This window comes from Vipera berus (assembly GCF_964194415.1).
Source record: "Vipera berus genome assembly, chromosome: 14".
Lineage (NCBI taxonomy): Eukaryota > Metazoa > Chordata > Lepidosauria > Squamata > Viperidae > Vipera > Vipera berus.
The window spans coordinates 8,628,033-8,698,948 of record NC_138217.1 but is presented as its reverse complement, the minus strand read 5'-3'; the positions used below and the strand labels follow the sequence as shown (position 1 = coordinate 8,698,948).

Genomic DNA, 70,916 nt, shown 5'->3' with positions numbered 1-70,916 from the left:
AATAAGACCTAACCGAAGCAAAAATTATTATAAGATCCGGTCTTATTTTGGGGGAAAGGTGGTAACATCAGAAGAGGAGGAGAAGGAGGAGAACTGTGGAGTGGTTGGTGCTCTTTCAGCGTGGTTGGGGTTTTTTTTGCAAATGTTTCGGTAACATCATCAGTGGTAGAAGGGAGTGGGGTTTGTGTAGAGGAGGAGGAGGAGGAGGAGGAGGAAGACCGTGGGGTCCTTGGTGCCCTCTGAACTTGTTTTCTTGCAGATGTTTCATTACCCAACAAGGTAACATCATCAGTAGCATCGCACGCTGATGATGTTTCCTAGTTGGGTGATGAAACTTCTGCAAGCAAATAACCAAGAGCACCCAGGACCACCAACACCCAGTTCTCCTCCTCCTCCTCCTCCTCCTCCCTCACTCCCTTCTAGCACTGATGATGTTGCCTAGCTGGGTAATGAAATGTCTGCAAGGAAACAACCCAGCTCGGAGAGATTCCTACTACATTTCAACCCTGAGCCACAAATAGCCCCTTCTATTGACACAGACACATGTATGTAGTTTGGTCCACCCACCCAAGCTTTCCCCCCCCCACCCGATTTTAAATCTGCTTCCAACACAAAACGGCTGGACTGGGGTCCCGATTCCTGAAATGAAGTCCAAGGGCTCCAGAAACCCGAGAACTGGGATGTTGGCCCACCAAGTAGGATGGCCCCCTGCTAGCTTCAATCAGACAAACGAAACTTATCCCTGGTTTCTGGATTTTGACCGTAAAGAATAGACAGACTCTTTTTAGCTAAAAGACTGCCGGCGGATAACACCCAGGGGGAGGGCCTTCTCTGTGGGTGCGCCTGCCCTCTGGAACCAGCTGCCCGTGGAGCTTAGGACTGCCCCTGACCTTCGCACATTTCGCCGGGACCTGAAGACCTGGCTCTTTGAGCTCTCTGGCCCAGGCTGAGAATTTTTAACTGGGGTTTTTAATTTTAGGGATGATTTAATCTTTTTTTAATTTGTTTTTAACTTTTGTACTGGTTGTTTTAAATACCCTGTAAACCGCCCTGAGTCCTTCAGGAAAGGGCGGTATATAAATTTAATAAAATAAATAAGTAAATAAGTAAGTAAATAAATAAATAAATAAATAAATAAATAAATAAATAAATAAATGAATGAATAAATAGGAAACTCGATCACAAATTAGGCTATCTTCTCAGCTGTGGCCCCAAACAGGAGTGGGCGAGGATTTTGAGCAGTTATCCAATCTTGACAACTCGCTCTTGAATGTTGTATGAAGACTTGTGGGAGGGGGGGATTGTGTTTGTGTATGGAGGTGGGTGGAGAAAGGTGTAAAAGAGCCAAAACAAGAGCTGGTGACCCATACAAACACGTCTTTATGGATTCTCCTAGGGAGTTTATTCTAATTCTTCTCTCTCAACTTGTCCTTGGCGGAATTGTTACTCACCCAGACCAGTTTGTCAACTCTTTAAGTCTGCTTTAAAGCATTTTTCCCCCCTTCACTTCTCTCTCTCTCTCTCTCTTTTTTTAAATAATCCTAAAAAAGGTAAAACCCTTCTCAGGTATGTGGGACATGTCATATCAGCCACATATCAGCTTCGGATGAACACACTGCCTGAAAAATCATTCCTGTCACAAAACAGATTTGACCCAGTACTTACGTCAAATTAATACCATGTAGTACTTAAAAGGGATCCCTGATCTAATTAAAGGCATAAATCTCAGCTTGCCCATTATGGTTAAGCAGGGCAGGGAAGCCCAAACAACAACATTTGCCAAGAAGTACAACTTAGTTGAGTTGTGCTATTATTGGGGGACAATGTATTGTGCAAACTCAGTGCATTTATCCAGCGCTGCGTAGATCCCCATATCTTGGCTGCAAGGATGTGGAGGCCCACCAGGGAGTAGCTAAGAGACAAAGGTATCTCTGTCCTGCCACCTTGTGGCAGTGCACATTTTTGCAGCCACGGTGTACTTCCTTTATCCTTCCTAAGGATAGCACATAGTAACAAATCAGCATTATTCACACTACGCCTCAGGATGGTTAGTTTGTGACTGGCTTAGCCTGTTAGTATATCTGGCCAGTTGTGGTTTCTTCCGTCAGCCATGGTTAAACTCTGGATAAAGCACCAACCTGGTATCAGTAAGATGGTTTATAGCCGGGAGTGGATTCTCAATGCTGCAAATTAGCACGAGCGTTTTCTGCCTGGGCATAGCCCAGAGCACATTATATAAACTGTCTCAGGGGTATCCACACAATCCAGAAACTCAAGATGGCAGCTGAAAAGACACAAAGTTCTTGCTGCTTGTAGTATGCAGCACACATGTGACGTACAAAAAAAAGGAGGTGAAGCTTTGGTCGTGCCGTGACCGGTATTGTCTTGATGCTTTTGAACACACCACATGGATAAGCCCCTAAAATAACGGAAGACCTTGGAGGTCTTCTAGTCCAAACCCCCCCCCCGCCGCTCAAATAGGAAACCCTCTACCACTTCAGACAAAAATAATTGTCCAATCTCTTGCTTAAAAACGTCCAGCGTTGGAGCATTCACAACTTCGGGAGGCAAGTCGTTCCACTGGTACCGTCAGGAAATTTCTCCTTTGTTCTAGGTTGCTTCCCTCTTTGATTAGTTTCCATCCCTTGCTTCTTGTCCTGCCTTCAGGTGCTTTGGAGAATAGATTGAAACACACACCCCTCTTCTTGGTGGCAGCCCTTCACATATCGGAACACTGCCATCATGTTCCAAAATAGGTTTTGGTGTTTGGTTTTTTTGGAAACAAAGGCCCAACTCTAAACGGCAGAAGAACCACCCCATTCTTAAAACCCTGGGGGCTCCTTGGAGATATGAAGTTGGTCCTCTGCTGTCCAAAGTTTGTCAACCTCACTTGGGTGGAGCACAGCCGCATCCACAGCCCTTAAAAGTTTCCTTGGACTCCCCACCATGTCTCCAATTAAGCTGCTTTGCAGGGATGCCCTTAAAAGAGAGGGTCCCTTCAAGGTTCTTTCTTAAAGGAAAGCCCAAAAGACAGATTTGCCCTAAAGTTTCTTGCAAGTTTGCTGTATCGCACCGCCGACCATGCCCTTCTTCCACCTCTCCTCAACCGAGGCTGTTAAGTGGGGCTGAGCAAAAGCCACCTTCAGTTGAGTGAAGTGGGGAAACGAGGCACAAGGGCAAACATCTGGAAAGACCACCATGCCTAATATATATATTTTTTTAAATTATTATCAACCCTCACCGAAAAACGGGAAGAGGAGAGGAACAACAGTATTTTGCCCCAAGCGATGTTATTTCCCCCTCTTAAACCAAGCACAGCTCTATCCTGTGGATTAGTTGAAAAGACGGATGGTCACAAAATATTCCAAAGACTTTTTTAAAAAAGTTTTTAGAGAGCCCTAATTATCAGGCCCGAGCCATAACCAAGCGGTAAGCCACAGCTGCTTTGGGAAGCAAGTGAAGGGGACTGAAATTTGCCCCCCCCTTTCCTCTCCCCCCCCCCATTTGCACAACACGCTAATTCAGAATAAACTAACCCAACAGCCTGGATTTGCAAAAGACACATGGGCTACCCAAAACAACAACCCCCAGCCCTAACCAAGATTAAATTTAACCCAGCCATGTTGCGTGGATAACAACTATGAGAACATGAATTGGATCCGATAAGCACATTGGGAGAATCCAACTTAGATACAAGTTAGTCCTCAACTTTAAACCACAGTTCAGTTAGTCATGGTTCAAAGTTACAAAGTTACTGGGGGGGAAAAAAGGGACTTACGAACGTTTTTTCACACACTCACGTCCGCTGCAGCATCCCCATGATCCTGTGATCAAAATTCAGACGCTTGGCATCTGGCTCACATTTATGAAGGTTCCCCCCCCACCCCCATCTTGTGATCCCCTTTTATGACTTTTTGACAAGCAGAATCGATGGGGGAGCCAGATTCGCTTAACAACCGTGGCAAGGAAGGTCGTAAAACAGGACAAAACTCACTTAACAAGCTTTGCCCCCCCCAAAAAAAACCCCCAAATGTGCTGTTATTCAAGAGATAAATTCTTCAGTAAAACTCACTTTTCATCTCCTCCCCCACCCTAGATTCCTAGCTGAAATCAAGAGATCCGATCTTCCCAGATTCCAACCATCTTGGGCACTGTTGTTTTTTTTAAGGAAGATTTTCTTTTCTTTCTTCATTAGGTTACTAAACAAAAAAACACCTTGGGCTATGACTTTTTGACTCCTGCCCCCAACCAAAGGATTCCCAAGACAAGGGTTCAAAATGTGGGGTTTGTTTTTGTTTTTGTTTTAAAGGGAACATCTCGAGTAAGACCTGGAAAGTAAACCACAAGTGTACCCAGACATTTTAAAGAGGGAAATGGAAAGAATGGGATTTCTGAATAATAACCCTTCACAGATTTCTTTCTGCTGGTGCCAGAGGAAGATAAGGACTGAAGACAACTTTTGAGTTAGCGAGTGAAAACCCACCTTGAATTAAGCCTTAAAACCGTAACTGTTGGAAACACGCAAACAACCCCAATGGGTGAAGCTCTATCGCTCCTGGCAAATAAACAGATCTGGGGAGACTTTTGTCAAGTTTGAAGCAGGTCGATGTCAAACCCCCCCCCAGGAATCTTTCCAAGAATGTTGAACATTTTCCCAGAGTTCAAAGGGAGACTGTGCACAAGCAGCCCTCAACTCCTGGCCATCCTAAGTTACAACAGCACTGACAAAAGTGGCCGTTCTTCACGCTTAACGACCGACCGTTGAAGCATCCCCATGATCACCCGATCAAAATTTAGATGCTTGGAAACCGACTCGCACTTATGACAGTCGCAGTGTCCCGGCTGTGTGTGTGTGTGTGACGTGATCCCCTTTTGCGACCTTTCGGACGAGCCAAGTCCACGGAGGAAGCCAGATTCTCTCTTAACTAGTGCATGGCTAACTTAACAACAGCAGCAATTGGCTTAACAACCGTTGTAAAACGGGGCAAAATTCACACACACCCCCCCGCAACTCTCTAGCCGAGCAACAGAAATTTGCCCCACCCCCCCATTGCGGCCGTTAAGCCGAGGGCTCCCTGTGTAGCAAGGCGTAAGTCTGCTACCTCCCTCTTCCTGTTGTAGATTAGAGAGCAATGAAATTGAAATAAATTTTTCCCGGAACTGAAGTTTATCTGGATAAGTCCAGGACTTTCCTTAAAAAAAAAAAAAACCCGAGCCAACCTCCAGCAAAAGAGAAGCAAGGCGGCTGGGATACAAGGCTGGTCATCGCAAGGACGTCTCAGAACTGGAGCCAAATGCTTTGACAATATAATTGCACTGCTAAATTTGAGATAACAGTAGTGCAACATTGTCAGAGCTGGCGGTTCCAGCAATCTGCCCAGCGGTGGCATCTACACAGCTGGCCATGCTCTCAATGGAAGGATTTAAAGCACCAGAGAGCTAAATAGCTGGAAACAGCTATACTAGTCTCCCTTTAAATTCTTTGTCGGTAAATTTAAAATTAAAGAGAGAGAGAGAGAGAGAGAGAGAGAGAGAGAGAGAGAGAGAGAGAGAGAGTTACCAAGTTGTCATGTCTGTCTTGACCCACAACTGGGAGATGGGGGGAGGGCAGGGGAGGGGAGTGGCGGGGTTGAGGGAGAGGAATGCGTTTGTGAGTCAAATAAATGATATGAAATGTCTCCTCTGCCCTAAAATGAGGTTAATGCAAGGCCCCGCTGGGTGGGTTAAATTAGCTCCTTTCCCAATAAACCCGTTATCATTAAAACATACAGGTAATCCTTCGACTTACAATCATTCGTTTAGTGACTGCTCCAAGTTAGAGCAGCACTGAAAAAAGCGGACAGGACGATTTTTTTCACAGGGACCCTTGCAGCCTTCCCCCAGGCTCACGGGATCAAAATTCAGACGGGATCAAAATTCAGACGCTTGGCCAACGGTCCTGTGATCCCCTTAACAACCGTGTGACTAATTTAAGAACCGCGGTGATTCATTTCACCAATGGAGCAAGAAGAGTCGTAGAACGGGACGAAACTCACTTAACAAATTTCTCACTTAAGCCACATAAATTTTGAGCTCAGCTGTGCAAGTCAGTCAAGGGCTACCTGTAATCGGTTTAAACTAAGGGCGTTATGCAAAGCTTGTTTGTACCCATGGGTGTGAAAATAGGTACATAGAAGAGACATATCACTCCTTTTTTTAATGTAATCTCTCCCTCCAAAAAAAACAAAACACCCAACGTTTGGACGTCAGCTCAACAAAAGTAGCAAGTGGTTCAAAAACAGCTGTATGCTGAAGCTATAAAAGATGGCTAGTACAGATTACAAGTCAACATGCAAAAATCTGTACCAAAGATTCCTAGGATAATTTTCCCCCCTTAGTTTCCTTCCCTTATCTTTCTCCCTTTCCCCATTAAATGCCATTAAATGTCGTATTAGGTATGCCAATGAATTCAGCTGGTGTTGATTCAGAGTAAGCCTTTTTACACTGTAAAATTTTAAAAACTACAAGAAGTTGTGGCTTTTACGCAACTGTTTCCCCCTCTTCATGGTGCATGCAATACACACGTGCCCGTGTCACACTTCACACCCATACACAGACAGACGTAATTTAAACTTTGGACTGAAGAAGTCAAACATGACTACAAGCAATTTATGAGACCAGCCAGTGTTTTTAATCATTCTTTTTGTCCAAAAGTTTTCTTTTAATCACTCTTTTTGTCCAAGTTTTCTTTTAATCACTCTTTTTGTCCAAAAGTTTTTGTAAAGGCTTCTGAAGTTTCTTTTGAAGACCCCCATGTATAATAATAATAATAATAATAATAATAATAATAATAATAATAATAATAATAATAATAATAATAATAATAATAATAATAATAATAATAATAATAGTAATAGTAATTCTCCAACTTTGCTACTTGAGCAATCTGTACTACAAATGCAGAACTGGGAGCAGGAGACCTCCAGACTACCATAATTGGCTGGTGTGTGGCTTGGAAGTATGTGTCACCCTCTTAAAACAGAAAGCAACAGCATCTGCCACTGTGAGGCAGGACAACACAAACACAAACACTCCTGGAGATTCCAGACCAAACAGCAGGCAGATCAAACAAAATGTGTACCAGCCAATGTTAAATCCAGTCCTTCTCTCTGGATTTATGAAAAAGCACCAGAAAATCTTTTTTTAAAAAAAAACTGAAGAAGCACTGTGTGGAAGGGACCAGATACACCCCCCCCACCCAAGAAAGCTTACAAGGCAATCCCGATTCTGTATAAAAAAAAAGAAGAAGTCTCCATCCGTGCACAGCCATCACCGTCCACCCCACTGAAGAAGTTGCAACCAGGATGGGTTGGTCATTTTGCAGAAGGATAACCTCTGTCAGCCGATGCCCTTTTAATATTGCACTGCTAATGAGAGCTTCCAGTAGTACAACAGAAAAAGGGCACTGGCCGGCAAGGAGAAGACAGCAAGCATTTCCAGCAAGGGGGGGCAGGATTTTTCTCCGAGGGACTTTTAAAAAAAAAATCTGGGTGGGCTTTCCCCCCCCCCAAAAGCATATTGAAGAAAACAATCCACCTGAGGTTTTGTCATCTTTCTACCATCATGTGGATGGAGGGAGGGAGGGAGGGAGGGAGGGAGGGAGGGAGAAAAAGAGGGAGGGAGGAGAGATGTAGAGGAAAGAAGGAAAAGAGGGAAGGAGGGAGAGAGGAAAGAAAGAAAGAGAGAGGGAGGAGAGATGCAGAGGAAGGAAAAAGAATCAGATTTTTGTAAATGTTAAAGAACAGATTTAAACACACATATACATACATACACAGACACAAAACTTCATAAACTCTAGAACTACCGTCATAATCAGATTTAAACACACTGCCTCTTTCTCTCTCTCTCTCTCTCTCTCTCTCTCTCTCTCTCTCTCTCACACACACACACACACACACACACAAACTTATATGCACACAAATAAACTTCACAAACTCTATTAGCCTATCCTAGGAAGGAAGCATTAGTTGTCTTGATGGAAGAGCCAGTCTTTAGCAAATGTTAAGAACACGCAGTCATAATCAGATTTAAATTTAAATCTGATTATGACTGCGTGTTTTTAACATTTGCCAAAGCCTCCCATTTGCACCCAAACACAAATAAACTTCCAAAAATCTACAAGCATGGCCTGCGAAGGAAACATTCTGACATTCATGGCATGTTTTAATCCCACAATGAAACACACACACACACACACACACACAGAGAACCAGTGAAAGATACAGCAGAAATGGCAAAACTCACTGTAGAAATTTACTTTTTTAAAAATCCACCTTTAAAGGGGGGGGGGGAAGGGCACACAAGAAAAACACAACTCTGAAACTGCAACATGGAGAAAAAGTTTTGGTAGACTTCAAATGATTGATGTGAGCCACCCCACCCCACCCCCAGCAATTTAAAAAGTGGAAGGCCAAACAATAAACCTCTTTTTAAAAAAAAAATCTGTCCATTTCGGGTAGGAAATTTCCAATCAGATCACCATCTTTGCAAAAGAAGGGGAGGGGGCAAATTCATCCTGTAAAAGACAGACTTGGGGTGGGGGGGAGGAAAGAAGGGTGAATTTAACCCCACTTTCCAAAAATGGCCTCCCCCTCCCTCCTTTAAAATTTCGCTCTGTCAAATCCCCAGCAAGGATTTTAACCAGAGGCCAAAAAGAGAGGACTGCATATAATAAATCTCTCTCGGCTCCATGTTCTTCTTAAACAGCAAAACTTTTATTTGTTGGGGCAGAACTTGGGATAGTATAAAGCAAACCCAGAAAATCTGGGAGGCCTTTCAGAGGTAAAACAAAACAAAAAAAAATAAGGATTCATGGGGAATACATAGACACACACACACACACAAACACACACATATAGGATGGGATAAAGAGGGGGGAAACAGTCACAAACAGTTGAAAAAAGTCTTCCGCTGGAGGATATAAGAGGCCCAGAGAGCAAACTTTTCTTGCATAACTCCCAAAGACCACACATACCAGAATTGGGACAAAGTGCAAAAAATAGCAGGCAGGAAGACCTCAGCTTTGCACCCAGGCAAGAGGTGCAAAAAAAAAAATTGTTTTTAACGCAGGCACAAATCGGGATTCTCGAGAAAATACCCTGGGAGATGTGGATCGTTCCAGAGTCGATTTCTCTCGTGGTTCCACATCTGGACTGGAAAAGGGAAGGTATACTTTCCCAGCGATTTCCCCCCCCCCTCCGAACCTCTTCATTTAAGCCATAATCCTAGTTTCCAGTTCTTCTTTTACGGAGAGACGCGAACACACACACACACACACACACACACACACGTGTAACCCGTTCAAAATAAAGAAATAAAAATACCAGCCCTTTTTCCTATTATCGGCAAAGGAACCCGACTCTCCGCTTTAAAAAAAAAAGGAACAAGATCCTGGATCCCCGGATCGCAGGAAATCTGTTGACTTCGAGGCGAAACGGCCTTCTTTTGCAGCCTTACTATAACTAAATCTCCTGCCCCCCCCCCCCGTATAAAACTGGAAGTATATATCCCGGAGTGGGAAGTGGGGTTTTAAATGAAAACGAACAACGGTAGCCACGAAGCGTCGATTCGAATTCGGATTAAGCGGCCGTCCGCCCGCCCCGAGTCATCATCCTCTCGCCAAAGTTTGGGCGAAGTTTCTCGGTCGCAAAACGAAGCTTTGGAGAGAGGGTCTTAACGGGGATGGGGGGGGGGCTCCGAACTTTCTCTAACCTTTCCCCCACCCCTCCCTCCAGCTTCTCTGCTTCTCTTTCTTCTGCATTTAAAGCAAATCTCAGGGTTTTATTTCGACTTCGGCGTCACTTTCCGCTCCGCGCTGGTTTTCAAAGTACCGTCCGGGAACTCGCAGGGTTGGGGGGGGGGGAGAGAAAAAAAAGGGAACGAGAAAAAAACAGAAAGAAAGGGGAAAGGGGTTGGGTGGGAGTGGGAAAAAATAATAAAAAGTTTTGCGTCTCGTGTACTAGGATACCTGAAGGGCGGGGGAAGAGAAATTATTCCCTCGGCGAAATTGCTTCGCGACCGACCGCGTTTCAAACGGTAAAAAAACCTCGACACGCCAAAAGTTGCGAAGCGGCGGGTTTCTTGGCGAGGAAAGGACTCCTTTCAACCGGTCCAAATTCGGATCAAAGGATTTTTTTTTCTCTCCCCACCCCACCCCCCTCGACATTCCGACCAGAAGCAGAGAAGGCGCTTTCCCATCTTCGCGAAGTGAGAATTTCGGAGCAGGAAAGAGACACACAGAGAGAGAGAGAGACGAAACTCCGAATTTTCTCCGGATCGGGCAGAAACGCAGAGGCCGGGGCACATGGCGCGACTTTTCTGCGCTCCCTCCGGATTATTATTTTTTTTCCTCCACCCTTTCCAAGGTTTTTTTTTTTAAACAAAAAAAAAAAAAGCTGAACTTATCCGCCCCCCCTCTTTCAAAAAAAAAGGGGGGGAAAGCGCGCCTTCGCCCACCCTTTGCAGGAACAGAAGAATGAAAAAAAGAAAAAAAAGAAAACGTACAGCCAGAAGCGATCTTTGCAACCTCGTTCCAGCCTTCCGCGTGTACTCTCAGCTCACACACACACACACCCCCCTCGCCCCGGATAAATTTCAAACAATTAAAATTAAATTACGAGTCCCGAGCTTAAGGCCTGCCTTGCACGGGGAGTGGGGAGGGGGGGTTTCCTTCCCCTTCTTCCCGCCCCGGCGCGAAGAAGATCCTGCCTCTCCCTGCCGCCGCCCCCCCCGCCGCCGCCTTCGCCTCTTCCACGCGTCTCCCGGCCCACCGGGGTGGGGGTGGGGAAACCAAGCTCGCACGAAAGCCCCCCCACCCAACCACCCGCGCGTGAAAAAAAGTCTCGCTCATTCACGGCCACCATCTCCCCTTCCCCTCTTTCTCCTCCTCTCTTCCCCCACCCCGGGAAAAAAAACAAAAAAACACACCACCAACCTGGTGGAAGATCGCCCATTCGCAAGCCACCACCCCCCCACCCCGGATTCCAACCCCCCCACCCCGTTTTTAGCCTTGAGCTCCCGCCATTTCCGCCCAGTCACCCGGATGCTACTCACAAACCACCTATGGAAAGCGAGAGATTCCCACAAACACGCGTCTTACACGCTGGCTCGGCCAGAGCGAGCCCCGCTCGCTCGCCTGCCTTCTTCCCATTCCCGCCCCGCTTTTTTTCCCCTTTCCTTTCCTTTTTTTTGGCTTGCTTTGCTTTTCTTCTTCTTCTTCTTCTTCTTCTCTCTCTCTCTCCCTTTTCTTCTCAATGAAGGCTCCACCACCACCACCCCCCACCCACCCACTCTCTCTCTCTCTCTCTCTCTCTCTCTCTCTCCAAAGAGGGGCTACCCAAGCTGGGAAGCGGGGCGGGGTGTAGGATGGTGGGGGTGGGGGGGCACGGGGAGGGGGGGCAAGGAGGTAGCGCCAAAAGTTTGGCCAAAGAAGCGAGCGCGCTCCGACTTTGGCAAGCGCGCCCGCCTGCCCGCCCAGCTCCGGGCGCTTCTCTCTTCCCGGACGGACCAGCGATCGCCCCCCCCCAGCGCCACCCCCCTCCCCAGCCCGCCTGCAGCAGCCGAAAACCCCGTCCGCTACAAAGCGCGCCGCGCCGCGCTGCTGCCGGAGAAAAAGAAGCGCAAAGCCGCTGAGAGCCGAGCCGAGCCAAAGCGGGCGCCTGCTTGCAGAAGGAGAAAGAGCCCGAGAGAGAGAGAGAGAGAGAGAGAAAGGGAAAGGGAAAGAGGAAAAGAAAGAGAAGGGGGGAAAAGGGGGGGGAAGAGAACCCCCTCCAGAACAAACCTCACGCCTCCTCCGCTCCAGCCTCCATCTTTGACTAGTTGACATTCACCTCCTGCCTGAGCAAATTCGCCATTAGCATACTTCCCTCGCCATTGGCCCTTCCTTGCGCTAGTCTGGGGACCCGGCCACGCCATTGGCTAGCCGGGGGGATATTTAAAAATCTCCCTCCCGCTCGGATTGGCTGCTTGGCCAGCGTGTCGCGTCAGAGCCCCTTCTTTTATTTTAACAATGAATGTAACAAACACATTCTTCCATTCACAAATTTCGCCCCCCCCCATCCCCCGCCGCGCGCTCTCTTCCTAGACTTTGTCCTTCTTTTTTTGCACTCCCCCTTTCTTTCTTTCTTTCTTTCTTTCTTTCTTTCTTTCTTTCTTTCTTTCTTTCTTTCTTTCCTTTTTGCCCACCTTTCTCTTCCTTCCCCCCCTCCAGCAGAATATTCGATGGTGATGATGATGATTATTATTATTATTATTATTATTATTATTATTATTATTATTATTATTATTATTATTATTATTATTATTATGTATGCGCGTTTGTTACTTTCAACTAAGAGGGTCCCGCTTGTTAAAACCCCTCAAAACGCAAGCGAGCGAAAACCTGAACGAAGGTTATTTTTTTTTTGCGATTTTTCCCAAAGCTGGAAAGACTTAATTAGCATTTTTCACCCCAAGTACTTTTTCAACGGGGAGGTGTGGTCAGAGGGGGTGTAAAAATTGTGTGTGTGTGTTAGTTGTGTTAGTGTGTGTGTGTGTGTGTGTGTGTGTACACAATTTTTTTTTTAAAAAAGTTGATTTCTTCTCTTCCCCCCCCCCCGCAACTCTTTTTAACAATAGAAAGCAAACTTCAGAGAGATTCGACACGGTTAAGGAAGTAATGGCTAAGCTGCTACAGTAGTATTGTTGCCCTTTAATTGCAACTCGGGGGTATTTCTAAGAAACAAAACAATGGGCTTTTTCCTCTCCCTCCCAACCGGCTTGTCTATCCAAGTGAGGAGTCCGCGTGGCATCCCCCATTCAAGCTCCCCCAGCGTGGTCAGATTCGTGTTTTCCGATCTTGCTAAAAGTCCCCGTGCAAACAGAAGGAGATAGAATGTAAGAGATGGTTGTGAAATGTCCCAGGACGTAAAATGTTGGCCAGGGATACGTCAGATCCACCCTTTCTTTTAACGGGTTCAAAAGCCTGCGTTCACCCACTCACGCGCGCGGACACACACACACACACACACACATCCCAAATAAAACTCAGAGACAGCTAGAACGACAAAACGTGAGAGATTCAAAGTTAGCTGGCGCTTATGGCCGGCGACAGTTGTGAAATTGTTAGCACGAACGGAGCCTTTGCAAGCCCTGTTCACCCTCTCTCTCTCTCTCTCTCTCTCTCTCTCTCTCTCCATTCCTCCCTCTCTCTCTCTCTCTCCCTCTCTCTCTTGCCCTCTTTCTTTCTTTCTCTCTCTCTCTTTCTCTCCATTCCTCCCTCTCTCTCTCTCTCTCTCTCCATTCCTCCCTCTCTCTCTCCCTCTCTCTCTCTTGCCCTCTCTCTCTCTCTCTCTTTCTCTCTCTCTTTCTCAGTCTCTCTCTCTCTCCTTTCCTCCCCCTCTCTCTCTCTCTCTCTCCATTCCTCCCTCTCTCTCCCTCTCTTTCTCTTGCCCTCTCTTTCTCTTTTTTCGTTCTCTCTTGCGCGCTCTCTCTCTCTCTTCTTTCAATCCCATTTTCTTTACAAACCGGGAGAGCGCGGCGCAAACAACCTGATTAGTTTTACGGAAACTCATCTGTTAAGTTGACCTGCACCTTCTCCTGCAGAATAGCCCTGGATTCCGCCCAGGAAGCATATATATATATATATATATATATATTAAACTTCCGCTGTTTTTCACTAACAAAACAAGCCTCTTTCGGACCACTTCCAAGCCAAAGGGGGGGGGGGGAATTGTAAACAAGGAAAGGAACGAGAGAGGGAGATTTTAATTATAGACCACTGGGAGCGTTTTACATTTGTAGATGAATATTTTCGAGGTTTTTTTTTTTTTTTTAAATTGTTAAGCGAGTGGAAGAGCCATGGATTCCTGATTCCCTCTCTCTCGGGTGAAGGGAGGTGGGAATCACGGCGAGGGCAGCGGGCTGTAAAAAATCTCGCATACCTGTCCAATGGAGCCGAAATAATTGTGTTGTTCTATGGGGAAACGCGTATGCTTCCCCCCACCACCACCATTTTGCCACCCCATTCCTGACCTGACCGACCTGATTGGGCAGTTAAAAAGCAGAAAGAAAAAGAAGGAAAGAAAGAAAGAAAGAGAAAGAAAGAAAGAGAAATAACAGTGAAAGAAAGAAAGAAAGAAAGGGAGAAAAAAGAAAGAGAGAAAGAAAGAAAGAAAGAAAGAAAGAAAGAAAGAAAGAAAGAAAGAAAGAAAGAAAGAAAACTTTGATTTAAAGAAGGGGGTGCATTGAAAAGGGAGGGGAGGCCTGCGGGGGGGGGGGGGGCAGAATTCCAAACCGAATTTCCACCTGGGTGGAAAACTTGGCTGAACTGAAGCTTGCCAAAATGGCACAGGGGGAGGTGGGGGAGGGGAGAAAAAACCAACCTGGAGAGGTTGCCCAAGAGGAAAATGGTAGATCCAAGGATATTTGGTCTTGGGGGGGGGAGAGCTGGGAAAGGAAAGGAAGGGGTCCCTGGACTTTTTCTTTTAAGAAGAAAACTTAGAACTTTGGTCCTCAGAAGAGCTGAGTTCCTATCACTTAAGAGTCCAAAATCAAAAGCAGGGTTATTTAAAGTCTCTTATCTATTTTAGAAGTGAAAAGTTTGTGAAGGGTGTTTGGGGCCTCAGTTGACTTTCTGAGTTGGGGAAACGGATTCCTACTTGCCCTGAAGGTAGGTCAAAGCAGCCCAACCTTAAGACTCTCCAGTTTTCAATCCAATTGGTTGAATTCCAAACCATTCCTAATTTGATAGAGGAGAATATTAGTAGCTCAGGGTTGAAATGTAGCTTGGTTGTTTTCTTGCAGAGGTTTCATTATCAAACTAGGTAACATCATCAGTGATAGAAAGGAGTGGGATTTGTGTGGAGGAGGAGGAGGAGGAGGAGGAGGAGGAGGAGGAGGAGGACTGTGGGGTCCTCAGCGCTCTCTGAGCTTGGTTGTTTTCTTGCAGATGTTTCATGACCCAACTAGAGAATATCATCAGCACTAGAAGAGGGGTGGAATTTGTGGGGAGGAGGAGGGGGGAAGGAGGAGGAGAAGGAAGAAGGAAGAAGAAGATTATGGAGTCCTTGGTGCTCTCTGAGCTTGGAGGTTTCTTTGCGGACCTTTCATGAACCAAACTAGGAAACACCATCAATGTACACTATGTGCACAGCGCACTGACAATATTATCTAGTTGGGTCATGAAAGGTCTGCAAGAAAACAACCAAACTCAGAGAGCACCCGAGGACCCCAGAGTCTTTCCTCTCCTCCTCCTCCTCCTCCTCCTCCTCCTCCTCCTCCTCCTCCTCCTCCTCCTCCTCCTCCTCCTCCTGTTACCTAGTTGGGCCATGAAATATCTGCAAGAAAAGTGCCAGCCTCAGAAAGTCACACAAAGCTTGGCATGCTTGTATCAATCCCTTGGCTGTGTAAATTCCATCACCTTTCCTCAGGTTCCCACACACAACAGCCCTTTCAAGGAACACAACACAACTGCCTGTTTGGTTCAGATTGGGACAGAAAGGCCACCTGGGAGAGAACGAATGAAGGCGACATCTCTGGTGGCTTCCATAACTAAAAGTCAACCTTTCGCCTCGTTCTTGAAGGAAGGCATGGCTCTTTGCCCCTGGTTGCCAGCTAAACCTCACGCCATCTATCAGAACAGAACCGAAGAACAGAGTTGGAAGGGACTCTGGAGGCAGGAGACCTGGCCTATGCCATTCCAGACAAGTGGCTGTCCAGTCTCTTCTTAAAGCCTCCAATAATGGATCATCTACAACAGGGGTGTCAGGGCAATGAGAAAAAAGCCGCCATACATTGCGCAGCAAGTTTGACACCCGTGATCTAGAATCTCTGAAGGCAACTGATTGATTTTTTTTCTCATTATCAGGAAATTTCTCCTTAATTCCAGGTTGCTTCTCTCCTTGATTAATTTCCCCCCCCCCCCATTGCTTCTTGTCCTGCCTTCGGGTGCTTTGGAGAATAACTTGACTCCGTCTTCTTTGGGACAACCCCTGAGATATTGGAAGACTGTTATCTCCCTTAGTCCTTCTTTTCTCTAGTCTAGACTAGCTATACCCAATCCATGCAAGTGTGCACGCAGAGGTGTCCCCTCATATGTAAATACCATTCCTCCTCCTCCTCCCCCTCCTCCTCCTCCCCCTCCCCCTTTTTAACACCTCTTAGATGTTACCCTGCAGGCTAAGAAAAAGCACACTTCCCCTGGGCAAAAAATAAATCAAGAGTTTGTGCAAGAAATCAATCAATCAGAATAAAGCTGGAAGGGACCTTGGAGGTCTTCTAGTCCACCCCCCTGCTCCAGCAGGAAACCCTAGAGTAGACCAGGGGTAGGCAACCTTGGCTCTTTTATGACTCATGGACTTCAGCTCCCTGGGAGTTGAAGTCCATGAGTCATAAAAGAGCCAAGGTTGCCTACCCCTGCCCTTGACCATTTCAATCAATCAATCAATCAGAATAAACCTGGAAGGGACCTTGGAGGTCTTCTGGTCCAGCCCCCTGCTCCAGCAGGAGACCCTAGATCATGTCAATCAATCAACCAATCAGCATAAAGCTGGAAGGGACCTTGGAGGTCATCTAGTCCAGCCCCCTGCTCCAGCAGGAGACCCTAGATCATGTCAATCAGTCAACCAATCAGAATAAAGCTGGAAGGGACCTTGGAGGTCTTCTAGTCCAACCCCCTGCTCAAGCAGGAGTCCCTATACCATTTCAGACAAGTGGCTGTCCAGTCTCTTCTTGAAAGCCTCCAGTGATGGAAGCAAGAGTGGGAACCAGGAACCAGGAACCAGGAACCAGGAAGCCGGAAGGATGGAGTAGGGCCAAGGTTCCTCGAGGTGGTCAGTCTTAATCCACAACTGTTGATGGGACCACCCAAAGGACCACGGACGATCGATCGATCACTGATCGCTCAGAGTAGTACTGTTGGTTAAAGTCGGATTGATTTTCCTGCAGTGGAATGTTTGGGGGGGGGGTTAGGGTTGAGGAAACAAGTCGAAACCTCGCGAAGCGGGTCCCCCAAAGGGTCGATGGGCTGAAGGTTTTGGAGGCCAACGTGGAGCAAGTCCAAATGTTCCCCATCTCCTGTGCAGGCCCCACTTCCGTTTAAAAGTGGCCATCGGGTGTTCTTCTAGACTTCATGACCTTAGTGTGTCCTCTTCTTAAAACAAATTGGCTGCCTTGTTTTTTTAAAGCTGGATCAGAGATCATTTGTGTTTGTGGTAACTCTTTTTCTTTATCTCTCCTTCTCTCTCTCTCTCTCTTCTTTTTTCACTCTCTCTCTTCTCCCTTCCCTTTCTCCCCTCTCCCTTTCCTCTCTTCCTTTCTCCCTTCCCTTTCTTTTCTTCCTCCCTTCTCTTCTTCCTGTTTTCTCTTCACTTCCTCTTTCTCTTCTTTCTTTCCCTCCTCTCCTCTCCTCCCCTTTCCTCATCTCTCTTCTCCCTTCCCTTCTTCTTTTCTCCCCCTTCTTTTTCCTTCCTTCCTTCCTTTCCCTTCCCTTCCTCTTTTCTTCCTTTCTTCCTCCCTTCCCTCCCTTGTCTTTCTTTTTCCCTCTTTCTTCTTCTCCTCCTTCTTTTCTTTCTTTCTCTCTTCTTTCTTTCTCTCTTCTTTCTTTCTTTCTTTCTTTCTTTCTTTCTTTCTTTCTTTCTTTCTTTCTTTTTGTCCTCTGTGTTGGGTTCTTTCTTTCTTTCTTTCTTTCTTTCTTTCTTTCTTTCTTTCTTTCTTTCTTTCTTTCTTTCTTTCTTTCTTTCTTTCTTTCTTTCTTTCTTTCTTTCTTTCTTTCTTTCTGGAAAAACAGCACTTGTAAAGCAGTGGCTCAACTTCCAGGGTGTGGAACTGCATGACACTGCTTTTTTTGTTTTGAAAACCTAATCTGTTTCTCTTCTCTTCCCCTCCCTCTTCCCCACCACTCTGGAGTGGGGTCTTTCCATGTGATGTCATTGGGTGGAGTTAAAATATTTGCTCTCCTCTCCATTCCCTTCAAAGCCTCATGCCTGTTCAAACCAGAAGAGAAAAGCATGGGCTGGTTTCCTAATGAAAACCTCTACTGAAGTCACGTTTTTTTAGCTGGTTTTTAAAACACACACACACACACACACACACACACACACACACACACACACACACACACACGAAAAATCAACTTGCTTTTTTTCCCTTTTTTTTTAAAAAAAGTGCCCTTTTACTTACCATTCTGCCTCCTCTCGCATTTGCTCTAAATCTTATTCCGGTGACTAACATTTCCCCTGGATGTTCTTTTTTTAAATTAAAAAAAGAAAAGAAAGAGTTTGGTTCCCTGCCAACCCCCCAACCCCCCAAATATATATATATACATATATATATATATATATATATATATATATATATACATATATATATATATATATATATATATATATATATATATATATATATATATATATATATATATATATATATATATATATATATATACTGCTCTCCGTTGACATGAAACAAAAATTAAAACGGGAACAAGGAATAAACTTGAGATGGGACAAGACAACAAACTGGAATGCAACCCCTTGGAATAAACTGCAATATTTATTTATCTTGCTTAGGGCTGGCTGACTGACTGTAAACGTTTGAGGGTAGAGTTTAAATTTCACCCTTAAGAGAGAGTGGGAGAGGGGGGGGAACCCCATAGAGCAAAATTTGGTTCACTTATAGTTATGGGGGAAAAAGCGGTGAGATTTTCACATTTAGCTCTCCGTGCAATCTTTTAGAAGATAGATACTTTGATATTTAAAACTTGGTGGATTCCTGCAAATGCCTCTGCAGCCTTTGCAGTTCCTTCTCAAGGAAACTGAAGTGTCTAATAAGGTCCCTTCCCCCACTTGCTTTCCAGACTGGGGATCTGTTTGCATGTTTGAATGGCTGTTGGTCCTTCAGACTTGGCTATATTGACAGGGGAAGGAAAAAATCCTTTGTGTATTCAGGGTCCTTTAAAATTTTGATCCCACCAACTTTCTAGCCCAGCAAATGAAGTTGCAGTTAAAGCAGTGGAGGAAATAAGCATTAAAAAGGAATAATCAGGAGGGGGGGGAGGGGGAAACTCCAGCAACAGGGAAATCTCATCCACGCATGTGTATTCATATCAAATGGGTGGCTTTACGTGAACAAAATGGGTCTCTTTACCGGCTCCTTGTTGATGCTATATATTTGCAATAAAAGATTAGAACTGAAGCGTTTCCCTAATTTTCTCATGAGCAGGACACTGAGAATTTTTTTTTTAACAGTCATTCCATAGTCCTTGTTAGTTCTTATTTACAATTTCCACTGTGCATTTCCAGCAGAGATTTGCACTTGGGGGGGGGGAGGCAACAAAACCAAATTTATATACCACCCATCTCACTATTTAGGTAACCCTGAGCAGTTTATAGGTAAAAATAACCCCCCCACACGAGGCTTGTACTTGCCAAGTTAAGGAATGTTGCCCACCTCTTCAGGATAGTTTGCTAAACCCGCCCAAGCAATGAAATTCAGAATGTTTGTCCTTTGTTCATTATTACTTTTTCTGTTTCATTCCTGATGGTGTGATTAATTTATATACAGTATATTATGAATTCCACATAAAAAAAATTCTCTTTCTTTCTTTTCCTTCCTTCCTTCCTTCCTTCTTTCTTTCTTTCTTTTTTCTTTCTTTTTTTGTCTTTCTTTCTTTCCTCTCTTCTTCCTCCCTTTCTCTTCCTTTCTTCCTCTCTTTCTCTTGCTCTTTCCTTCTCCCATCCTCCCATCCTCTTCTTTCTTTCCTATTTCCTTTCTCCCTCTCTTGCTCTCTCCTTCCCCTACCCCCCCCCTTTTCCCTTCCCTTCCCCTTTTCCTTCCCTTCCCCCTCCCCTTCCCTTCCCTTCCCTTTGTCTCACTGAAAGAGGTGTTCACACATGGTCCTTCCTATCAAGTCTCCATCCGATTGTCTAACCCCACTGCTGCTTTTGAAGTCTCTTGCACTTAATAGCATATAATGAGGCTCCCAAACGAGTTTGCTAGAGGTCTAAGGGCCCCATCCTGTTGGATGTGTGGATCCAAGGGTCTGTGGTTTGTGTGTGTGTGTGTGTGTGTGTGTGTGTATGGGGGGTGGGGAGAGAGACGGAGAATGAGAGGAAGTGCTAGAAAAGACCAAGGGACAAAAAAAAAACACCAACAACCACCCTTTTTAGTGGTGAAAAGCCAGAGTTAGTTGCTCTGTGCAGTGGAAGAGACTTGCCTTGGGTTGGGTTGCTGTTGTCTTTAAAGGCAAAAAAACAACAACACAACAACACCTAAGGTGGGTGAGCTGGACAGGGAGATAGTTAATAGGTCAATGGCTCTATTGATTAGCCTGGATGGTTTGGGGAGAGTTTTAAGAGACGGGGCTGTTTTATAGGAAGTGCAAAAGGAATCCCTGGAGCCACTTTTAAGCCCGCCTTCCTAATTGCATGCTTGCATTCCTTCGGAGTGGGTGGCACGGCCCCCTTTTCTAAACACGGGAGGCCTGGTTTTCCCGACCCGCTTTCATGTCACCGAAAATCGATAGGTAAATGTTATAAACACACCCAGAAAAAGAAAGAGAGAGTGAGTGTGTGTGTGAGAGAGAGCATCCATTTCTTTCTTTTTTCCACTCTTTCCTCTCCACCGACTTCCATCTCAAAGAAACCTCAACCCGGGAGGATCATAAAATAATTGCAATTTCAGTGGGAAGGGTGTACCAACTCCGAGGAATTCCTTGCTGCTTTTTTTGTGCGTCAGTGTGTTGTGCAGGGGCACACACACTCATGCCTGCCTGCAAAGCAGCTGGGGTGATACCTTGGCTGGCTTGGCACTCTTCTGTATGTGTGTGTGTGTGGGGCAAATATATTCTTCGCTCATTTTTGGAAAAAGCAAAAAAAGAAACAGCTACAGTTGGCATCTGGGATGCAAAAAAGACGGTGGCTTTTGGTAGGCCCCAGGCTGGCATTTATATAGTTAAATCTGGAGGGGGGGGAGAGAGAGAGAGAAATATAAGGGGGGAGGAGCCAGCTGTGTTCTTTAAAAAAAACAAAACAAAAACAAAAGTAAATTAATCTTTCTACTAGTGTAAAAAAGGTAAGCTGGAGAGATGCTTGAAGAAGACAGCGGGGTTTTTGGGAAGGCGCGAGAAACATTTTGAAGCTTAAAAAAACTTGCTTTTTAACTGTTAAGTCTTCCAAATCTATTTCGCCTCTGGGGCTGTGTCCATCCATCTGTTTGTGTGTCCTCTTTCCACCTAAACTGTTGTTGTTGTTGTTGTCGTCTTCGTTGTTTTCATTTTTCAATCTTCTTTAATAGCAAGAACCCCAGTTTCGATTAAGCAGACTTTCCTCCAACCCTTTTTCTGTCTTATCCTTAATTTATTTTTCAGCCGGAAGAAAAGGGAGGGAGGATTAAAGTTTGGAGAGTTGGGGAGGAAAAAAAATAGAAGAAATACTATAATTCTTGGCTGGCATCTCTCTCTCCCCCCCTCCCCCCCCCGCCCCCAATTCCTAACTTCGAAAGCCTTTTATTAAAATGGATTTACTCACCTGTAATATTTAGGCTTGTCTTGCTTTCTAAGCACAACCAATTTCACCAGAGTATTTTGTCCAGCCTTGACAATAAAATAAAATAAAATAACAGTGAACATTTCTTCTGGGAACACAACTTTTGTTCACTTTCCTTAATGGTCTTTAGAAGAAACTGTTTTCCCCCCTTCCAAAACTCTGGCTACTCTCTACCATTTGTTTCCTTAGCTTTTGAATGCTATTATCTGAACTTTTAGAAAAAAACTTCCAGGAGGGGGTGGGGGGAATCTCTATACCAGCCATTGCTGGAATTTTGTCCTTCTTCATGGGTTGGAAAACAGATTTATTTTCTATTTTTCTTTTCTCTGTCCAGGAGCAGCTTTTCAAAAGAAGAAGCAGCCTGGGAAATAATTGGTTTCCCTCCCATGCTGCAGATTAATTTAACTTTTCCATGTATACTTTGCACCGGTTTTAGGGGCTTGTTTGAGGAGGGGGGGTTCAGCCACTACGTGCCTTCTTTTTACGAACCGCAGATAGAAGTTGGCTGCTTGTGAGCAATTCCTTTATAAAAACAGGAACCTGGAGAAATCTGAGCCCATGAGCCACAGTTCCATCCAAAAAAATTTAAATTTTAAAAATACAAGTCTTCTTTTAGTACTTTCTTCCGGAGTGCTTTGTGTTAAAAATGTGATTGGGTGGGAAAAGAGCAAATAGCCATTATTTGTTTAAAATATTTTCCAATCAATATGAGGAAGGGCTTAAATATTCTTTCTGGAAATGAAATAATTCTTTAACAGCCTAATTCCAATCTGTTCTTCTGTCTTTTTTCCTTTTTTTAAGATTTAGAGTGAAAGTTTTCCAAAATTTTAAAGTGGAAACAAAGGGGGGGGGGAAGTATTCTGAAACATTAATATGTTGAGGTTGTGGTTTTGTGTTATTTTTTTTGGAAATCCTGTTAGCAAATTCTACAAATTAAACCTTTCCGATTTTATTTGATTTTTGTTTTTATGTTAATACAATATATCTGTGGAGTTCAACGTTGATTTGTGAAAGAGGTTATTACATTTATTTTAGCCTTTAAACAGATCTCTGATTTACAAATAATTTCAATACAGTTTGTGTAATATAATTCATTAGCCTTACTTAATCAGCTTGGGAGAAAATTTCTATATGCAGTAACTTTTAGGAAATATTTTGCTTTCCTTTCTTTACATGTTTTTCTCAAGAATGTTTTAGCTGGTTTGGTAAAAGAATTTGCAGGACTAAAGAAAAGGAAAATATATCTAAATAAACTGTGCAGCACAATTGTTAGGATTAGTATAATTCTGATAGCATTAAAACAAAAACCAGAGCTTCACTCAGTTCTTAGTCTTATTTTTCAGCCAAGGACTGAAAAATATCCCCAAACTTTCTTTTGAAACTACTTTTTTTTCCTTTTTGGTAATATCTCTTTATCAGCTCTTAGATCTAGTCAGCAAAACAACTTGAAGTATTTATATACTCCTATTTACTATACTAATAAAATGTAACTTCTTAAACTGATATCAACTCTGAAAAACGTATTTTTCCTTTGGAACAAGAGAAAATAGTTTTTCTAAAGAGGCATAATATCTCTGGAAGGAACTAGCTAACCAGAAAACAATAATTTGGATTAATTAAATTTTTCAGTTAATTGCCCAGCAGTTCAATCAATTAAAAAAAAATCTTGTCTTTAAACACCTTCATCAACTTTGCTGAAAGGCAACCTAAATTTTAAAATGATGGTTTTTTAAAAAGTGAAATTATTCTGCTATCTTTTGTTTTCCTCACCTGCTATTTTCTTGATATCATGATAAATAATGATAAAGGCTGAGACGCTCACTTGTAGGCTGTGAACTGAAAAAGAGTGCATTTTTACTGAAACAGTCATAAAGTTTCAAATTTGCAACTGGTTCTGATCCATTCATTTCAGTGGGATTGACAATCCAGCTGAATTCGTTTTATTGTCAATCTGTCTTCAGTAAGTTTTTTTTTATGACTGAGATTTCAAAGCTTCATTGCTTACTGTAGAACCAAGAGTTTACTGTCATCTAATGTTGAGATTAAAATTCAGATGCTTTTGAATTAATTCTTTAAAATTTTAAACAGCTAAAATTAAATGCTGGGGGCGGGGGGGAAACTCTTTTCTTCCTGAATGCTCATGGGTTAAAATCAATTAAAGATTATCAAAAATGTTTGTTCAAAAGTTCCTTTGCCTCTTTATATTTTCGCACAGAGGCTTATAATCATTTGCAATGGGAGAATTAGCTAAAAAGTCTCCTTTTTTAGGCAATTGAAACATCAGATCAAAGCAAATGTGTGTCCTAAAAAGAAAATAGAATTACATTATTACTAAGCCCTGTTCTCTCAAACTGACTTATCTTTCTAATTAATACATACATTCTAGGCAAACCCAAAATGTAATATTCGTTAAGTCTAAACAAACAGATTTTGTTAAATTTTTCAGGAAAAGTTCATACCACCGTGTATGACTTGTGAACATTTTGAAAAGCAAAGATATGCTATATTGTTTTCAATCTCAGAATCATTTAGTTAGTGTCTAGAAATTGAAATCCAGTTTTCTGCCTTTCAAGTTAGCATTAATGCTTTTACACCAAGGCAGAACTGCTGTAGCCCTGCAAATTCTCAATCAACTCTTGAGTGTAAGGCTTTAAAAAAAAAACACAACTCACACACAGAGATAACCCGCCTATCAGCACCCTGCCTTAACAGTCCCTAGCTTACTGAGAAAAAAGGAGAAAACATAATGTATTTCTCACTACAGAATATGAATACTGTCAAATTATAACCGTCGCTTAATTTCTTCATTTGAACTGAACATCACAAGCATAATAAGGACCTTTCCCTTTAGGGTCACGCATTGAATTAAAATCTTAAGGGTTACACCTGTCTGAGAAGCCAAGAAATTAAAAATCCCATTAATTGGACACACTTAAAATCGTAACTGACCTGCTCTGAACTGATAAAGCTTGCTTGGATGAGCGGTGAAACACCTTAAGCTAACATCAAACTAACAAAACGTTTTCCAGTTGCCATGATTCAACCTTCAGACAACCTTGGCCTGGATGACTGAAAAGTCTTCATCAATACTTGGAATCACATTGGCCCGTTGTGATTTTAACCCACTGGGATGGAGGGATAGAAAACAGAGGAATGTTAAAATGTTCTTTGGGAAGGGAAGGAGGTAAGCCCACAAGGTATGATTGCTGCCCAACAAATGTTGAAAGGAAAAACCTGCCAACCCAGTGAAACACAACAGGTAAGAAGAAGTATCTACAGAGAATTAATAATAATTTAGAGTCACTTGATCGAATTGGGTGGCTATAGAAGTTGAATGAATGAATCAAAATAATAAACGGTAACAATGGCATCCATTTCAGGCTTTGGCAAAGACGGCTGAAGCAAATTCATAACACTTTTTGTGACTATAAGAACTCTCCAACTGAAAAGCAGAAAAGGTGATAAACTTCTTCCCAATCACAAGTTAAGAATACTTGACTTCACCAGAAGGTAAGAGAAGGAAGAATGGGTGGAAACTAATCAAGGAGAGAAGCAATCTAGAACTAAGAAGATATTTCCTAACGGTGAGAACAATTAACAGTCCATCAGCTTTTCTCCAGAAGTTGTGGGTGCTCCATCACTGGAGATTTTTAAGAAAAGACTGGACAGCCATTTGTCTGGAATGGTATATAGGGTCTCCGTTCTTGTACAGGGGGTTGGACTAGAAGACCTCCAAGGTCCCTTCAACTTCCTTTATTCTGTTGCTCTGAATAAGAGTTGCTAAAGGATTATGTTTCCCTCTGCTTCAAGGAGAGATGTTCTTGATTATTTCATTCTGAGCGTGAATGAGATGGAGAGTACAGAAAGAGTATAAAAGGCAAGACAAGAAACAATGGATGGAAGCTAATCCAGGAGAGAAGCAACTAAGGAGAAATTTCCTGACAGTGAGAACAATTAAACCAGTGGAACAGCTTTGCCTTCAGAAGTTGTGGGTGCCCCATCACTGGAGGCTTTTAAGAAGAGACCGGACAGCCACTTGTCTGGAATGGAATAGGGTCTCCTGCTTGAGCAGAAGGTTGGACTAGAAGACCTCCAAGGTCCCTTCCAACTGTTATTCTGTGTCCCAAGTGGAGACCTCAGAAGGATGGAGAGATATATCCCAGGAAACAAGATTCACCAGTAAGAGAGACTCCCCATTGCTACAATCAAACAGTGGAACTGCTTGCCACCAGAAATTGTGGGCACTCCCATCACTGGAGATTTTTAAAAAGAGGCTAGACAGTCACTTGTCTGAGATGGTTTAGGTTGTCCTGCTTGAGCAGGGGGCTGGACTAGAGGATCTCCAAGGTCCCTTCCAGCTTCTCTTCTCTTCTCTTCTCTTCTCTTCTCTTCTCTTCTCTTCTCTTCTCTTCTCTTCTCTTCTCTTCTCTTCTCTTCTCTTCTCTTCCCTTCCCTTCCCTTCCCTTCCCTTCCTTATTCACTATTCACTATTCACTATTCACTATTCACTATTCACTATTCACTATTCTCTATTCTATTCTATTCTATTCTATTCTATTCTATTCTATTCTATTCTATTCTATTCTATTCTATTCTATTCTATTCTATTCTATTCTATTCTCCATTCCATTCCATTCCATTCCTTAGTCTAGTCTAGTCTAGTCTATTCTCCATTCCATTTCATTCCTTATTCCATTCCATATTCTATTCCATTCCATATTCTATTCTATTCTATTCTATTCTATTCTATTCTATTCTATTCTATTCTATTCTATTCTATTCTATTCTATTCTATTCTATTCTATTCTATTCTATTCTATTCTATTCTATTCTATTCTATTCTATTCTATTCCAGGAAAGTAAACTCCAGTGTATCCCTGAGAGAAATTTTCAAGCATCCTAAGAAGCAGAAAACCAACCGACAAAAAACTCTTTGGTTGGGAGATGAAATGTTGAAAAAAAAAATCACCAAATTGATTTGGGCATGTCACTTGTAAGCAAATGTCAACAAAACAGGGAGAAATCCTTCATTCGGGATAAGACGTGTTTCTTCTGACTCTGCTGGAGTAGCTTATCTTAATGGCAAAGAAGCCACAATAAGCAAAAGCGTGGAATCCGAAACGTGTTTCTGATTGGATAATATCCATGTAAAATCACATCTCCCTCGGAGCGGGGCTTCTTAATTCTTCGTAGGCTGGGGAGCCGATATGGCAAAACGCCAGCCTAATATTTCCACATGCTTTTACACTCCACTTCAGACCTTGGAAGCAGCCTCAGCCTAATCCATCTTTCGCTTTCTCCATCCCCCCCCCCCGTCTCCCCCAAATTAAGGAAAGGAATTGGGAGAAAGCTCATCTGGTCCCCCCACAACGGAGCCCAACATTCGGGCAAGACAGTTGTTAAACGAGGTTTGCCCCGCTTTATGACCTTCCTTGCCATAGTTGTTAAGGGAATCACTGCGGTGGACAAGTTCGTGAGCCGGTTGTGAAGTGACACTGGCTTCCCCATTTCTGACCTGGCTTGTCAGAAGGGTGCAAAAGGGGAATCGCGTGACCCTCGGGACGCTGCAACAGTCATGAGTGCATGCCAGTTGCCAAGCATCTGAATTTTGATCACGTGACCAGGGGGAGGTTGCGAGGTTCGTAAGTGGGGAAGAACAGGCATAAGTCATTTTTTTCCAGTGCCATTGTAACTTTGAATGGTCACTAAACGAACTGTTGTAAGTCGAGGGCTGTCTGTTTTCTGGCTTGCTCTTAGGACTTGATTCATACTCTGTGTTCTGGCAAGATGCTGAATTACTAACTCCCAATTCCTTCTTAGCCAAGACTCGTGTATTATATGTGTCCCACTAGAAGACCTCCAAGGTCCCTACCAGCTCTATTCTATTCTACTTCCAGGGAGGGAGCACCTCCAGGAGAAGCGAACGCCAACAAGAAACTCGCCAACTCTGAATGAACTCTGAAGAAAGCCAGCTCTAAATATTTGAATAGAATAGAATAGAATAGAATAGAATAGAATAGAATAGAATAGAATAGAATAGAATAGAATAGAATAGAATAGAATAGAATAGAATAGAATAGAATAGAATAGAATAGAATAGAATAGAGGAATGGAATGGAATTAGAATAGAATAGAATAGAATAGAATAGAATAGAATAGAATAGAATAGAATAGAATAGAATAGAATAGAATAGAATAGAATAGGAATTCAGAAAGAATAGAATAGACAGTGCTTTTTTTGTAAAACAAAAAGGTGCTGGAACTCACACATGTCATACAACCCGCCTTGCCTACCCTACAAGGTTCCATCCAAAAAAGGTGCCGGAACTCCGTTCTGAGCGTTCTATGAGAAAAAAAGCCCTGAGAATAGAATAGAATAGAACAACAGAACAGAACAGAACAGAACAGAACAGAACAGAACAGAACAGAACAGAACAGAATAGAATAGAAAGAATAGCAAAGTTGCAAGGTCTTCTAGTCTTGGAGGTCTTGGAGGTCTTCTAGTCCAGCCCCTTGTCCAGTCTCTTCTTAAAAGTCGCCAGTGATGGAGCACCCACGATTTCTGGCGGCAAAGCTGTTTCCCTGGTTGATTGTCCTCACTGTCAGGAAGTTTCTCCTTAATTCCAGGTTGCTTCTCTCCTTGATCAGTTTCCAAGCATTGTTTCTCGTCCTTCCCTCTGGTGCTTTGGTGCACAACCTGTCCCCCTCTGCCTTGTGGCAGCCCCTCAGATACTGGAATGCTGCTATCCTGTCTCCCCTATTTCTTCTTTCCTTTAGACTAGCCAAACCCAAGTCCCCCAGCCGTTCTTCCTATGTTTCAGTCTCCAGGCCTTTCCAGGGTTTGGAAACCCCATGGCAGAGAAGCCCTCCCGTGTTCTGCAGGGTGAGAATGGAATTTTAGAGAAATTCCACTTTTCCCCCCACCACCCCCTTCCATCGCCGACCATGTGTGGATCGGAGGTGCCTGTTTCCCTTTCTCCCTCCCCTCCAAACGGAAAGAGAGGGGGGAGGGAAGGGAAAAAGGGTAAAAGGGTTGAAGATTAAAATGTAAACAGCAAAATTTATTATAATTACAAGAGTGTTTCAAATTATTTCCTTAAACGGGCACATCATTTACTTCCAGCCGAGGTCTCTATTGGTGGTGAAAGAGGAAACTGCTCAACCCTCGGGTGACCTCCGACCCCGGGGGTCGGCAGAGATGTCATGGTTCATAAGCAAGGACGAAAAACGCTCAGGTTTCTCAGGCTTTTAGGCGCCTGTTCTGGGATGCTTCCAACATGTAGGTTTCCTTTGAACTAACCACTCGTACCTGAAAGGAAACTTCAAAATGAACCTTTGGTCCCTGAAGAGGGATGAGAACTCAAAGAGAGGAATGCGGAACCTATGCGAGGAATTGAGTTGGTGCAGAGTGGGAGGCCTGTTGGAAAATAGAACATATAGAACAACAGTGTTGGGAGGGACCTCGGAGGTCTTCAAGTCCAACCCCCTGCTTAAGGTGGGAGTTTTCTATCATCCCGGTCAAATTTTTGTGGAAAGCCTCCAGCGGTGGAGCACCCACAACTTCTGCAGGCAAGCCCTTCCACCGGTTAATTGTCCTCACTGTCAGGAAATTTCTCCTTAGTTTTAGGTCGCTTCTCTCCTTGGTTAGTTTCCATCCGTTGTTTCTTGTCCGGCCTTTTGGTGCTTTGGAAAATAGTTAGTTTATGAGCCCCTCAAATATTGGAAGGCTGCTATCTCCTCCTCCTCCTCCTCCTCCTCCTCCTCCTCCTCCTCCTCCTCTTCTTCTTCTTCTTCTTCTTCTCCTCCTCCTCCTCTTTCTCCTCCTCCCTCCTCCTCCCTCCTCCTCTTCTTCTTCTTCTTCTTCTTCTTCTTCTTCTTCTTCTTCTTCTTCTTCTTCTTCTTCTTCTTCTTCTTCTCCTCCCCTCCTCTTCTTCTTCTTCTTCTTCTTCTTCTTCTTCTTCTTCTTCTTCTTCTTCTTCTTCTTCTTTCTTCTTCTTCCTTCTTCTTCTTCTTCTTCTTCTTCTTCTCCTTCTCCTTCTCCTTCTCCTTCTCCTTCTCCTTCTCCTTCTCCTCCTCCTCCTCTTCTTCTTCTCCTTGTCCTCCTCCTCCTTCTCCTCCTTCTTGTCCTCCTCCTCCTTCCCCCTCTCCCCTCCCTCTCTCTTCTTCTTCTTCTTCTTCTTCTTCTTCTTCTTCTTCTTCTTCTTCTTCTTCTTCTTCTTCTTCTCCTCCTCCTCCTCCTCCTCCTCCTCCTCCTCCTCCTCATCTTCTTCTTCTCCTCCTCCTCCTCCTCCTCCTCCTCTTCTTCTTCTTCTTCTTCTCCTCCTCCTCTTCTTCTTCTTCTCCTCCTCTTCCTCCTTCCCCCTTTCCTCCTCTTTCTCCTCCATCATTATTATATTAAGACTCCTCCTTCTCCCTCTCCCCCTCCCCTTCCTTTATCCTTCCCCATTATTGTGAACAAAAAATTCCTTTTCCATTCCATCCCTTCCTTCCCTCTCCTTGAATCCAAAAACACTCTTGGAAAATTTTCTTGAGGAAGAATCCTGAATAGCAAGCCATGGAGTTGTCCATCTTGGCACCAACATATTTATTGATCAAATTTAGATACTGCCCATCCCGCTCTCCAGCGGGGAGACACCAGACCTCCTCACCTTTTGATCATTGTTTTATTCATTTGAACTTCTTATTAAATACATACCCCAACTTTTTCCTCATAAAACCGTTCAAGGGGATCGTTTTACAATGGTCCAAGATTTTCAAGTGTGCAACGTTTGAATCGACACAGTTGCTTTCTTTGCCAGAGCTGCAGCCTATTGTCCTCCTCAGTAACAACAATAATTTAAACGTTCTTCCCATTAAATACATGCAAGGAAAGTCCATTTTAGCCAGAGCTAGCACCAGGGGATATTTTAAAGGGATAACGATCAAGCCCTCAGCAAGGTAAGCATTGATCTTGAAGGTGGAACAGGAGCAAGATCTCCAAGGCTCCAATTTTAAAATCAGAATACTTCTGCCTTGCCTTAAAATTTATATTAAAGGGAAGTTGGAATCTGAACTGTCCAACTTCAGCTAGCTGAAAGGTTGTTCTAAGCGTGATCAAAGGACTTTGAAATTAGTTTGGTTTTAAATCACTATATTTGTCAGCATGGCCTGTAACTGGAGTAAGATTGTTTAAGATCAGTAGCTAACATATCCGGAGGGTAATCTTTTAGGGAAAGGAATAAAATAAAGGGGAGAAAATACCTGGAAGGGGAGAGAGGGCAAGATTTTGAATCTTCTAAAAAAAAGCATCTCCAGTCGACTTTCCTGCCTGAGCAGGGGGTTGGACTAGAAGACCTCCAGGGTCCCTTTCAACTCTGTTTTGTTGTTTTCAACACTCGGAATGGGAAAGATGGCTCAACTGTTTTCATATTGCCATGTGTGGCTTAGATTTGATCACTAGACAAACTCATGCAAACTAAAACAAGACAAAGAAGAGAATACATGGCCAATAACAGAATTGGAAGGAGGTCTTCTAGTACACACACACACACACACACACACACACACACACACACACACCCCTGCTTAAGCAGGAGATCCTGTAGCACTTTGGACACATGACTGTCCAATCTCTTCTTGAAAACCTCCAGTGATGGAGCACCCACAACTTCTGGAGGCCAGCCGTTCCACTGATTAATTTTTCTCATTATCAGGAAATTTCTCCTTAATTCCAGGTTGCTTCTCTTCTTGACTAGTTTCCATCCGTTGCTTCTTGTCTTGCCTTCCTGATGCTTTGGAAAATCGGTTGATCCCCCTCTTCTTTGTGGCAGCCCCTCAAATATTGGAACCCTGCTATCATGTCACCCCCTACTCCTTCTTTTCATTAGATTACACCTACCCAATTCCAGCAACCACTGTGGTGGCCCAGTGGTTAGAATGCAGTATTGCAGGCTAATTCTGCTGACTGCCGCCTGCCAGCAGTTCGGCAGTTCGATCCTGACCGGCTCAAGGTTGACTCAGCCTTCCATCCTTCCGAGGTTGGTAAAATGAGGACCCAGATTGTTGGGGGGTGGGGTTGTGCAAGAGGCTGACCCTGTAAACCACTTAGAGAGGGGTGTAAAGCATTGTGAAGCGGTATATACGTCTAAGTGCTGTCGCTATTGCTATTTTATCCTCCAGTCCCCTAATCATCTTTGTTGTTCTTCTCTGAACTTTTTTCCCCAGACTCTCAACATCCTTTTTATATTGTGGCGACCAAAACTGGATGCAGGATTCCAAGTGTGGTCTTAGCAAGGCATTTTAGAGTTCCCACCTGAGGTTTCTCTAAAGGGACATGTCTTCTCTGTTCCTCTCTAATTCTTCAGGGAGTAGGAGCAGACTGAGGTGGACCTGCTCTCCCAAGCGAGATGAACATCTGAAGATCTGGCTTAATGGGAGCCAGTTGGCTGCTTGGAGTTGTCCATGGTCCTGCAAGTGGAGACCCAAACCCTCCTTGGAAGTAAGTGTTGATTCATTTCTGTAGGTCTTATTCCGAAGAAGAAAGGATTGCTGCTTAAATTCAGATTATCCACCATTTACGAGCAAGCTTTGACTACTCTTCCCCAGCCTGACACCATCCAGTTATGTTGGGATAGCAGGACTTGGAATTCCAGCTAAAAAGATAGAACATACAGTAGAACATAGAAGTTGGAAGGGACCTCAGAGGTCTTCTAGCCCAACCCCCTGCTCGAGCAGCAGATCCTATACCACTTCAGACAGATCGTTGTCCAATCTTCTTCTTAAAAGCTTCCAGTGCAAAATGTGCAGCAGAAAGATAAGTACATACAACATTATACATACCACAGTACTAGGTATGTCTAGTGTAATGAAGAGAAGGATTAGGGGCGACATGATAGCTATTTTCTAGTTTTTGAGGGGCTGGCACAGAGAAAGTGGGGGCGACCTATTCTCCAAAGCACCTGAAGGCAGGAGAAGAGGCAACGGATGGAAACTCATCAAGGAGAGAAGCAACCTAGAACTAAGGAGAAACTTCCTGACAGTGAGAACAATTAACCAGCGGAACAACTTGCCTCCAGAAGTTGTGAATGCTCCATCACTGGAGCTTTTTAAGAAGAGATTGGACAACCATTTGTCTGAAATGGTATAGGGTTTTCTGCCTTGACCAGGGGGGTTGGACTAGAAGACCTTCAAGGTCCCTTTCCAACTCTGTTATTCTGTTTTGCCACATCCGTGAACTCAATCCCAGTCAACTTTTAAAAAAGGTGAAATCCAGTGCAGGAAATGAAAGACTAGGGTGACATGATAGCAGTGTTGCAATATTTGAGGGGCTGCCACAAAGAAGGTGTAGGTGTGTGTGTGTGTGTGTGTGTGTGTGGGTTTCAACCTATTTTCCAAAGACCTAGAAGGTAAAACAAGAGACAATGGGTGGAAGCTAATCAAGGAAAGAAACAACCTGGAATTAAGGAGAAACTTCCTAACAGTGAGGACAATTAACAATGGAACAGCTTTTCTCCAGAAGTTGTGGGTGATCCATGACTGGAGGCTTTTTAAGAAGAGAATGGACAGACATCGGTCCAGAATTTTATAGGATCTCCTACTTGAGCAGGGGGCTGGACTAGAAGACCTCAAAAGTCCCTTCCAACTCTATTATTCTTTGTTCTATGTTCTAATTACAAAATAATGTTATGAAAGCGAGCTCACTTGTTTTCATTATCCAGGTTTTTCTAATCATCGAAATCACAGATCATACAGTAAATGCATTTTTTCCCCCATTTTATGGGAACATTTCAGCGGATGCTATCCTGGTTTCTTAATACATATACCAAACTTTATCTCAGGTAGAAATACTGAGAAAGAATTTGGCATCCTCCCTTTCTCATTTACAGTCTCTGAAAATTAAGCTTATTTCAATTTTTGTTTCACTGAGAACATTAAGGGAAAGAGATGGAGATGGAGATATTAGAGACGAAGCAGTTTGTGGCTTTCTTTTTAATTATGTTTTAATTAGGCTGCTTTTAGTTATTTATTTTTTTAAAAAAAATCTGTTGTTTTTTTTCCACGTATGTTACAAAAGCCTCTTTTTTCATCTATTTGGGCTGGGTGGCAAATTAAATTAAATTTATATCCTATTTATAAATGGCATAAGGTTTGCACTGCATATTTTGGAAAGGAAAGTGACCAATAATTTGAGATCTGCCATCCTTTTATATCGACTCTTTTAGAAATCTGACTTGGGAAAATGTGATCAGCAGCAAAAGAAATAATTTTGTACCAATTCGGTTATTCTGAATTTTTTTTTTTTTTTTTATTTATTTTAAAAAAACAGTGGTTGGAAGGAACAAGGAATGCCTTGAACTTTTAACACGCTAAAGGGGGAAGGAAAAGACTTGGCCACAATTCCACATTTATTGAGCCTAAAGGTTTTGGATTGTTTTTAAATTGTTTAGTCCATGCTTGGATTGGCTAGTTTGAAGCCAGCAATTGAGGCAAGGATGAAGAGGCTGCTTTTCTCTGCAATGTCCAGTCCTTTGGGGGAATTGAATGGAGTCAAAGGTCAAGCTGGCCAGAGGCATTTTGATTGTCATGGTAACCAGGACTTAATCAAACAATCCTGAGATTCCAGGTTTGTGGGAACAGCCAGAGATCTGAAGAGAGTGGAATTAATCAATCAAAGTGGAGGAGGGAAGGGGGAAAAAACCCCCCTAAGATATATGACTTCTCCTTCCAATTCTATTCCTCTCCTTTTAAACACACAAGAGTTTGATGGAGAACAAATGTCCTTTTTGGGGCCAAATACCTCTTGCTGGTCACATCAGATATCTTAACATACCTTTGTTCCCTGCAATCAAATGCCATGATGGAGTGTGAAGGGGAAGGGCAGGGAGGAAGAAGGAAAAAGAAGGAGAGAGAGATTTGGAAGCCACAGAATATGTTTATTATAAAATGTTGGGCAGCCCAAATGCAGAATATGGTGGCAAAGCTACAGGATTTCAAAATGTAATTAGTTGCCTCTAGTTTGGGGAATAATGTTACTTGGACCCTGGCTCAAGTAAATTCATTGCCTTCCTTCCTTCCTTCCTTCCTTCCTTCCTTCCTTCCTTCCTTCCTTCCTTCCCTCCCTTCCCTTCCCTTCCCTTCCCTTCCCTTCCCTTCCCTTCCCTTCCTCCCTTTCTTCATCTTTTTCACTTCTTTCCTTCTTATCCTTCCTGCTTCCCTCCCTTCCTTTTGTCCTTCCTTCTCTTTACTTTTCCTTTGTTCTTATCCCTCCATTTCTTCTCTTTATCTCTTTCTTTCCTTCCTTCCTTCCTCCCTTCCCTTCCCTTCCCTCCCTCCCTCTCTTTATCTTTTTCACTTCTTTCCTTTTTATCCTTCCTGCTTCCCTCCCTTCCTTTTGTCCTTCCCTCTCTCTTTACTTTTCCTTTGTTCTTATCCCTCCATTTCTTCTCTTTATCTCCTTCCTTCCTTCCTTCCTTCCTTCCTTCCTTCCTTCCTTCCTTCCTTCCTTCCTTCCTTCCTTCCTTCTCTGTTCATCTCTCTTCTCTAAACCAGGAAGTCAGCCTAGGCAATGGAGACCAGAATATCAACCGCGGATGGGTTACATTTTTTTCCCCCATTGCGGTCATAGCCATCCCTCCTCATTTTAAACAGTATAACAGAGTTGAAGGGGCCTTTGGAGGTTCCAGTCCGACCCCCTGCTCAAGGAGAAGACCCTCCTTGGATAAATGGCTGTGTCTTCTTGAAAGCCTCCAGTGATGAAGCACCCACCACTTCTGGAGGCCAAGACCTTCTGCTGAATAAGTGTTCTCCCTGTCAGGAAATTTCTCCTTAGTCTCAGATTGGATCTCTCCTTGTTAAATTTCTCCCCATTACTTTTCCTCCTGTGCTCTGGAGAACTGGTTGATCCTGTCTCTCCTGGTCTTTCACTTCATTAGACTAGACCCGGGATAGGCCACCTTGGCTTTTTTATGACTCCTGGGCTATGCTGGCTCAGGAATTCTGGGAGTTGAAGCCCACCTGTCCTAAAAGAGCCAAGGTTGCCTACCCCTGGACTAGACATAGTTAGTTCCCTTAGCCATTCGTCATATGATGTAGCCTCCAGTCCCTTAGTCGTCTCCCTTGCTCTCCTCTGCACTCTTTCCAGAGTCCCAACATCTTTTTTTTTGTATCATGGTGACCAGAACTGGAGGTAGTCTTCCCAGTGTGCCCTTCCCAGTGCAGTATAAACCAGTATATATCAACACTTCCCGTGATCTTGAAACCGTCCCTCTTGTTGATGCAACCTAGGACTGCACTGGTTTTTTTTTTACCTAATCAACCTTAAATGATTGGGGAATTACAGCCTGGGGTGGATTAATATTAGGGAGAAAAGCTACACCCAGGGAGTATTTTAGGGAGCAGCCCAAGGGGCGTTTCACAGTGAAGAGAGTTCAAAAGCAATCTGTAAGAGATTTTTTTTTTTTGTCTTCATTCAACTGACAGGGCCGTAAGGTTGTAGGAATGCGAAGAATTCCATTAAACAGCCCTGATTACAGAGTATGCTGATAAAGTTCCCCTTTGCATCCCCCTCCCAGGTCAAGAGGTCAAGACGAGGAGATGGAAGGTACCCCAGATAGTGGGGGATATCTCCAGGATTTTGGATTCCAGCAATGCAATTAACCCTTTCTCCCGGGGTGAGAAAAAGAAGGAAGGAATAAGACTGTGGCTAACTCTCACATTTCTTAGGATAGAATGCCTCTTTAAGAACAGGAACGACTTCCTTCTAAACTTGGGTTATCGCCCCAGCCATGATCCTCAAAAGCTGATGTGATAATCAATCTGTTAATATTGTCTTATCAGGCCCTTCTGCACAATGCTCCATGGTTTGTTTGGTTTTCATTTAAGATTTTTTTTTAAAAAAAAGACCTATTCCCAAGATCTTTGAAAAAATAGAGGAGGGAGTGTAGGAGCTTTCGAAAATGGCAATTTAGCCACCGAACCAAGGGCAGATCCAAAGATGATGGAAAGAAGGAAAGGAAGGGAAGGGAAGGGAAGGGAAAGAAAGGAAAGGAAAGGAATGAAAAGGAAGGAAGGAAGGAAAGGAAAATAAAAGAAAGGAAGGAATGAAAGGAAAGGGTTAGGAATTTTATCCCATTTTGCAACCTTTCTTGCCATCGTTGTTAAGGGAGTCACCACGTTGTTAAATTAGAAATACAGCAGTTAAGTGAAGCTGGCTTCTGCGTTGACTTTGCTTGTCAGGAGGTTGCAAAAGGCAATCATGTGACCCCGGAACGCCACAACCGTCATAAATATGAGTCAGTTGCCAAGTATCTGTGTTTTGATCACTTGACCACGGGGATGTTGCAACGGTCGTAAGTGCGAAAAAGGATCATGAGTCACTTTTTCCGCTGCCGCTGAAACTTCAAACGGCCACTAACTCAACTGTCCTAAGTTGAGGACCATCGGTACACATTTCAGCTGGCTCACAAAGTGGAAGATAGCCCTTTTCCTGTAGCCGTGGAGCCAGGCCTTCAGTAAGACAGGTGACTGTATGATGCCTGAAGATGATTTATTGTTGCAGCATAACACGATGCTGACGTAATTGCTGTATTTTGTCAAGCCAAGTTGAAGATCTAATATGTACAGGAGAAGAAGAAGAAAAAATCTAGTCCTGGGCATTTCTGAGACTCGAAAAGGGCGAAAGATGACACATTTGCATCCATCTGTCACACTGGGAATTCCTCCCCACTGGGGTGCGTGTTGCAACAACGTGCACGAGCGCAAGCTCGCATTGCGATATCATGATGCAATCTTATCGTTTGGGGCAAGATCTCGTCTTTGCTGCAAAAAAGATTCCTGAGTGCAATTTCAGGAAAACGGGAACATTCCTTCCTGCCCAAACCTACGTATTTTTAATGTGTGCCTGCGCACGAGCGCACGAGCGCACGCGCGCACAGACACACAGACACACCATCATCATCATCCGATGAATAGTTTAGTTCATAAGCACAGTTTCCTCTTGTGGATGGTGGAATTCATAGGGAAGCTGTCCCGCAGTCTAACCAATTATGGAGCTACCTTTTGAATTCTCTCTTCCTCTGAACTTCCAGATGTGCTCCTCTGGACTGACCCAGCTGTCAATAATAGTTAATTTCAACGCCTTGACAGCAAAAGGAGAGGGGGGGGGGGAAATAGGGAATTGGAGAAGGCACTACCAATAGGGTGATTTAAATCTGGCCAAACTGTTGAATGGTGACAAATTCTAATATCTGGTAACCGTCTGGCTTAAAACTGTTTCAATCAGCACTGCATCGAACATAGAATAACAGAGTTGAAAGGGACCTTGGGGGAGGGGTTTTTCCAGTCCAACCCCGCTGCTCAGGCAGGAGCCCCCATACCATTTCAGACAAAGGGTTGTCCAGTCTCTTCTTAAAAACCTCCCCCGTGATGGATCATGATCCATCACTTCTGAAGGCAAGCCATTCCATTGATTAATTGTTCTCACTGTTAAGGAAATTTCTCTTGAGTTCTAGGTTGCTTCTCTCCTTGATTAGTTTCCATCCGTTGTTTCTTGTTTTGCCTTCTGGTACTTTGGGAAATAGGTGGACCACCAACACTCTTTTTTTTTTTCTGGCGGCCCTTTAAATACTGAAACCCAGCTTGAATGGTGACAAATTCCAGTACTTGGTAACCTTCTGGCTTTAAACTGTTTCAATAAGCACCGCAGATATAAGACATCCATATATATTTTTTTCCAGAGCCAGAGGGAAACACCAAGTCCCACAGAAGGAAATGGAAGGATGGGCAGTGCTGCCAACAAACACATTCCGATGAGGAAGGTCTAATCTTACAACGCCAGAGAGATGTGCCTGGGGTAAGTTGGTGTAATGGTTAGAAGGTGATAGACTAGGATGAAGAAAGTCAAAGAGATCAATCTCCTTTGTCTTAACTCCTCCTTCTTCTCCTTCTCCTCCTCCTCCTCATAGTTGGAGGGGACCTTGGAGGTCTTCTAGTCCAACCCCCTGCTCAAAAAGGAGACCTTGTACCATTTCAGATAAATGGATGTCCAAGTCCTTCTTGAGAACCTCCTCTGATGGAGCACCCACAACCTCTGAAGATAAGCCATTCCACTGTTAATTGTTCCCACCGTCAGGAAATCTCTCTGTAACTCTAGGTTGCTTGTCTCCACAACTCTGCTGCGGACTCCTGCTGACTTTAAGTCCATAGCAGATTTTGGGGGTTTTTTGTTTGCCAAGAATAAGGTAATAATTCTCCATCTTCCAAAATAGGTTTTCAGCTGCACGTAGTCCTTGACTTATGACCATAATGGGAAACAAAATTTCCACGGCTAAAAAAGCCAGTTTTCTAGTCTAATGAAGAGAAGGACTAAGGGGGACATGATAGCAGTTTTCCAGTATCTCAGGGGCTGCCCCAAAGAAGAGGGAGTCAAGCTATTCTCCAAAGCGCCCGAAGGCAGGACAAGAAGCAACGGATGGAAACTCATCAAGGAGAGAACTAAGGAGAAATTTCCTGACAGTGAGAACAATTAACCAGTGGAACAACCTGCTTCCAGAAGTTGTGGATGCTCCAACGCTGGATGTTTCTAAGAAAAGACTGGACAGCCATTTGTCTGAAATGGTACTATAGGGTTTCCTGCTTGAGTAGGAGGTTGGACTAGAAGATCTCCAAGGTCCCTTCCAAATCTATTATTTTGTTTTGCCGTATCCGCGAACTCAGTCCCAGTCAAGTTTTAAAAGGGTGAAATCCAGTCCATGAAATAATGTGTTTGTTTTTTTTAAAATTGGAATTGGCTTTTGTCATTTGCCATCCTCCTTTTCAACAACTCCTGCCTGTTGCAGAGTTTGTGGTGAACGTGATAGTGGCAAACGTGGATTGCTTTGCACAGACTGGGGGTCTGTGATATTTCACAGGGCTTTGATTGGAAGTAAGCCCCCCCCCCATGCAGCTGGAAAGGGTAAGCAAATAAATAAAGGGTAATCTCTCCCCCCCCTTCCCCAGTTTACTTGTGGGTGGGACTGCCCCAAAGAATCCATCAAACCATCAAGGGCGGGGGGGGGGGGGGATTCAGAAGTGTTTGTGTGTGGGGGGGGCAAAGGAGCAGAGAGGCTGGCTTGTAAACAAACAGAGCTAAACGGAGCCGGCCTTGGTCAAAGGTGAGCTTTTGAAGATGGACTCCAGATGGATTCCAACAGATGTGCTCAGGAAAGGAATCTCAAAAGATAAGATCCTGAGGTCGGGAACCACCCAGCCTTTCGCCCCAATTCGGGGAGGGGGGGGGTCACAGAGGACAGGGAGCAAGCAATGGCTGTCAGTTCCAATTAGGGAATCAAAGCTAGGTTTCCTATTGACAGGAAAGCAGCCAGGATGAATAGGGGGAAAAGAGAGCAGGATGAGAGAGAGAGAGCGCGGGAGGGATAGAGAGAGAGAGAGAGAGAGAGAGGGAGAGAGAGAGAAAGAGAGAGAGAGAGAGATCCATCTCCCTGCCTTCTCTTCCTTGCACTTTTCATTGTTGGTTGCAAAGGTTAGCCTGAAATGGTCAGCAGACCACACTGGCGCTAATCAGGGAAAACTTTTTGGGGGGCCCTCTTTTTTTTAGCAAGGGGGGGGCCTCCCATGTGGGATGAGGTGGTGGGTGGTTACACACAAAGAAGACCTCCAGTGTTCCAGAGTCTTGAAGGAATTGGGGTTTTCTTGAAGACCTTGCAAGAGACCTTTGTGCACTTAAGAAGAGCGGAGGGCAACTTACGAAGACTAAAAATGGGGTGGAGAAGGGATAATAAAGTTTTCAGCTTACAGAACTGGGATTGCTCCTTCTGTGCTTGATCAAAACCCATCCGGATGATTAGGGAGTAGAAGAAGAGAGCCTGGGTTTTAAAATACAGGGAATCCTCAACTTAAAAACACTTTCTTTAGTGACCAAAGTTACAGCAGCACTGGGAAAAGTGACTTATGACCGTTTTTTTTCACACTTACGACCGTGGCAGCAGCCCCCACGCTCAGGTGATCAAAATTGAGATGCTTGGAAACTGACTTGCATTTATGACGGTTGCCGTGCCCTGGCGTCCTGTGAACCCCCCTGGGCACCTTCTGACAAGCCAAATCAATGGGGGAAATCAGATTCACTTAACCTCTGTCTTAGTAACTTAACAGCTTCAGCGAGTCACATAACAAGGGTGGCAAGAAAGGTCGTAAGATGAGGCAAAACCCATTTAACAACTATCTCATCCTAAGTGGAGGACTACCTGTGCTCTCTCTGTACGTATATCAGCCCTTTGTCCTTTGCAAAGTGCTGGTTGTGGGGGAAAATGGAAGTTGTCCATCTTACTATTGAATGACCCCTGCCTTGAGTCTCTGGAGAAAAGGCAGGGATAGAAATTTTGAGCAGGATGAAGATTCAAACTAATATCCCAAAGGTTTCTGAATCTTTCAGAACTGAAGAAGCTTCTTGGATGAGGAGCGAAATGTCTTCAAGGAAAAAACCAAGAAAGTCCAGTTGCCTTTTGGGGGGGGGGGGAAAGCACCTTTAGGACAACCATGACCTGGAGGATGGAGAATCTTCATAGACAAACAAGCTAATCCTGGGCGAAAATCTATCTTTGTAATCTTGCTTGGCAAGATGCTGTTCGGTTTTTCTACCTCATTCCCCGGATGTTTTAAATTCCTTTAGACTTCCTAGACATATAAAATCTTGGAAGGGAGCTTAAAGGCCTTATAGTTCACTTGGAGGAGAGCCATATTATATATAGGTAGACCTCAACTTAACGATCAAAATAAGGACTGGAATTTCCGCTGCTGTGTTGCTAAGTGGTTTTCACCCGATTTTACGACTATTTTTTTTTTTGCAAGACTTGTTAAGCGAATCATCCGGGGATTCCGTGCGTTGTACCCAATGTTATAACTTTCTTTGCTGTGCTTGTTTTCTTTTTTAAAAAAAATATATTTATGTTTTATCAATAGGAATAAAATACAAAACAGGAAAAAAAACCTCCAAACAACAAAACAGGAAAAAAAGTGTACAAAAAAAGGCGGCTGGGGGGGGGGGAAACACTAAACACAGGAAAAAAAATCCATCCTGGTTGGGATGCAGAAAATATAATTTTTTAAAAAAAAATCTGGTAGGTTCTCCTTCCCTTTCATAGGTAAAGGTTCCCCCGCACATGCGTGCTAGTCGTTTCCAACTCTAGGGGCCGGTGCTCATCTCCGTTTCAAAGCCGAAGAGCCAGCGCTTGTCCGAGGACGTCTCCGTGGTCATGTGGCCGGCATGACTAGACGCCAAAGGCGCATGGAACGCCGTTACCTTCCCACCGTGGTGGTCCCTATTTTTCTACTTGCATTTTTACATGCTTTCAAACTGCTAGGTTGGCAAAAGCTGGGACGAGTAACAGGCGCTCACTCTGCTACGCGGCACTCGGGATTCAACCCGCCAAACTGCTGACCTTCTGATCGACAAGCTCAGCGTCCTAAGCCACTGAGCCACCGCGTCTCCTTTCATAACAGATCTAGAAATAACAGGGAGGACAATCAATCAGATAATCCATCCCGGGAGGTTTTTAAGAAGTGACCGGACAGCCATCTGTCTGAAATGGCATAGGGTCTCCTGCTCGACCAGGGGGTAGGACTAGAAGACCTCAAATGTCCCTTTCAGCTCTATTCTGATTCAGCCAGCTGGGAAGGTCACAAAGACCTGGGATGCAGCAACTGTCTAAATGCATGCCGTTTTCCAAGCTCCTGAATTTTCATTATATGATGCGTGAGGGCCAATGTGTGTGAGGACCAAACAAATCATATATTTTTTTCAGCATCTTTAACAGTCACTAAACAAATGGTCGTAAGCAGAGGACTTCCTGTGGTCTATATAGCAGGAAAAAAAAACATCCGAAAGAATATGGAAATAACTTATCGGGTGAAAAGCCGTCAACTTTGGGGAGGTGCAGATCACACCTTTGATGGCTAAGCTGCAGCTCACCAAATCAGATTTTATAAAATATGTTTTTTGGTAAAGACTACCCTATTTTTTCCGATTTTTGATTGGCACCGCTTTGGAACTCGCTCTAATATCAGAGCGTTGTTGTTGTTTTTCCCCCAATCTGGCTCTCTTAGAGTGTCCAAGTTTTCCTAACCTAAAAAAAAATTAAAAAAAATAAATCTCATGGGGGGATTTAATAGAAATTTGAGAAAGCGGTAAAGGCTGAAGTGATGGCAGACCTCCATGGAAATGGTTGTACAAGGAAGACACACACACTTATCTTATGAATCCCTTGGCTAGCCTGGAGAATGTAAGGAGAATATTCTTCTTTGGAGAAAAGGCGGGGGGGGGGGGGAGGGGAAACCCGCCTCCCACACAGTCAATTTCTCTCCCCCTCCCAAAGTAATTTCTTTACCATCACAGTTGTAGAATGCAAAATAAATAAATCAGAAAACTTTCAGGACCTTGCTTGAAATTCCCTCTGATTAACATCGCAACCTACCGCCCCCCCCACTGCCACAATCAGCCCCCTCCCCATAGGATTTTTTTGGGGGGGGAAATGTTGGCAAAGATAGAGGCAGCATCTGGGCTCCCAAAGTCTGGGAGAAGGCATCCATCTGCGGGAAAAAAAAATTAAAAAATCCAACCCTTCTTCTGAACACTGTCCCATCCACAGCTCCATGCGCCTTGCACCCGTAAACCATTTGAGGCCATAAACCAGTTACGGCCATTTTATTATTATTATTATTATTATTATTATTATTATTATTATTATTATTATTATTATTATTATTATTATTATTATTATTATTATTATTATTATTATTATTATTTTGACCTAATCGGCATGTGGAGAATGTCCTTTGCGTGAGTGCACCGGCAAAGCTTGGTGCATTCTCCACATGCCAGGATCCAAACACAGATTGCACCAAACCCCCCCCTTCTCCCCAGCCTTTGTCTTTTGGGATTTATGTAGCAGGAGTTAAGTTTCAGCAAAAGCTAACCGGCTTACTTTGGGGTATTTGGGGGTGGGGGAGGGAAAGTAGATTCAGGAGCAAACTGCTTGCATTTAGATTGCCAATCTGAAGGAGAAGCGGATTTTTTTTTAGTCCAGTGCTCTGATTCATGGGGGGTGGGAGAACCTAGTCAATGGATGGAAGGAAAGGCCGCTGACTATGGGAGGGTCCTTGGTGCCCTCTGAGCTTGGTTGTACTTATGCAGACGTTTCATTACCCAATTAGGTAACATCATCAGTGCTAGAAGGGAATGAGGTTTGGGGCGGGGAGGAGGAGGAGGAGGAGACATCTTTTGTGATCTCTGAGTTAGGTGGTTTTCTTGCAGACATTTCACGACCCAATTAGGTAACATCATCAGTGCTAGAAGGGAGTGGGGTTTGTGGAATGGAGAAGGGGAGAAGTGGGGCAGAAGGAGGAGGACTGCGGGGTCCTCCTCGGTCCTCTCTGACCTTGGTTGTTTTCTCGCAGACGTTTCCAGACCCAACTAGGTAACATCATCAGTGCTACGAACCTGGACCAAACCCCACTCCTTACTAGCGCTGCTGATGTTACCTAGTTTGGGTCAGGGAACGTTTGCATAAATATAACCAAGAATAAACTTCTGGACTTTCCTCCAGAAGCTGTGGCGTGCTCCAACACTGGACATTTTAAAAAAGAGACTGGACAGCCGTTTGTCTGAAATGGTATAGGGTTTCCCGCTTGAGCAGGGGGTTGGACTAGATGACCTCCAAGGTCCCTTCCACCTCTGTTATTCTTCTTTCGTAACAGGGATGTTACAAAAAGAAGCTTGTTTATTGAAGTTTAAGGTTCAAGGTTAAACAAGGGGAGCTTCATTGTCCTGACCTGTTGTAAATAACTGTCTGATAGAAGGTTATAGGGAAATCTTCTTTCTGGGTTTAAATTAATTTGCTTCTACATTCCAAAGCAATGGTACAATTACACAAGCATGGGTGTACACGTGCTTTAGGTAGGGGAAATTCCAGTACCCAGCTTAATAGTGGCTAAAAGGTCTCATATGTACACTCTTGCTGCCCTCTCGTGGACTACAGAAGCAATGTGCGTAAATCTGTTTTTTGTTCAGCTGCAACTTCTGGCATGCATGACTAAAAAGAGCAGAACTTAATACCTTTAATTTCCTTCATGACCAGCTCACAAAGAAAAGGGCAGTCTTCTGAGCTAGTCAAATCTCTCCATCAGACGAATCATAAATGTATGGTTGCTATTTGTTCTCTAGGCCACCAGTTCGGTAAACTCGCAATATTCGTTTTTCTCGCCATGCACATGCATCCATAACCCGAACTTGTTTCTCTGTGTCATATAATATATGTGGGTAAATGCATAATTCTGTATTTATTTATTTATTATTTATTTATTTCATATTTATGTAATGTATATCAGAGTTGGTGACTCTTTGAGAGCTGTATGCAATGAAATTTCATTTTAATGTATGCCAATTAGTGTACATTCAAAGTGACAATAAAGTTATTATTCTATTCTATTCCATTCTATTCTGTTCTTATTCTATTCTTTTTTTAATCCCATTTATATTTATATTCTATTATTCTATTCCATTCCATGTTTTCTATTCTATTCTATTCCATATTTTCCATTCTATTCTATTCTATTCTATTCTATTCTATTCTATTCTGTTCTGTTCTGTTCTGTTCTGTTCTGTTCTGTGCTATTCTATTCTATTCTATTCTATTCTATTCTATTCTATTCTATTCTATTCTATTCTATTCTAATTATTCTATTCTATTCCATATTTTCTATTCTATTCTATTCTATTCTATTCTATTCTATTCTATTCTATTCTATTCTATTCTATTCTATTCTATTCTATTCTATTCTATTCTATTCTATTCTATTCTATTCTATTCTATTCTATTCTATTCTATTCTATCCTATCCTATCCTATCCTATCCTATCCTATTCCTTTAGTCCCAAATTTGTTCAATTTCCTCTTTAAGAGGGTATAGTCCTGAAATAGCTTTTTGAAACAATAATTTTTGGATTTTGAAAGAAACTCTTAATGCGGGTGCTATATTATTGTGATTTCTCTAGCATCAGCACAAGTTTAACAAAAGCAGAACTCTCTACAGACATTCAGCAAAGTGTTAGAGGAGATTAAAAGTAGAGATTGAACATATGCAAACTGTTTTATTCCCCCTCTTTTCTTCTTTAATGGTCAAATCACATGAAGGTGATTTCACTGAGAAATATTGGCGTATAAAGTACATTTTGCATTTCTGGGCTGCTTTTAAATTGTGAGCTGCCTGCCCAGAGTTGCTCTGGATGTGGTTGGCACCAAAACGGAATGAAATAAATTTACCTGTAAGTATATAAAATCTAGATCCAATTGTTGTTTATGTGCCACCAAGTTGTTTTTGACTTGTCTTGACACATAGATTGATTTTCTTCGTGTTGATCTGTCTCTAATCTTGTCTTTCTGGTCTGTCAATTATATGCAGTTCTGGGCTAATCGCCAGGAGACTCTAAATTCTAATCCTGCCAGGCATGAAAGCTGGCTGGATGAATTTGGACCGATCACCAGGAGACGGTGAATTCTAGTCCTGCCTTAGGCATGAAAACCAGCTGGGTGACTGGACCAATCCCAGGAGACTGGGAGATCTAAGCCCCACCTTAAGCCTGAAAACAGGTTAGGTGACTTTGGGCCAATCCCTCTTTCTCAGACCAGCCCATCTTGCTGGGTTGTTGTGGTGGGGGAAAATATAATTAACCTTGAGTTAGTTATAAAGTAATAACGGTGGGATAAAAATAAAATTAATGAATAGAGCTAAATGAACCCACATGAAATCAATACTTCCCAGTGCCAGACCGGCTTCCATCATCATCATCATCATCATCATCATCATCATCATCATCATCATTATTATTATTATTATTCGCACAGTCAGCCAGATATTCAGACTGGATTGGGCATTTTATTATTGTTGTTGTTGCTATTGTTGTTGCTGCTGCTGCTGTTGCTGCCGCTGTTGTTGTTATTATTGTTGTTGTTGATGTTGCTGCTGCTGCTGTTATTGTTGTTGTCGTGATGATGATGGTGATGATGATGATGATTAGTTTGCCGCTCACCTCCCACCCATTTCATTGCACGCCCCCCTTCCAGGTGAGAAATCAAAAGAAGCCGGAGACCGCTTGGAAAGCCTCGCCGGGCGCAAGGATGCTGCGTCTCCATGGCAACGCGCGCGGAGGACCACCCGGCAGGACCGATCCAGGAGCATCTCCAGGCGGCTCGGGAAAAGCAGGCGGCGGAGGCGGCGCCGGCTTCGGCTGACCCGGCAGTGGAAGCGGCGGAGAAGGCGGTGCCGGAGGCCGCCTCCTCTTCCTTCTCCTCCGCCTCCGCCTCCTGCTATGCCCGCCCGGCAGGTTGAGCTCTTCGGCTCCGCCTCGCCCGGCGTGCCTTGAACCAGCGGAGCAACAAAGCAGGCGGGGGGATACCCCTGGTGGGCTGGGGAGGGGGCTTCCCTTGCACACACCTGCCCTTTGCACACGCTCCGGAGAGGTGAGCACGCGAGCGAGCCTTGGCGCCTTCCCACGACCCGGGTTGGTTGGCTTTCCCACGAGAGAGAGACGCGCGTCCCCGCCTCAGCTCGTGGGGTGGGAGTGGGATGTGTGCGAGAGCGATTCTTGCAGGTTGAAATCTTTCTCTGAACGTTGCTCAGGTTTGAACTCTGGCTATTATTATTTTTTTAAAAAAAATCTTATTTATTAGGATTTTACAGTCCGTAAAATTAAAAGATTAAGGGGGAGAAAAGGACATAGAGAACAAGGAATGAAAAAAATGAAAGAAAGAAAGAAAATGTAAAAATGTCCTCCTCCACACCCCCACACCCCCTGGAGTAACGGGCATCTTATTTTCCCCCCCTCTTTAACCGTTTTTGGTGAATTCTCACCTGGTTCCTGAGTTTTAATGGGAGAGGAATTGGCAGGGGGGAAAAAAACCTCTCTCTCTTGGTGATAAGTATATATTTATTTATTTATTTTAAAGCAGAGTTGTAGCTGGACCAAATTCGCAAGCTGTACATTTTGTAGGACTTTCTTGTTATGCCGGTTTGATGTCACCAAATCTCCAATGCTGGAAAGTTTTGATTTTGGTGATCATCGGCTCTTCTCTTGCCTATTGCCGTTTTTTTTTAATCAAAACAATTCCTAACAAATAACTTAACATTTCTTTTCCCGGACAGGCAAGAATTCAATAGACACTATTTTGGTAGGTAAAGATCCTAAAATAACTTTTGCCTTGGCTGTATTGCAGCCTGGGAAATACATGCTTTATTAATAGCAAAGCAGAGTTTTAATCGCATGTGATATGTTTGGGGGGTTTTGTTGTTGTTGTTTGAACTGGATCTATAACCCATCATGCTTATTCCAAAATTGTCCCAATACAGGGTGGTTTGTACAAAACCCAGGTTAAAGTGTGTGAGACTTGGGTGTTTTTCTGGGAACGCAGATATCATGTGGATGCTTAGTAGCTTAATCCTAACATAAAATAGAAGTAGTCATCCATTAACAATTGAGAGATTGAGAATTGAGCTGCATACAGATTTAATATATTATTATTATGATAATGGTGATGGTTGGTTGGTTGCACAGTCATCCAGATGTTCAGACTGGATTTGCATTTTTATCCGCCTATCGAGTCCTTTCCAAAGACCTGGATTAGGCAGATGTTGTTTGATGGTGTTTAAATTGTCCTGGCAAGATGCAAGCCGTTTTGTAATTGACCGATGGGGATTTTATCAATCCTGGTATTCAAGTGGTGCTCCAGATGTTTGAGATTGCACCCGAGGCGCCTTTATTATTATTACGGTTGGTTGCGCAATCTGCCAGATGTTTACACTGTTTTTGGATAGGTGGCATTTTTATCCACCTATCAAGTCAAAACATCACTTATGACCCTTTTTCACACTTAGGACCGTTGCCCCATCCCCACGGTCATGTGATCAAAATTTGGACGCTTGGCAACTGACTCGTATTTATGACGGTTGCAGAGTCCCAAGTTTTATGTTATCCCCTTTTGTGACCTTCTGACAACAAAGTCAACGGGAAAGCAGGTTCACTTAACAACGATGTTACTAATTTAACAACTGCAGCGATTCATTTAAGAAATGCGGCAAGAAAAAAATCGTAAAATGGAGCAAAACTCACTTAGCAAATTTCTCACTTAGCAACATAATTTCTGGGCTCACGTGTGGTGGTAAGTCAAGGACTTCCTGTGTTAGTACTGTCTTTGAACCATTCATAAATCATTTTATTGAATGCTTTTATCATTCTGAATGGTTGTTAAATAGTTGTGAGGCTCCCTGAACACTAATAGAAGTATGTTTTGGAAAGTGTTTATACCTAATAAGCATTTTCACATTAAATCTGGCAAATTATACTGGAAGAGAGTTTTCAAAAAAGGATTAGGTTAGGCGCCAGCTGGGCAAATGTTCTGGACAAGCTAACAGAAAGCCAGCTTGGCCTAGTGGTGAAGGAACCAGGCTAGAAAGTAGATCATGAGTTCAAGTCCCGCCTTAGCTATGAAAGCCAGCTGGGTGACTTTGGGCCAATCAGCAAGGGATTCTGAGTTCTAATCCTACTTAGCCCTGAAAGCCAGCTGGGTGACTTTGGGCCAATCAGCAAGGGATTCTGAGTTCTAATCCTACCTTAGCCCTGAAAGCCAGCTGGGTGACTTTGGGCCAATCACCAGGAGACGGTGACTTCTAGACCTGCCTTAGCCCTGAAAGCCAGCTGGGTGACTTTGGGCCAATCAGCAAGGGATTCTGAGTTCTAATCCTACCTTAGCCATGAAAGCCAGCTGGGTGACTTTGGGCCAATCACCAGGAGACGGTGACTTCTAAACCCGCCTTAGCCATGAAAGCCAGCTGGGTGACTTTGAACCAGTCCCTCCCTCTCAACCCGACCTGCCTCACAAGGTTGTTGTTGTGGGGAAAATAGGAGAGAGAAGATGTGTTGGATATATTCACTGATTTGAGTTATTTATAAAAATAATAAGGGTGGGATACAAATAAATAAATGAACCGAGAAGAGAAACTGAATTTTTCAGCCCTCCTTTCCAAAGTATTCAAGAATGTTGTGTTTTTTTTCTTTTTTAGGCTGAAATATTTTCTTCCAATTTGAAGGCTTCATCACCATTATTTGAAGATGAAGATAGTCCTTATGGTAGCTGAGAAGCCCTCTTTGGCTCAATCCATCGCCAAAATCCTTTCAAGAGGTTTGGAAAAAAGGATATTCTGTTAATATTAATTATAATTTTGAATATCAATGTCTATCTATCTATCTATCTATCTATCTATCTATCTATTCATTCAAATTAAATATAATGTCTAAGAATATTGATAAGGTATACTTATAAGGCTTATTTACCCATGTACTATGGCTGTATTACCGTTATATTTCTCATCTTTTCTACTACCTTCTCTTATTGGCATCATTATTATGATTATTATTACTCTGTTGTTTTGCACGTACACTGAGAGCTTTTGCATTGGAGACAAATTCCTTGTGTGTCTAATCACACTTGGCCAAATAAAGTATACTATTTCTATTTCTATAGCCACTCATCTTAGTCAATGAGTCTGGGCATTTTACAATTTAAAAAACAGATTCTTGTTAAAATACCAAAAACATTTTAAAAGAATAAAAACTATAGAAACATCCAAATGAAATATCAATATATCCTATCCTATCCTATCCTATCCTAGTCTAGTCTAATTTCTATTCTATTCTTCTACCCAACCCTATTATTCTATTCTGTTCTGTTCTGTTCTATTCTATTCTATTCTATTCTAAAATGTTAATAGCAAGTCTTTTACCTTAAAATCGAAACACTTGCCATACAACAACTTGATGTATGCTCTTATCTCTTTTTTTTCCATTTTGCCTGCTTCCTAAAAAAATTCCTTTGAAGTTGTAACTTGAGAGGATGTTTGTAATATCTGGCCTTTTTATGTGTGTGGTGCAATATTGTTGTTCTTTCCCACCCTGATGTAGGAAACATGTCGTCACGCAAAGGGTTAAATGGGGCGTGCTCTGTCCATGAATTCACCGGTCCTTTCATTGGACAAACTGTCCACTTCAAGATGACGTCAGTATGTGGTCATGTGATGACGCTGGATTTTATAGGTAAAATGATCATTGTTTGCTATTTTAGAATAGAATAGAATAGAATAGAATAGAATAGAATAGAATAGAATAGAATAGAATAGAATAGAATAGGAATAGAATGGAATGGAATAGAATAGAATAGAATAGAATAGAATAGAATAGAATAGAATAGAATAGAATATACAATATAGAATAGAATAGAATAGAATAGAATAGAATAGAATAGAATAGAACAGAACAGAACAGAACAGAATAGAATAGAATAGAATAGAATAGAATAGAATAGAATAGGAATAGAATAGAATAGAGGAATGAAGAATAGAATAGAATAGAATAAAATAGAATAGAATAGAATAGAATAGAATAGAATAGAATAGAATAGAATAGAATAGAATAGAATAGAATAGAATATACAATATAGAATAGAATAGAATAGAATAGAATAGAATAGAATAGAACAGAACAGAACAGAACAGAATAGAATAGAATAGAATAGAATAGAATAGAATAGGAATAGAATAGAATAGAGGAATGAAGAATAGAATAGAATAGAATAAAATAGAATAGAATAGAATAGAATAGAATAGAATAGAATAGAATAGAATAGAATAGAATAGAATAGAATAGAATAGAATAGGAATAGAATGGAATGGAATAGAATAGAATAGAATAGAATAGAATAGAATAGAATAGAATAGAATAGAATAGAATAGAATAGAATAGAATAGAATAGAATAGAATAGAGTTGGAAGGGACCTTGGAGGTCTTCTAGTCCAGCCCCCTGCTCAAGCAGGAGAACCTATACCATCTCAGACAAGTGGCTGTCCAGTCTCTTCTTAAAAATCTGCAGTGATGGAGGGCCCACAATTTCTGGTGGCCAGCAGTTCCACTGGTTGATTGTCCTCACTGTCAGGAAGTTTCTCCTTAGTTCCAGGTTGCTTCTCTCCTTGATCAGTTTCCAACCGTTGTCTCTCGTCCTTCCCTCTGGTGCTTTGGAGAATAACGTGACCCCTTTTTTCTGTATTTTCTGTATTTTCTATATTTTTTCATTTATTGTAAATGAAATGCAGAGCAGTTGAAGGGAATTTCAAGCAGGGACCTTCCCAACACCTCAAAAGTACAGATAGTCCTCGACTTACGACTGCAACTGAGCCCAAAATTTACGCTGCTAAGTGAAACAATTGTTAAGTGAGTTTTGCCCCATTTTACGACTTGCCTTGCCACGGTTGTTAAGCAAATCATTGCATTTGTTAAGTTAGTAACAATGGTTGTTAAGTGAATCCGGCTTCCCCCATGGACTTTGCTTGTCAGAAGGTCGCAAAAGGGGATCACGTGACCAACCCCATCCCCCGGGACTGAACAACCCCGTCGTAAGTATGAACCACCTGCCAAGCGATCGGAATTTTGATCACGTGACCCTGGGGATGCCGCAGCGGTTGTAAGCGTGAAAAATGGTTATAGGTCAGTGGCCGTTAAGCGAATCACATGGTCATTCAGCCATCGTAACTTTGAACGGTCAGTAAAGGAACTGTTATAAATCGAGGACTGCCTTTAATTCAGGCTACAGAGCTCGGTTTATCAGAAGCCACCCGTGATGACGTCACGATAAATTTAACCCGGATATTGTCCCGATTCTTTACAAAGACGATGACGATGTTTTTCCCGCCCTTTTTAGGGAAATACAACAATTGGGACAAAGTTGACCCAGCCGAGCTTTTTAGTAAAGCTCCGACGGAAAAGAAAGAAGCCAATCCCAAACTTAACATGGTGAAATTCTTACAGGTAAACGAACGGACTCTTGGGAATTTGCTGAGATGTTGAAGTATTTATCGACCTGACTGAGAGAGCTGGGTTGATCTGTTCAGACAAAGCTTTGGGTAGCTAGTTGTAAAAGCTGCCCACTAAGCCAGCGGTCCCCAACCCTCGGTCTGCGGACCGGCACTGGTCCGCGACATGTCAGAAACTGGTCCGCGCAAACAAGTGGAGCCTCCCTCCGCGGGATGCAGGCAGCGGGCAAAACCACATCCCTTCCGGTCCGTGGAAAAACCTCTCCCACTTAACGGTGCTCAATTGTGCTCGTAAGACGAGGACTCTCGGTAGTTAATCAGTAGAGGGACCACCTGCGATTTGATTGAGGGGGCTTAGTGCCTGGATCCCATGGAGGTGGTTTTGCAAAACTGTCCTTTATGGCTTAGGATGGTGGGGAAGACCTTCCCCCCAGCCCCCTGAAACTCTGGGAAATATTTGCTCCTTAGAGTAGGTCCCTTTCAGCCCGACCAAACTGGTGGAAATTCTAGAAAATGGGATCTTAAAAAGAGTTTGGCAGGTACCAAACCGGCTAGGCCAACTAACTGGAAATGAAATGTATGTTTTTCTTCAATTGTTCAGGTGGAAGGGAGAGGCTGTGATTACGTTGTCCTCTGGCTGGATTGTGACAAGGAAGGTGAAAATATATGCTTTGAGGTATGACTCACGATCTGACTGCCACGTTTTCCTTGGTTTAACCAGGTTGAGCATCCCAAATAATAATAATGATGATAATGATGATGGTGATGATGTCATCGGGGCACTGGGCACAATGTCCAAAAACTTTGCAAAATACGTCAAGAAACTGCAGCTTCCTGCAATAACTCCAGCAAAGCTACAAAAAACTGCGCTACTCGGAACATCTTACATTTTAAGGAGAGACCTGGTTGATACCTAGGATGCTGGCAGCAACCGTGTCAACCATTGGTGCCAGTCAGTTTGAGTGTTCAGTTGACTGAGTTTCATGTTTTATGAATAAAAGTTTAATAATAATAATAATAATAATAATAATAATAATAATAATAATAATAATAAAGTTGGAAGGGACCTTGGAGGTCATCTAGTCCAACCCCCTGCTCAGGCAGGAAACCCTATACCATTTCAGACAAATGGTTGTCCAGTCTCTTCTTTAAAACTTCCAGTGTTGAAGCATTCACCACTTCTGGAGGCAAGGAGTTCCACTGATTAATTGTTCTCACTGTATGAAGTTTCTCCTTAGTTCTAGGTTGCTTCTCTCCTTGGTTAGTTTCCATCCGTTGCTTCTTCTCCTGCCTTCAGGTACTTTGGAGAATAGCTTGACTCCCTCTTCTTTGGGGCAGCCCCCAAGACTTGATCTTGATGCCATGACCGTGGGGATGCTTCGTTTAGTGACTGTTCGACAACAGCACCGAAAAAAGGGGACGTGAACCTTTTTCACGCTTAACAACCGCTGCAGCACCCCCTGGTCACGTAATCAACATTTGGGCACTGGCACGTATTGATGACAATTGCTCCGTGCTTTCCTTCCGGCAAGCCGAGTCAAGGGGGTGGGGTGAGCCATATTCACTTACGACCACACGGTTGACTTAATGACTACACGGATTCACTTCAGGTGGCAAAGAAGGTGGTGAAACGAGGCGGAACTCAAGAACGACCTTGCTTAGCAACGGAAATGTTGGGCTCATTTGCGGTCGTAAGCTGAGGACGCCCTGCACCTTACCTTACACCTTTGGCTTCCTTGGTTCTAGGTACTGGATGCAGCCCTCCCAGTGATGAACAAGCCTCGTGGCACTGAGAAGATGGTCTACCGGGCCAAATTCAGCTCCATCACCGACACAGATATTTGCAACGCCATGAACCAGTTGGGTGAGCCCAACCACAACGAAGCTCTCTCAGTTGACGCACGGCAAGAGTTAGACTTGAGGATCGGCTGTGCATTTACCAGGTTTCAAACCAGATTTTGCATCTTGGCTTATTTTTTCCCCCCTGGGCCTTCGTGGAGAACTAGTTTGGCCATTCCCTGCACATATTTAATTGCATTATAGGATTTAGACTTATATGCCACTTCACAGCGCTTTACAACCCTCTAAGGGTTTACAGAGTTAGCCTTTTGCCCCAGTCCTTCTTTTCATTAAACTAGTAAAGGTAAAGTTTCCCCCACACATGCGTGCTAGTCGTTTCCGACTCTAGGGGCCGGTGCTCATCTCCGTTTCCAAGCCGAAGAGCCAGTGCTTGTCCGAGGACGTCTCCGTGGTCATGTGGCCGGCATGACTAGATGCCAAAGGCGCACAGAACGCTGTTACCTTCCCACCGTGGTGGTCCCTATTTTTCTACTTGCATTTTTACGTGCTTTCGAACTGCTAGGTTGGCAGAAGCTGGGACGAGTAACAGGCACTCATTCTGTCACGCGGCACTCGGGATTCGACCCGCCAAACTGCCGACCTTCTGATTTACAGGCTCAGCGTCCTAACCCACTGAGCCACCACGTCCCTTCTTCATTAAACTAGACATACCCAATTCCTTGCAACCGTTCTTCTATGTTTTAGCCTTCAGCCCCCTAGTCATCTTTGTTGCTCTTCTCTGCACCCAGAGTCTCAACATCTTTTTTTTACATGGTGGTGACCAGAACTGGATATAGTATTCTAAGAGTGGCCTTACTAAGGCTTAGTAAAGCGGTACTAGAACTTCCCGTGATCTTGATTCTATCCCACTGTTAAGGCAGCCTAGCATTGCCTCGGCTTTTTTAAGCTGCCGCCGCTGCTCACTGTTCTCTCTTCTCTGTTATGTTCTCTATTTATTCGTACAGATTTCAGACGAAATACTTCCAGGGCAAATACGGCAATTTAGACAGTTCTTTGATCTCCTTTGGGCCTTGTCAGACGCCCACGCTGGGATTTTGTGTGGAGCGGCATGATAAAATCCAGTCGTTTAAACCTGAGACCTACTGGGTGTTGCAAGTCAAGGTAATCTGCTCCAGCATTTAATTTTAATTTTAATTTTATTTTATTCCCATTTATATCCCGCCCTTCTCCGAAGACTCAGGGCGGCTTACAAGCTTAGCAGTAGCCTTCATTCTATGTATATGCCTGCTTATTAGGGCTTTCGCCCCCCCCCCAAGCGGCATTATTACAAAGTCAGCTTAACTGCCCCCAACAATCTGGGTCCTCATTTTACCTACCTCGGAAGGATGGAAGGCTGAGTCAAGGCTTACATTCCCCCTCCCCCCCGCGCAAAAAAATCATACAGGTTGTCCTTGACTACTCTTCACTGAATGACCATTCAAAGTTATGACGGCACTGAAAAAAAAGTGACTTACAATAGTTTTTCACACTTAACGACAATCGCAGCATCCTCGTGGGTCACGTGATCAGAATTCAGAGGCTTGGCAACTGGCATGCCCTTGGGATGCTTGCGGCGTCCCGGTGTCACGTGATTCCCCTTTTGTGACTTTCTGACAAGCACAGTCAATGGGGGTAGGCGGATTCACTTAACAGCCGTGTTACTGGCTCAACAACGGCAGCGAGGAACTTAAACAACTGTGGCCAGAAAGGTCTTAAAACAGGACAAAATTCACTTCGCGGGCCTTTTGCAGAAATGTTGGCGCTCGGTTGCGGTCCTAAAGCGAGGACTGATCTGTGTATTTAGCTCAAACTTTCAGAATGCAGGCCGAAAAGGACACCGCAGCTGATCCCGATGGAAGACTCTTTTATCGGAAGAACTGGAGATATTTTATTTATTTATTTATTTTAATTTTGTTTTTCTAAATGTTTCCTTCTTTCTCCTTATCAGGTTATTCCCGAAAAAGACAGTTGTTTGACTCTGGAGTGGGACAGAGTGAGGGTCTTTGACCGAGAAATTGCACAGATGTTTTTGAATCTAACAAAAATGGCGAAGGAAGCGAAGGTCGGTAGCGTTGTGTTCCTTTCGGTGACAGATTTTATCTGCCTTGGGTCACAGCTAATGTCGTTTGCTGTGTTGTTGTTTACCTTTGATGCTTTAAAAAATTGAAACTAAACAGGTGTACAGGAAGTCCTCAACGTCGTTCATTTAGTTCGAAGTTGCAAGGGATTTATGACCGTTTTTCACACTTAATGACCATTGCAGCATCCCCAGGGTCACGCGATCAAAATTCAGACGCTGGGCAGCTGATTCACATTTATGACGGTGGCAGCATCCCAGGCTCCTGTCATCCCCTTGTGCGACCTCCTGACAAGCAAAGTCAATTGGGGGAAGCCAGATTCAATTAACAAACTGTGTTGCTAAGTTAACAACCGCAGCGATTCCCTTAAAAGCTGCGGTGAGATAGGTCGCCAAATGAGGCAAAAATCACTCAACTGTGTTAGCAACCAGAAATTTTGGGCTCCATTGCGGTCGTAAGTCGAGGACTCCCTGTATACCGAGGTGTTGTTTGCTCCCTTCCTCTTCCTGTTGTTAAATGAGAGAGAATTGAAATTTAAATCATTTTTCCAAGGGCTTTGATTTATCTCGATAAAATTGTTAAGGAACATCCCTTTTTTTTTTTGCAGGTAGAGTCTTTGAGTAAAAAGGAGAAAGTGAAACAGCGACCGCTCGCTCTTAATACGGTGGAAATGTTGCGGGTCGCCAGCTCTGCGTTGGGTAAATAGGAGAACCTACAGCAGGATTCATTCCTTTTTTAAAAAAAAGCAATAGCACTTAGACTTATATACCGCTTCACAGTGCTTTACAGCCCTCTCTAAGCGGTTTACGGGGTCGGCCTGTTGCCCCTCAACAATCTGGGTCCTCACATTACCAACATCGGAAGGATGGGAGGCTGAGTTAACCTTGAGCTGGTCAGGATCGAACTCCTGGCAGTGGGCAGAATTAGCCTGTAATGCTGCATTCTGGCCACTATGGCGCCGCAGCTCTTGATAATCTGATAATCAATCAGAATAGACTTGGATCTTGGAGGTCTTCTAGTCCAACCCCCTGCTCAAGCAGGGGACCCTATACCATTCCAGACAAGTGGCGGTCCAGTCTCTTCTTAAAAACCTCCAGTGATGGAGCGCCCACGATTTCTGGAGGCAAGCTGTTCCACTGGTTGATTGTCCTCACTGTCAGGAAGTTTCTCCTTAATTCCAGGTTGCTTCTCTCCTTGATTAGTTTCCATCTGTTGTTTCTCATCCTCCCCTTTGGTGCTTTGGAGGATAGCTTTGAGCCCCCACCTCTTCTTTGGGGCAGCCCCTCAAATACTGGAGCACTGCAGTCATGTCACCCCTAGCCCTTCTTTTCTCTAGTCCAGCCGCACCTAATTCCTGCAACCGTCCTTCGTTTGTTTTAGTCTCTGGGCCCTTAATCATCTTAGGCGCTCTTCTCTGAACTTCTTCCAAAATCTCAACATCTTTTTTTTTTTTGTAACGTGGTGACTATTGATTTTCAACCTCTTTTTTCCAACCTTGCAGGAATGGGACCTCAGCATGCTATGCAGATAGCTGAACGGCTGTACACCCAGGGTTACATTAGTTACCCTCGAACGGAAACGACGCACTATCCGGAAAATTTCGATTTGAAAGGCCCCTTGCGACAACAAGCTAATAATTCTTACTGGGCTGAAACTGTAAGTGACTGACATTAAATTTCGTGGCCACAAGGCGCTTGAAAAATCTCGACTCACAGAGAGTCCTTGATTTATGACTAGTCGCTTACTGACCGTTTGAAATTCCGCGAGACTTATCTAGGGAGTACTTACAATCCATATTCAAAGTTCTGATCTTTAGTTTCTCTGTGGTCCCATGTTGGGCCAAATGTAAGCTGTTTGCAGCGTCCGACAGTCACATGACTGTGTTGCATGACAGTTTTGCCAAAAACTGGATATGTTGGGCAGTTACTTCCCATTTTTAGAGTAGAATAAAATAACAGACCCTTGGAGGCCATCTAGTCCAACCCCCTGCTCAGGCAGGAACCCCTATACCATTTCAGACAAATGGCTGTCCAGTCTCGTCTTAAAAACTTCCAGTGTTGGAGCATTCACGACTTCTGGAGGCAGGTTGTTCCACTGGTTAATTGTTTTAACTGTCTGGAAATTTCTTCTTAGTTCTAGGAGTTCCCTGGCTCATGCATGCTCTGTCTGGTTTTCTCCTAAGGTCAAAACATTGTTAGTGGAAGGTATCAACAGGCCACGGAAGGGCCACGATGCCGGTGATCATCCCCCCATCACACCAATGAGAGCTGCCTCTGAAGCAGAATTAGGTGAGTAATTACTCATGATTATAAAAAGCTCCGGAAACATTACAAGCGGCCATTCATTTAGCAACTAGTCAAAGTTATCACACCAGTGGGGGGAAAAAAGTGATGGCCGTGCTCACACTTAATAACCGTTGCAGCATCTCCATGCTCAAATGATCACAATTTGGGCACTTGGAAACTGGGATGTATTTATGATGGTTTGCAAAGTCCCGGGGTTCATGTGATCCCCATTTGCGAACTTCTCAGCTAACTTCTGACAAGCCAAGTCAATGGATTGGATTTGTTTACCGACCACGTGATTGAGGAGAGAAACAGCCTAGAACTAAGGAGGAATTTCCTGAGAGTTAGAACAATTAATCAGTGGAACAACCTGCCTCCAGAAGTGGTGAATGCTCCAACACTGGAAGTTTTTAAGAAGAGACTGGACAGCCATTTGTCCGAAATGGTATAGGGTTTCCTGCCTGAGCAGGGGGTTGGACTAGATGACCTCCAAGGTCCCTTCCAACTTATTATTGTTGTTCTTGTTGTTATTTAACAACTGAAGTGATTTTCTTAACAACCAAAAAGGCTTGGAAAAGCAGACCTTATAGAGGACTTTCAGTTAAGGGGGTCTCAAAGGTGCATTTTCAAAAGGCAACTGGACCGTGTATTTCCCCCCCCCCCCGAAAGAAAAAAGAAGACGAAGCTTCTCGGATGAGAAGCGAAACAACTTCTTCAAGGAAAAAACAAAATCTTGTTTTTGAAAAAGCACCTTTGAGATAACTATGACCCAGAAGAATCTCCACAGACATTTTCCCTTAAGGGGAGAAGGGAAGATGAAACCATTAAGGGGAGGGAAAAAAGAACAACACAACTTCGAGAAAGAAGAACATGTTAGAAAGAAACTCAAGATATCCCCACCTTGATTTTCATTGGTATAAGATGGATCGGAGAGGAACTCAGATACAGGTCGTCCTCAGCTTAGCAATTGAGCCCAAAATTTACATGGCTAAGCAAGACGGTTGGTTAAGCACATTTTGCCCCACTTTACGGCTTTTCTGGCCACAGTCGTTAAGTGAATCACTGCAGCAGTTGCATTAGTAACACAATTGCTAAGTGAATCTGGTTTCCCCATTGACTTTGCTTGATCACGTGACCCCGGGAGACTGCAACCGTCATAAATATGAGTCAGTTGCCAAGCGGCTGAAATGTGATCCCGTGTCCAAGGAGATGTTGCAACGGTCGTTAAGTGTGAAAAACAGTCCTCGGTCACTTTTTTTCCCAGTCCTGCTGTAACTTGGAACGGTCACTAAACAAACTGTCGGAAGTCGAGGACTACCTGTGCTGTCATTTGACCTTAACTATGATAAAGAAGTCCTCGAATAGCAAGTTGTGTCTGGGACTTGAACTGGCCTACCTCGAAGGGCTGAGCCACCTCTGTGCATTCCTAGGGGGCGATGGATGGAGGCTGTATGAATACATCACAAGGCATTTTATCGCCACTATCAGCGCTGACTGCAAATACCTTCAAACTACTATTGTGTGCAGCGTTGCGTCGGAACGTTTCACCTGCATAGGAAAGACGGTTCTTTCGCCAGGTAAGAAAGACTCTAGAATAGAATAGAATAGAATTGCAGAATAGAATAGAAGAATAGAATAGAATAGAATAGAATAGAATAGAATAGAATAGAATAGCACAGAACAGAACAGAACAGAACAGAACAGAATAGAATAGAATAGAATAGAATAGAATAGAATAGAATAGAATGGAAAATATGGAATAGAATAGAATAGAAAACATGGAATGGAATAGAATAATAGAATATAAATATAAATGGGATTAAAAAAAGAATAGAATAAGAACAGAACGGAATAGAATAGAATAGAATAGAATAGAATAGAATAGAATAGAATAGAATAGAATAGAATAGAATAGAATAGAATGGGACAGGACGGGACGGGACCTTGGAGGTCTTCTAGTCCATCCCCCTACTGAAGCAGGAGAACCTATACCATCTCAGACAGGTGTATGAAGACACGGTACGCTGCTTTCTTTCTAGCAGCTGATTTGGGACAAATTGAGTTCCTTTGGGGCTGCCCCAAGGAAGAGGGGGGTCAAGCTACTCTTCAAAGCAGCTGAAGGCAGAACAAGAAGCAACGGATGGACACGTATCAAGGAGAGAAACAACCTGGAAATAAGGAGAAAGTTGCTGTGGCTACTGCCTGTAGATGGCCTTGGGCTAGGCTGAAACAGGAAATAAGATTTGTCCCGTGTCTGGGACCAAGCAAGTGTATTCTGAATGCTTAACAAACAATATATATATATATATATTTATATATATATTTATTTATTTTAATTCCATTTATATCCCGCCTATATATATATATATATATATATATATATATATATATATATATATATGTAGATCTAGAGTCTCGGGTTTCTTCCCGCGTTCCTTTCATCTTCAGAAAGTTGTGGCGACGTTTCGACGAAATCCCATCCGTCATCATCAGGCCGGAGTGTTCCTCCTGCTGCTTCCAGGAGCAATGCGTGGTCTGGCTGTTCCTTTCCTTCCAATATATATATATATATATATTTTCATATATTCATTACAGGGTTTACTGAGATAATGCCTTGGCAAAGTATCCCGTTGGAGGAGAGCCTGCCCAGCTGTGACCGTGGAGACCTCTTCCGTGTGAATGAAGTAAAGCTGCTGGAGAAGCAGACCAGCCCGCCCGATTATCTGACTGAAGCTGAACTCATCACATTGATGGAGAAACATGGGATAGGTAGAGACGTTCCTTCCTGGTGGCATGTTTAGCACAAGGTGGTGGTGGAAAGGAAGTCCTCATCTGAAGTTCTTCAGATGATGGCCAGCTTGTGTTTCTTCCGAGGGTTACGAAGCGTCAGGAGCTGGTGACGGTAAGGTTGACTTGGAACGGAGGGATCCGACTAAGAGGAAGAGCGTTGCTTCTTCATTAATTCGTTAATCGTCATTTATTCATGGTGTGGCCAATTTCTGGTTTCCAGAATGTCTCACAACCATCACCAGAAGTTCTGAAGGGTAAATAACAACACGGAGAATGAAAGAATCGGGTCCTCAACTCAAGAATTTGCTTTGAGGATCAAATCTGAATTTCCAGTAGACCAGGGGTAGGCAACCTCGGCTCTTTTATGACTCATGGACTTCAACTCCCAGAATTCCTGACTCAGGAATTCTGGGAGTTGAGGTCTATGAATCATAAAAGAGCTAAGGTTGCCTACCCCTGGGGCAGACCAATATATCATGTCAGGTGTCTTCTGGAGAGGAGGGATCTGGTGGCCCTCCAGGTGCTGCTGAACAACTGTTCTGTCTTCAGAGCTGGCCATGCTGAGGAAGGTGTTTGGGAGTTGTAGTTTGGCCGGATCCTGAGGGCCACATCTTCAGAGGCTTTCATTACCACGTCATGAGCTTATCAAACCAGCCAGCTTAGCCTCAGTCGGCCCCATCTGTGAAATGGGCATAATGATGCAGCTTCTAGAATCGTTTTTTTTTCAGATCGTAGGGAAAGATGTGGGGACACAGTGAAGGGCTGGGCTAATGCAATGAATACTGTATTTTTGTTAGGAACGGATGCCAGCATTCCTGTCCATATCAACAACATTTGCCAACGCAACTACGTCACTGTGGAAGGGGGCCGCAGACTGAAACCTACCAACCTGGGCATAGTGTTGGTCCACGGCTACTACAAAATAGGTAATGGGGCACTTTGCTTTGGGGGAGGACAGTGATAGAGAAATTGAAGGAGTACATGAGGCTTAGAGACAGGTTATTTGAAGGGCCCTTTCTGTCACAGGGAGAAAAATCATCTATTTTTCTTGACAGTTGAAGAGTCAGGTCCCAGAATTCCCCAAACACCATGTTGTAAAATTGGTGGTCTTCAATACCCAGAATTCCCCAGCCAGCCTGCTTTAAGACAGGGGTGGACTTCAACTCCCAGAATTCCCCAGCCAGCATGTTTTAAGAGATATAGACTTCAGCTCCCAGAATTCCTCAGCCAGCATGTTTTAAGAGAGATGGACTTCAGCTCCCAGAATTCCTCAGCCAGCATGCTTAAAGACCTGTGGACTTCAGTACCCAGAATTCCCCAGTCTGCGTGCTTTACGATTGGCAGACTTCAATTCCCAGAATTCCCTGGCCAGCCTCTTTTAAGATGGGTGGACTTCAGCTCCCAGAATTCCTCAGCCAGCATGCTTAAAGACCTGTGGACTTCAGTACCCAAAATTCCCCAGTCCGCGTGCTTTACGATTGGCGGACTTCAATTCCCAGAATTCCTTGGCCAGCCTCTTTTAAGATGGGTGGACTTCAGAATTCCCCAGCTAACATGCTTCAAAGATGGGTGAGGACTTCAATCCCCACAGTTCTCCAGCCAGGGTGGACGTCAACTCCCAAGTGGCTGGGGCATTCTGGGTGTGCAGTCCGCACCTCTGAAAGCTGCTGAGTTGGAAAAACGGAGACCTCAGGGGACCCCGTGCATTTTCCAGGAAGCCTGGATGTTTCTCCCCAGGCTGATCTTCCTGCAAGCTTTAATTGATCTTGGTTTCCCTCTTCCCACCCCTGGGTAGATGCGGAGCTGGTTCTGCCCACCATCCGCAGCGCAGTGGAGAAGCAGCTGAACTGGATTGCTCAAGGGAAAGCCAATTACCAACAGGTGCTGGAACACACCTTGGACATCTTCAAGAGGAAGTTCCACTACTTTGTGGACTCCATCGCTGGTAGGTCTCCACTCCTCCCCATGGGCTCCAGCTAGGACTTGCCGGTCGTGAAAAAGAAAAGAAAAAAAATCACATGTACGAGTCGGGGATTTATACGTAAGACTTCTATTCTTCTCCCCACTCCTTCTTCTTCTTGTTTGTTTTGCCTTTCCAGTGGCTTTTTACTTAATAAAAATAGAGATATTTTTTTTAAAAAAGAAGAAGAATATGCAGTTGTAACGTAGTTTGGGGAGAAATATTCATCCACTGAATCTTGAATTTGTCCAACAATTCTGTGGTTTGTCTTTTCTGGTTATGAACTCGAAAAGAGTTCTACAGGGTTTTATAAAGGTATAAAGGTAAAGGTAAAGGTTCCCCCGCACATGCGTGCTAGTCGTTTCCGACTCTAGGGGCCGGTGCTCATCTCCGTTTCAAAGCCGAAGAGCCAGCGCTTGTCCGAGGACGTCTCCGTGGTCACGTGGCCGGCATGACTGGATGCCAAAGGCGCACGGAACGCTGTTACCTTCCCACCGTAGCGGTCCCTATTTTTCTACTTGCATTTTTTACGTGCTTTCGAGCTGCAAGGTTGGCAGAAGCTGGGACGAGTAACAGGCGCTCGCTCTGCTACGCGGCACTCGGGATTCGACCCGCCAAACTGCCAATCTTCTGATTGACAAGCTCAGCATCCTAACCCACTGAGCCACCGTGTCCCTTTTATACAAGTATACAGAGTGGGTAAAATATAAATGTATATCTGCTGTAGATCAGAAGCCTCTTTCTTTTTCTTTCTTTCTTTCTTTCTTTCTTTCTTTCTTTCTTTCTTTCTTTCTTTCTTTCTTTCTTTCTTTCTTTCTTTCTTTCTCTCTCTCTCTCCCCCCCTCCCTCTTTCCTTTCCTTTTCTCTTTTCTTTTCTTCTCTTCTCCTTCCTTTCTTTTCTATTTATTTGTCACTTTTTCCTTACTTTTCTTTTTATCTCTAAATGTTTTTACTTTGCCAAAAAGTAAAACTATTTTTTAAAACGGAAAAGGTGATCCGGGCGTGCACATTCAAAATTATCTGACCATTTTGTCCCTCCTTTCCCTCCAGGTATGGATGAGTTAATGGAAGTGTCTTTTTCACCTCTGGCTGCCACAGGGAAGCCCCTCTCCCGATGCGGCAAATGTCATCGTTTTATGAAATACATCCAGGTAAAGAAAATCCTTAAGCCAATGTAAGGAAAGAGATCTGTGATGTGAGATATATATCACGAGTCCCAACCACCAAGAATGATACCAGACCCAAACTCATGATAACATCACATGACATCACCACCACACAACCATTCAAAAAGCAAATCCGAACCCACAACGATAACGACACACAACCACAAAACAGAAACCTAACCACAGCTGCAACATCAGCCACTTTAAACCCCTCCAAACCACACAATAAGCAAACTGACACCCACTATAAAAACATGGCACCACCACAAACACGGAGCCGAACAAAAGCATCACAACTCACCAGTTCAGGTCTAAGGCTGGCAGCTGAGACCAGCCCATCCACTCAAAACACACCCCCACCCAATCAGAACACAGCCCCCATTCAAAACACACCCCCACCCCATCAGAACACAGCTAACCCCCCACCCAATCAGAGCACACCTCCACCCACAGAACACACCCCCTCTGGCAGTTTAAAAAAAGAGGAACAAACAGCCACTACCACACACTTCTCCCAGAAGAACGAAGCTGAAGCCACCAGCCTGAGGATGACGGATGAGATTTCATCGAAACGTTGCTCTTACACCTTCAATTCTACGTGGGAAAAAACCCGAATGACCAAAGATCCATGTATATGTATATGTATATGTATATGTATACGTATATGTATGTGTGTGTGCATATATATATATATATATATATATATATATATATATATATATATTAATGCAAAAATATGGAAGAATAAAAAAAAATACCTCTAATGGGGGTATGGATTGCGAAGATGGCAGCCTTTGTAGGGCTGGCTGAAATAATTCATTTCATTTGATAAAGAGGGATGTATTTTTTTTAGAAAAGGCTAAATATCCTTTATGGACTTTTTCCCCCCCCCACTAAAAATGGAATAAAAATGAACTGGTCATTTCAGGACCTGATGGGAATTGGCTTCTCCAGAAGTTCTGAGTTTTGTCCTTGTTATTTATTTATTTTTTCTTTTAGGCCAAGCCAAGCCGTCTTCACTGCTCGCATTGCGACGAGACCTACAGCCTCCCCCAGAACGGGACAATCAAACTCTACAAAGAGTTGCGATGCCCCCTGGATGATTTTGAGCTGGTGCTGTGGTCGTCTGGCTCCAGGGGCAAGAGTTACCCACTGTGCCCTTATTGTTACAACAACCCTCCTTTTAGGGATATGAAGAAAGGTGAGACTTACGTAGTAGGAGAGAGAAACTATACCGTCCTTGTCCAGTGGAACATGGATGGACTTCCTGAATTCTGGGAGTTGAAGTCCACCCCTCTTAAGGCATGGTGGCTGGGGAATTCTGGGAGTTGCAGTCTGACAAGGAAAGTCAACGGGGGAAGCCAGGTTCGCTAAACAACCAAATGATTCATCTACAACTGCAGTGATTCGCTTAGCAACGGTGGCAAGAAAGGGCAAAACCTGCTTAACCGTTTTTAACCTTGGAGCCCAACCTTTCTGCCGCTCAGCGAGACGTCCCTTAAGTGAGTTAGACTCCATTTTGCAACCTTTCTTGCCACCGTTGTTAAGCGAATCACTGAAATGGCTAAGTTAGTCACACGGTCGTTAAGGGAGTCTGGCTTCCTCCATCGACTTGGCTTGTCAAGACGTTCGCAAAGGGGGATCGCACGATCCCCAGGGACACTGCAACCGTCGTAACTGCGAGTCCAGTCACCATATAAATCTAATAAATAAATAAATAAATTTTGATCGCGTGACCCCCGGGGGAAGCTGCAACGGTCACAGACGTGGGGGAAAAAAAACCAATGCTCCCAGGTCCCTTTTCCCGGTGCCGTGGTAACCGGGCAGCCGCCAAACGAACCGTCGTTAAGCCGAGGACTTCCTGCATTTTAAAAGCTGGGTTCTCTCCTTCCTTCCCTTTCCCCCCCCTCCCCCCACCTCAACCAGGAATGGGCTGCAACGAATGCACCCACCCCAGCTGCCAGCATTCGCTCAACCTGCTTGGCATCGGCCAGTGTGTGGAGTGCGAAAGCGGGGTGCTGGTGCTGGACCCCATCTCCGGGCCCAAGTGGAAGATGGCCTGCAACAAGTGCAACGTGGTGGTGCACTTCTTCGAGAACGCCCACAAGGTGCGGGTGTCTGCCGAGACCTGCGAAGCCTGCGACGCCGCCCTGGTGGACGTGGATTTCAACAAGGCCAAGTCGCCGCTGCCCGGCGGAGAAACCCAGCACTCCGGCTGCGTCTTTTGCCACCCGGTCTTCCAGGACCTGGTGGAGTTGAAGCACGCCACCATGAAGCACCCCATGCACCGGGGCGGGCAGGGCAAAAGGCAGGGGCGAGGGCGAGGGAAGGGCCGGCGCCTCGGGGGGAGGCAGCCCCCCAAGAAACCGAAAGACAAGATGGCGGCCCTGGCGGCTTATTTTGTATGATCGCCGTTGGGCCGAAAGCCTTTCCGTAGTAAAATCTCGGAGGAAGCTGCTTCCCCTTCGTCTTCCTTGCTCTCGTTTGATCCTAAATGGGGGGGGGGAAACCCTGATAACGTTACATAGCTGGGTAATGAGACGTCTGCGAGCCAATGACGAAGCTCAAGAGCAGGGGGGGGTCTTCCAACGCGGCCCTTTTTATGGCTTGGGCAATTCTGGGAGTCGAAGTAAGTCGACAAGTCATAAAAGGGCCACGTTTGAAGACCCCTGCTCAAGGGGGTCCCAAGGACGCCACAGTTCCTCAATTTAGGGACCGCTTGGCAGTTACGACGGTGGGGAAGAAGTAAGCAAGAGCAGCCCGTCCTCAGGTTTACGACCTTGGCAGGGCTGGCCAAGCAAAGGAAAGCTGAGAACCAGATTGTAAGCACAGCCCCCCGTTCCGTTGAGCGACGGCTTTGCTTAGCGGCTGAGTTGCCAGTTGCTCAACTAGAACTAAGGTCAGATCAATGAAATCCGCCGGAAATTCCTCCCAAATATGTTTCCGTGTGGTGTGTGTGTGTGTGTGTGTGTGTAGAGAATTGTGCATTTCTTTTAAAAATTAAAGGAGACCCCCACCCCAAAAGCTCTAAAAGACATTTTTACAACGGGAGGAGATAGAGAAATATGCCTTTTTATTTATTTTTTTGCATTAAAGGACATCCCCAAAAAATCTACTGGTTTCCCCAAAAGCAGGTTGCATTGGGGGGGGGTGCTTTGATAGAGAATTGTGCCTCTTTTTTTGCATTAGTGGACACCCCCCCAGGAAACCTAAAGGAAAAGTTATGGGGGGGGATTAGAGAAACTTCTTTTATTTTTATTTTATTTTTTGCCTTGCGCCCCCCCCAGCAAGCCCACTCGCTGTTCCCCCCCCCACACACACACTCAGAAAAAAAAACTTTTGCATGGGGTTTAGATTAGATAACCTTTATTGTCATTTTTTTTGGTCCTGCGGGCACAACGGCACACATTTATTTTTTAAAAAAATGAAATTTAGTTGCTTCCTCTCGACGTGTACACAAACAACACACACATTTAAAACATACTATTATTCAACATAGGTATGGTTTGGTGCAGCAGCGAGGCTGGTTTGCCCCCCCCAAAGAGGAAAGATTTTGCAAGGGGGGGGTAAGAGAATCGTGCCCCCTTTTCAAAAAAGGGGTTTTTTTTGCATTAAACGACACCCCCGGGAAGCTGTCTGCTTTAGGTTTTGCACGGGAGGGAGATTAGAGAAACGTGCTTTTTTGGGGGGGCATTAAAGGACACCCCCAGGAAGCCCCCCTCGCTGTTCCCCCCCCTCAGAAAAAGAACAAAACCTTTCGCGTGGGCTTTTCCTTGCCTTGAACGACCCGCCCAGGAAGCCGAAGAGGAAAGGTTTTGCAAGGGGGGGTGGTGTAGAAAATCGTGCCTTTTTTCGGGGGGGGGGAATTTGGCATTCAAGGACAACCCCCCCCAGGAAGCCCCCCACCCCGGTCTCCCCTCTAAAAGAAGAGACTTGCATGGGTTTTTTTTAAAGAGAATCGTGCCCCCCCTTTTTTGCATGAAAGGACACCCCCAGGAAGCTCTGGTCTCGTTAAGTTTTTGCATGGGTTTTTTTTTCTTTTTTTAGAGAAACGTGTTTTTTTGGGGGGGTAGGCATTAAAGGACACCCCCAAGAAGCCCCCTCGCTGCTTTCCCTCCCCCCCCTTCAGAAAAAAAAATTCCTTGCATGGGTTTTTCCTTGCTTTGAAGCCGGGGGGTTTCCTCCCCCCCCCCACTCCAAAGAGGAAAAGTTTTGCAAGGGGGGGGAAAGCTGGAGAAACGTGGCTTTTCCTCGCCTTGGTGCTGCAACCTGAGTGGGGGAGGGTGGTGTGTGTGTGGGGGTGCTGCCCTCCCCCTCCCCCTCCCCTTTCCCCCCCTCCCCATTCGGGAGGAAAGGAAGGGGGGGGTTGCAGGAAGCCAGCCGGGCTGGGTCCTCCCCAAGCAGCCCAGCCCAGCCTTGGCGGCGCAAGCCCGGGAGGCGGCCGTTGCAAAGCGCCGGGCACCGCCTCCGCCTCCGGCCGCCTCTCCCTTCCGCGGCCATGGCTCGCCCGGCGGCCCAGCGCTCTTGGCTGGCCGCCTTCCTGCGCGACTGGCCCGGCCCGCTGGGCCCCGCCGACCCGCCGCCTTGGAGCGCTTCCAACGCCCCGGTCCGGCAGGACGAAGCGGCGGCCGAGCTGGCCGAGCGGGCTCGCGCCTTCCTGGGCAGCAGGTGAGTCCCGGACGCGCGTGGCCAGGCAGCTTGGGCCAAGGAGGCGCGGGGGAGGACACGCCAGTTCGCGGGGGGCGGGCGGGGAACGGGGAGGAGGAGGAGGAGGAGGAGGTATTCAGCGCGCCTCTTTCTTTCTTTCTTTCTTTCTTTCTTTCTTTCTTTCTTTCTTTCTTTCTTTCTTTCATCTTTCTTTCTTTCTTTCTTTCTTTCCCCCCCCCGTCCACGCGGGGTTTTGCAACGCAACGAGGACCGGAATGCCCTCGGGATTTTGCATTGACCCGCGTGGGAAGACTCGCACGGGTGGCGGCGGTCTTCCTTCCTTCCTTCCTTCCTTCCTTCCTTCCTTCCTTCCTTCCTTCCTTCCTTCCTTTCTTTCTTTCTTTCTTTCTTTCTTTCTTTCTTTCTTTCTTTCTTTCTTTCTTTCTTTCTTTCTTTCTTTCTTTCTTTCTTTCCCCCCCCCCCCGTCCACGCGGGGTTTTGCAACGCAACGAGGACCGGAATGCCCTCGGGATTTTGCATTGACCCGCGTGGGAAGACTCGCACGGGTGGCGGCGGTCTTCCTTCCTTCCTTCCTTCCTTCCTTCCTTCCTTCCTTCCTTCCTTCCTTCCTTCCTTTCTTTCTTTCTTTCTTTCTTTCTTTCTTTCTTTCTTTCTTTCTTTCTTTCTTCCCCCCCCTCTCCACGCGGGGTTTTTCAACGCAACGAGGACCGGAGTGCCCTCGGGATTTTGCATTGACCCGCGTGGGAAGACTCGCACGGGTGGCGGCGGTCTTCCTTCCTTCCTTCCTTCCTTCCTTCCTTCCTTCCTTCCTTCCTTTCTTTCTTTCTTTCTTTCTTTCTTTCTTTCTTTCTTTCTTCCCCCCCCTCTCCACGCGGGGTTTTTCAACGCAACGAGGACCGGAGTGCCCTCGGGATTTTGCATTGACCCGCGTGGGAAGACTCGCACGGGTGGCGGCGGTCTTCCTTCCTTCCTTCCTTCCTTCCTTCCTTCCTTCCTTTCTTTCTTTCTTTCTTTCTTTCTTTCTTTCTTTCTTTCTTCCCCCCCCTCTCCACGCGGGGTTTTTCAACGCAACGAGGACCGGAGTGCCCTCGGGATTTTGCATTGACCCGCGTGGGAAGACTCGCACGGGTGGCGGCGGTCTTCCTTCCTTCCTTCCTTCCTTCCTTCCTTCCTTCCTTCCTTCCTTTCTTTCTTTCTTTCTTTCTTTCTTTCTTTCTTTCTTTCTTTCTTTCTTTCTTTCTTTCTTTCTTTCTTTCTTTCTTTCTTTCTTTTTGTTTTTTTGCAGAACTGCCTGGGGATTATTATTTTTTCTTTCTTTCTTGCGAGTGGGTGGGTTGCTTTGGCTAAAAGGGGGGCTGCCCCTTTTGCAAAGGAGGGGGCATGGGGAGGCTTCTCGTGGGGGGAGCGAGTGGACTGGCTTTGGAGGTGGCAGCCGGGTGGGCGGGTGGGGGGGGGAATCGGCCCCTGGGTTGGGGGTGTGGGGTGTGGGAGATGGCGGTTTCCTAAAGGCCTCCATTTGCCTGGAATGGGTAGAAGAGGCTCTTTGTAGCTCAGGGTTGAACTGGGGTCTCTGACCTTGGGGGTTTCCTTGCAGACCTTTCCTGACCCAACTAGGGAACATCATCAGTGCCAGAAGGGAGGGGGGGTTGCGGAGAGGAGGAGGAGGAGGACTGTGGGGTCCTTTGGTGC

The 70,916-nt window shown here is 44.3% G+C and overlaps 2 protein-coding genes across 6 annotated transcripts in view; both read left to right on the top strand.

Moving 5' to 3' along the window:
* Positions 1-46,919: 46,919 nt before the first annotated feature.
* On the top strand, positions 46,920-67,016 carry TOP3B (DNA topoisomerase III beta). 5 transcript variants are annotated; one of them, XM_081338719.1, is made up of 19 exons: positions 46,920-47,206; positions 47,729-47,754; positions 49,643-49,761; positions 50,541-50,672; positions 52,330-52,436; positions 53,043-53,117; positions 54,188-54,384; positions 55,246-55,402; positions 56,229-56,342; positions 56,966-57,056; positions 57,860-58,014; positions 58,541-58,646; positions 60,074-60,220; positions 61,239-61,412; positions 62,231-62,359; positions 63,229-63,378; positions 64,444-64,544; positions 65,559-65,760; positions 66,486-67,016. In XM_081338719.1, the coding sequence occupies exons 3-19, from the start codon at positions 49,692-49,694 to the stop codon at positions 66,965-66,967; spliced, it is 2,589 nt and encodes an 862-aa protein (XP_081194845.1). In that variant the 5' UTR covers positions 46,920-47,206; positions 47,729-47,754; positions 49,643-49,691; the 3' UTR covers positions 66,968-67,016. The 5 variants fall into 5 exon arrangements, with proteins under 5 accessions (XP_081194845.1, XP_081194844.1, XP_081194846.1 ...); XM_081338718.1 differs by lacking the exon at positions 47,729-47,754 and having other exon boundaries at positions 46,921-47,206; XM_081338720.1 differs by lacking the exon at positions 47,729-47,754 and having other exon boundaries at positions 46,952-47,046.
* A 1,971-nt stretch (positions 67,017-68,987) lies between these two features.
* PPM1F (protein phosphatase, Mg2+/Mn2+ dependent 1F) overlaps positions 68,988-70,916 on the top strand; it is a 16,613-nt gene continuing 14,684 nt past the window's right edge. Inside the window, exon 1 of the mRNA XM_081338636.1 lies at positions 68,988-69,227. Coding sequence (XP_081194762.1) covers positions 69,058-69,227 — 170 coding nt within the window. The 5' untranslated portion in view covers positions 68,988-69,057. The remainder of the gene's footprint in view (positions 69,228-70,916) is intronic.

Excerpts from the sequence above, each read along its gene's own strand:
- TOP3B (XM_081338719.1), top strand. The coding sequence starts at position 49,692 with ATGAAGATAGTCCTTATGGTAGCTGAGAAGCCCTCTTTGGCTCAATCC. Across the intron at positions 49,762-50,540 it reads CGCCAAAATCCTTTCAAGAG|GAAACATGTCGTCACGCAAA; the intron begins GTTTGGAAAAAA and ends ACCCTGATGTAG. Across the intron at positions 52,437-53,042 it reads ACATGGTGAAATTCTTACAG|GTGGAAGGGAGAGGCTGTGA; the intron begins GTAAACGAACGG and ends TCAATTGTTCAG.